Source organism: Abrus precatorius, unplaced genomic scaffold, assembly GCF_003935025.1.
Source record: "Abrus precatorius isolate BTA unplaced genomic scaffold, Abrus_2018 Scaffold11, whole genome shotgun sequence".
NCBI classification, from domain to species: Eukaryota; Viridiplantae; Streptophyta; class Magnoliopsida; order Fabales; family Fabaceae; genus Abrus; species Abrus precatorius.
In genome coordinates, this window is record NW_020874303.1 from 3,770,258 (window position 1) to 3,833,616 (window position 63,359).

General features: G+C 31.7%; 3 protein-coding genes across 3 annotated transcripts; all 3 read left to right on the forward strand.

Moving 5' to 3' along the window:
* Positions 1 to 828: 828 nt before the first annotated feature.
* Positions 829 to 4,720, forward strand: LOC113854954 (probable terpene synthase 2). Its single transcript, XM_027486314.1, has 7 exons — positions 829 to 957; positions 2,153 to 2,441; positions 2,578 to 2,950; positions 3,377 to 3,595; positions 3,773 to 3,914; positions 4,007 to 4,252; positions 4,427 to 4,720. The coding sequence occupies exons 1-7, from the start codon at positions 829 to 831 to the stop codon at positions 4,718 to 4,720; spliced, it is 1,692 nt and encodes a 563-aa protein (XP_027342115.1).
* Positions 4,721 to 15,805: 11,085 nt separating this feature from the next.
* Positions 15,806 to 21,607, forward strand: LOC113855470 (probable terpene synthase 2). The gene is made up of 8 exons (XM_027487117.1): positions 15,806 to 15,972; positions 16,393 to 16,675; positions 17,013 to 17,120; positions 19,660 to 19,842; positions 20,154 to 20,400; positions 20,541 to 20,676; positions 20,772 to 21,017; positions 21,182 to 21,607. Exons 1-8 carry the CDS (start codon positions 15,847 to 15,849, stop codon positions 21,485 to 21,487), a joined length of 1,635 nt encoding a protein of 544 aa, XP_027342918.1. The 5' UTR covers positions 15,806 to 15,846; the 3' UTR covers positions 21,488 to 21,607.
* Positions 21,608 to 32,414: 10,807 nt separating this feature from the next.
* On the forward strand, positions 32,415 to 36,648 carry LOC113855665 (organic cation/carnitine transporter 4-like). Its single transcript, XM_027487297.1, has 2 exons — positions 32,415 to 32,896; positions 35,310 to 36,648. The coding sequence occupies exons 1-2, from the start codon at positions 32,491 to 32,493 to the stop codon at positions 36,485 to 36,487; spliced, it is 1,584 nt and encodes a 527-aa protein (XP_027343098.1). The 5' UTR covers positions 32,415 to 32,490; the 3' UTR covers positions 36,488 to 36,648.
* The last annotated feature ends 26,711 nt before the right edge of the window (positions 36,649 to 63,359 follow it).

The window sequence follows — 63,359 nt, forward strand, 5'->3', positions numbered from 1 at the left end:
TGCTACTTTCATGCCCAACACCATCTTCCTACCCAACCCACCTTCCATGCCTGGTTTAAAATTACGTAAAATTATCTTTTATAGAATTAATTTCAAATTATTAAATTTAATTAAAAATATTTTTAAAGTATTTAGTTATAATTTTTTTATTTAAATTTGTGTCACGAATAAAGAAATTAATTTTCAATAGTGCTAAATAAACACATTATCTTTTAATGTCCAATAGTTAAATTTTGTTTCAATTATTATTATTTTTCTATCACATTACATTACTATCATATTTATAACTTATTTTTGTTCTTTTTACTATTCTCTAAGTATAGACATCGAATTTAGTGAGGTGGATCATCGAACGTTGATAAGTAAATTATCTCCCTCCCACTTAATTAATTTCCAATTTCTCTTTTAGCCAATTTCATCCATAAAATCAAGAGCTGAAATTATACTAGCTGGTGGCTAGAGAGAAAATTGCAGGGGAGGATCTAAATTAGTGTAAACATTTTAAGAGATGTTTACGAAACATTTTTCTTTAAAAATCTCATACACACGCACCACATGACCCAATTAATAATCCAATCGTTGACTTTTCCCATGCATCACGCATGACCATGAAAACACCTTCAATTCCCCGTTTAAACCCCATGCCACCAAATGCAACGTCCTTCACGAGCTTTGCCACGTGCGGGTTCCCCCCCCCCCCAACACACACAATTACACACGAGTGTCGAAGAATCATATGTGTAGTCCCAACACTCATATAAGACATGTCATAGCCCATAGCCGCATATCTCAATTCGCAAGAAGAAACATCTTAGAACACAAATTACGATGTCTCTTGCAGCTTCCGCACCTGTTGCTTCCACAAAACAAACAGTAGCTGACATCCCTCGACCTTGTGTAAAATTTCCTCCCAGCATTTGGGGTGATGCTTTCCTTCAATATGATTCACAATCATTGGTACTCCATTTATACTCATATATGCAACTTTTACGTACATGCGTTAATATAGTATTGTTACTCTGCTCGTATTTTTTGTGAAATTATTTTAATCTTGGATTAATATAGGTCCTGTATATGGAAGAGATTCACCATAGAAATAGGTAAAAACAATCCATAAGAAGCTCAGCCATTATATATATATATATATATATAAAGAGAGTACAAGTATTTAAATCCAACAGAAAAAGTTCATCCTTTGGCTGGTTCAACAAAATTGAAAACTTCAACAAGTTCATTCTCACTAATGTTTACCAACCCCTCTTGCTGCAATATCAAAGATCCCCTGTCAGCATTCAAAGGTACACCCTTTGAATTAGAGCAAAAATAGCAAAGCCAACAAAACAAGCCTGTAAAAGACAAAGATAAATGAAGGCACTGATTTTAATTGCTGTAATTACCGTTCTATTGCAGTGCAAGAAATAGAAATTTAGTATCCAGATAGATACATATTTTTTTATGTGTCTCAAGCAGCCTAATATATTTTATGAACATCCACTAGCTCCATCTCTCAATCGACAGAGTTTAAATACATTCTTGAATTAATTACATATAGTTTTCATACAGTGAGATTTTCTGTTTATCAAAATTACAAGATAGATCAATGTGGCTTTTCCTCACCAGAAGAACCATCACGATTCAGTGAAAAACAGTATGTGATTTGTACTTGCTTCCGACTAAAACCTTTTAGAGCTAAAATTCAGAGGTGGAGTGTTTACATATAGAACATCATCTATTGTTTGTTTATGGATTTATCTATTTTCTTCTTAGGATGGGAACTTTTCGTTTGATCTTTTTAATTTGCTTCCACTTTTCATGTTTGTGTTTTCTAATTTGACATAGCCTAAGGCAATTAACAAGACAAGAAATGCTCTAAAGGCATAGAAGTAGTCTTTTTGCATACTCATCATACTAAAAAATTCTTCTCACATACCCTGCAGATGTTGTAATCCTTTTAAGTATGTAAGAAAAAATTTGATTGAAAAACTCTCACCCATTTCTAGTAAAATTTTGTTTCAAACTAAAAACATATAATTCGTACTGTTACATCTTATCAGTCTTGGAGTATTCCCTTATATGGAATAAAATTATTTATAATTTATATATTAAAAAAATTAAATGCTATAAACATTTCATTTCTCACAAATAATTTCAGGAAGTCGATGACAATATGAAGCAACAAATGCAAATGCAAATGCAAAATGAAGAAGTGAAGAAGATGTTTCTATCTTCAAGCAATAATAATATCTTACAAAAGCTAAACTTCATTGACTCATTGCAACGTTTAGGTGTCTCTTATCATTTTCAACATGAAATTGATAAATCACTAAAGCAAATTCACAATACATTTACAAATGATAACTCCATCGAAGAAGAAAGTTGCCTTCACTGTCTTGCATTACTATTTCGTTTGCTTAGGCAAGGAGGATATCACATTTCATCAGGTATATGTAGAACTTTGCCTATGATTTTAACATTACCAAGAAAAACTACTAGCAGTTAATCATATTATATACGTTGATTCTTAAAAATCCCATTAAAGCATCATAGCTCATATGACTGGGGGGTGAATATTAACAGAAATATTTAACAAATTCAAGAACAACCAAGGAAACTTCAACGAAAAAGTTGCCAAAGATGTACAAGGAATGTGGAACTTGTTCGAAGCTGCACAACTAAGGGGTCATGGGGAAGATATACTCGATGAAGCACTTGATTTCACATACATTCACCTTAAATCCTTGATCAATCAGTTGAGCCCATCCCTCGCTGCGCAAGTAAGTCATTGCTTAAGTAAACCTCTTCACAAGGAAATTCCTAGGTTGAAGGCAAGGCGTTACATGCCCTTTTATGAAGATGATCCTTCACACAGCAAAGCTCTTCTCAACTTTGCAAAACTAGATTTCAATCTGCAGCAGAAATTGCATCAAAAAGAAGTATGCAATATCACCATGTAAGTACTACAAGTCTATGACCACAAACTGTTTTTCAGAATAAAAAGTTTAAGCATACATTCATATAAATACCTCCATTAAATATTTATTTAATAAATTTTTTATCAAATGAAAGTTTATGTTATAAATTTAATTATAAAATATTTTATATTAGATAAAAATAGTTTATTTTAATAGATCATGTTAAGGAATTTATTAAAATAAATTAAAATGATTATGAGTCATAAACTGTATATTTTCATAACTTTTTCAAACCGTCCTTAAATAGAACACATGAAGTCCAAGAGTCTTACAGTTTCATTTTAGTAAGAAGGTTTTTCTCGTACGAGATGTAGGATTATTCACCAGAATCAATGCTTCCTTTACTGTATTCATTTCTGGTCAATTTGTAATCCATTATCAATATGATATTATTTGTGTTGCAGGTGGTGGAAAAGATCAGACTTTGGAACAAAAGTCCCTTACGCTAGAAATAGGGTGGTTGAGGCTTACTTCTGGCCATTGGCCATGTCCTATGAACCTGAATATAGCGTTGCCAGAACAATAGTGGGAAAATTGGTTGGATGCATCTCTCTTCTAGATGATACATATGATGCCTATGGCACAGTTGAAGAACTTGAAGTCTTCACACAGGCAATCCAGAGGTTGATTTGAATCCAAAAGGATTGACCAATTTTATATTATATTATCATAATGGGAAAGTTAACAAGCTCAAATTCATAACATGATGACTGTTGTTGCCATTGTCCTTCTTCAATCTCATGATTGTTTTATTCTAAAATTTTGGTCCATAATTCTTGTTTTATATATTTGAATTTCAGATGGGATATTAGTTTCATTCAATCTCTTCCAGAGTGTATGAAAGTGGTATTTAGTGCAATTGTAGAACTATGGGATGAAATAGAGTTGGTTACTGCAGAGGGTGGAAAATCAAGCATTGTGTTGAACTGTATTAAAGAAGCAGTAGGCTTCCAATTCCTCTATTTTTAAACTGATTTGCATCATTCACTTGATTAGTTAGTTAATTAAATAATTAGTAATTTGGTTATTTGCAGTTTTCTGACTTGGCAAAAGCCTACTTCGTTGAAGCAAAATGGTGCCATGAGGGCTATATTCCCACATATGATGAGTACAAGGTTAATGGAGCTGTAAGTTCTACATGCCCACTTCAGATAGTAGCGTTTCTTCTTCTGGGAAAATTTTCAACCCAAGAGGTGATTGATTGGATTTTGTCCTATCCAAAAATCATTAAAGCTGTTTCAGTTATTGGCAGATTTGAGGATGACTTATCGTCACATAAGGTACTAATTTGTCTTTTCTCTTTGTTTGACTTTAATTTTGACCAATATACTAATACATTAATTCCTCGTGTTATAACCCTATTGTATGAGCTACTTTATCTTAATTCCATAAACATTGAAAATTACAGGAATGGCATATCTAACAATTTTTTTTTTCATTTGCTTTATTTATAGTTTGAACAACAAAGAGTGCATGTTGCTTCAGCAGTTGAATGTTGCATGAAGCAATATGAGATTTCACAAGAAGAGGCTTCTAAACTCATTCGCAAAGACATTGAAGATTTATGGAAGGTTATAAATGAAGAGTGCCTTGAGTCAAATCACATCCCAAGGCCCGTGCTTGAGTGTATTCTTAATTTGGGGCGTGTAACTGAGTTTACGTATGATAACTTCATGGATAAATACACAAATGCGGAACTACTGAAAGTTCATGTCGTGGATCCAATAAGCATCGAGCAACACGACTAGGACTCTAGGAGAAGCAGTTTCAGTTATAAGTAACTATGTTACACTGTTATTTTACATCTCTTGTGCTTGGTAGGAACACATGCAGGCAATTTCATGAGTAACTAATAATATTGTACTGCTTACTTCTGAAAAATCTATATTACCAGAGTATAGGATATGAGCTGTCATTTTTTTAAATTTGTCCGCATAGAATTGCAGCTGCCACTTGCATTTGAGAACCTAAATAAAAAAAAAGATTGAAACATGTAGGTGTGCAAGTTGGTATATATCCTAAATCAAGTGAAGTGCCTAATGTGTAAGATGTGACACATCGTTAGTCTGTATGTATAATAATCATCTATAGTTTTTCGTTTTTTCATGAAGTGGTAAGTGCCTTTAAAAAGAATAATGCTATATTTAGACTGAATAGAAAATATATAATAAAAAATATACGTAAAATCAAATAGAAAAGATGTGTTGTTTAAATGTATAAAAATAAAAAATTAAATAGCAAAATATCATTTTATTACCGACGGATGTTAGTCCGAGTAAAAAATGGTTCGGTATCGTTTAAGTAAAGTCTCGAATTCGAGATTTTATGTATGTAAAAAATCTTCATATCGTTTAAGTAAGATTTCAAGTTCGAGTTTTTATGTATGCAAAAAATTTTTAATGGTAGACTCACCTACACATCTCGAGTCAAATTCGGATTAAATCGGATGGTAAACCAAAAAAAAAAAAAATCACTCGTTAATAGCGACTTTTGACAATGTTTTGATACTTTTTAAATGTTTTTTTATTATTTTAAAAATTGTTACATGTGGCTTTTGCTTTTTTTTAATTTTTAATGTTTTTTTTAAACTTTATCACTTTTTCATTTTTTTATTTCTAAATTTTTTGTACTTATACAAAAAATTAACAGTTTTTAAATTTCATATTTCTGTAATTTTTAAAAAATATCATATTTCAGTATATATAATTTCTAAATACCATATATAAAAAACTAATTATAGTTTATATGAAAAATATTTTTATATTAACGATAAAAAAATTATTTTAACAAAAATTTTAATTTTATAGTTATATTTTTTATTAATTTATTTATTTTTTAATTCTTATATTATTTAATACAAATAAAATAAATATCACGTCCTTTTTCACACGAAATATATACTGTTTCATGTGAAAACAAAACTTATTATTATGTACTCATGCAATAAAACATTCAAACTCATAAAAATCCATACTTTTTCATTTTTAAATAATTTCCTTACTTTACAAACAAAACATAAGCAAAAAATCTCAATCATTACAAAAAATAAAAAATTACTCAATGACATTAAATATTTCCAAAATTATTAAATTCACCTATTTTAATAATTGAATTTTAAATAATTTTATTTAAATAAATAAATTTTAAAATTACACTGATATGGTAAAGAAACCAATCGTTAACTTTTGAATAAAGAAATAATTTCTTAATTAGAATCTTTATCTCCGGTTTTTCGTTGTCAAATCACTCGCTGAAGCCTATCACTTTAGACTTGAGAGATGAGAGTGGACATTTCAATTTCTTAAACGAAAAATCTGTGACATAAAAATACTACAAGTTGGTGGCATCGGCGGCGGCCACCAAGCATGTGAAGGAGCAGGAGAGGTGCTTCTGTTCAATCCATGTTGCCTTATTTTCTTGTTACTTGTAATTAATTAAGATTGCATACTCTATGCAAATACATTTAGGACACCTTGGTTTAAGTAAATTTTATAGTGAAATTTAATTTAACACATGTTTCAAAACATATTTAGTGAAACTGAAAATTTTCAATTTTAAGAAATAGAATTAATATAAACATAGTTTTAATGTGCATTTAGTTAATTTAATTAAGTTTATTAAATAGGAGTTTAATTGTGAATGAAGGTCGCTTGGTTTATGTGTCTAGAGTCTTACAATTTTTATGGCCTAATGTATATACAGGAATAGATTCAATAATATTAAATATTAAACTTAGTAAAATAGTACATTTAATATCTTTATTAATCTTTAAAATATAAAAGTTAAAATAGTACTCAAAATATTAAATTTTATTATAAAGATACATTTTTTTTTATATGTATGTATAATTTATAATATTAAAATTAAAACAGTTTATTTGCTTTTAAATAAGTGTTGAAAGATTGTATAATTTTGTTGTTTTATAAAGAGAAAAATATTTTATCTTAAACTTGATTATGCAAATTTAGTATATATTTTTATTATAAAGCAGATTGTGAATACCAAAATTTTGATTTAAAAATTTTTAATTTAAAAAAGAATTTGAATTTTAATATTACAAAAGAGGAATAGAAACAAAGAGTTTTAAAAAAAAATAAAAATTTGTTTTAATAAAATAGAAAAAATTCAGAATTAATTCTAAAAAAAAATAAAAAAATAATTAAACTTTTAAACTAATATTATTTTATACATAAAAAGGAAAATTTTTAGATTTTTGGCATTTTATGAAAATCTTAACAATAAAATAGGAGAGAAACCATGAAAAAGGTTTTGAGAATTTTGAGGGGAAGAAGAAAAATAAAAAACTTCGACTCACGGAAGCATTGAGGAAAGCTGATTAATAGCAAAGGTATGGAGTATCTTTTCCTTATTTCACATTAATTTTGTTAGCTGTGTTAATTTGCAGTATTTCACTCATTCATAGATGCACATCACTATCTAACTTGAATAGTGCCTAAGATCTGGTCACCTAATGGACATCATTGAACCAATGCTTTTGTAATATATCATTTTGCAACGTTATGCCCATTTTTGCTAAAACTAATAGTTGGTGACCATTTGCTACTTTGCTTTCAGAATAAAATAAATCCAAGTGTGCTCTGTTAGCAATCATATATTCCCTTTAACTAGTGTTTTAGCAATTATAAATGATTTTATAACATATAATTTCTATTCGCCCCAAATGGTTACCTAAATGCTACAGTATTTGTTTTTCCTTATTACTTTCTTAGGTCTCATCCAACTAACAATTTGTAGTTTTTCATTTAAGACCATAAACTTTATTCTTTACAAAATACAAATAATAATATAGGATAGAATTAGAAGTCTTGCTGTAATTTATGTAAAATTTTACTAGTTTTATTTTATTATTCATACATCTTGTTGTTAATTAGTGTGCTTATTTTTATTATTATTGTTCTTTTTTATGTTAATTTATTTTTTGCATCTTAATCTTTATTTATGATATCTAGCATTATTATTCTTTATTATATTGTATAATTTTAAATATTTAATGATAAACTAATTGCATTTTTAATTAAATGTTAAATAAAAAAATAATAATACAACTGCATCAATTTATGATACTAACGTATAGTTTCTCTATCATAATGTATTATAAATTGATAAAGTCTACGTGTACCTACGTTAACAAGACTTTATGCAATATTAATTTATCATATGTTGTCTTTAATTAATTAACTAACATTTTTAATAATCAATCAAAATGTATTCCCTATAGTCATTATTTATTAATCAATTAATTTAAATAAAAATTATTTTATTAACACAATAATTTATAATGTTAATGTGTAACGACTCTACCTTTACACGTTATAAGTTGTTGGGACCTATGTCTACCAATGTTACCTTAGATTCTATATAACATAAATTTAACAAAAGAAGTTTTAATTTTTTTTATTAAATTCTTTTTCCAATCAATTTAAATATATTTATTCTTTTCATTAAATAAAATTAATTTCATATTTTAAATTTTCTTAAGTCATATTTCTAATTTTGATAAATTAAATAACCAATCATATCTTCATTTTTATTATACAATTTTTTGCAACATCGATGTGTGATTTACGTCGCCTTCGATGTTCAACAAATTATAAGAGATTTATGTATAGCTTACGCTATCTTAAATTTTCTTTCAACATCAATCATAATCAAAAATAAAATTCAAATAATTTGTTTACGAATAAAATATTTTTAACGATTTGCAATATAGTTGTATGATCTTCCTTTACCTTCTATATTATTTCTAATAGAGTACATGTATAACCGCATTATCTTGTATCCTAAACATTATAATTTTATGGAAATAATTTTGATTTCAAATTAAATTTTCTTTTACTAAACTTAATTCTAATTAACTAACTTCGTAATTTTTAGATAGAACTAAGTGATTTTGAGTTCTTTATTGCACTCGAGGATACGTAGGAGCGGAACCAGACTCGTCAAGTCAAAATAATTTTTAAAATAATTTTTTAAGGTATCTATTAACATTTTAATCAATAATTTGTCATCTTTTAAAATAATAATAATAATTATTATTATTATTATTTAGGGGTTAAATAAATATTTTTCAAAATTAAAATAAATTTGCACAATTAATTTAAAGTAAAATTTTTTAAACGGATGTTGTAGGGTGCTAATATTTTTCTCACACGTAAATGACAAATGAACTCATTTTTAGTTTCAAAAATCATTATTTTTAAGTTTTTTCAAGGTTTTCTTAAAATAAAATTTAGTGGTGACTCCTCTGATTTTTTTTTCAAAAAACATTTTTTATTCCTAAAAAATATTTTTCCTTAAACACGTTCTTTGCCGTACCTTTATGACCGTCCGGTTGAGACATAGATAAAAAATAAATATTAATTATTTTTATAAAAAATATATTCTACATTATTAAATAAGATTTATACTTTTTATCTAGCTAAGATTCTAAATTACTTTAAATTAGTCCTGTTTTAAAATTTATTGAAATTTTTTCTCAAAAGGTCTTTTTTTCACTTTACGTTTTTCTTATTAGTGTTTTTCGCTCTCTTAAAACTATGTATTTTCAATAGCTATTTTGAACTATAATTCTCTGATTTGTAGAGATTTAAAAGTTTAGAGTTATTTTTTATGATAATATTCAGTGATAAAAATAAAAAATGCTTATAAATTTTAAAAATTAGTTTATAAAAAATATTACTATAAGTAATATTTAACTTATTAGAAACTGATTTCTAATATTTTTTTGTAATCATTTAAACAATTTATACTCTCACAAAATAATCTTAGTACTTCATTTTATTCATTTAATATAATTTACTTAACTGTGCAACTAATTAATTGTATTTCACAATCCATAAACTTTTAAATAATTTTATCAAATAGAATCTTAATCCCTTCTACTAAATTTAACCCTCACTAGTTAATGACGTTTTTTACTAAGTCAATACTGTAGGAATAAATTGAGTTGAATTTAATTATATAAATTTATAATATCAATTGTGAAGCGGTGGTAAAGTCACTTACTTGTTGTAGATATTGTGAATTATATCGTAAACGATCTACGTGATGTGCAAATTCTTTCGTGAGTGAAAAGTCAAGATCTTCGTTTGCCTAATCACGTTCTTTTAATCCTAGGTTCTCAATGGGGCAAACCTAGAGAGCAGTGGAATGTGTTTCTGTGACGGCAAAGGGAACTTAGCCATTGTATTTATTAACCCTAAGCACTTCCCATCATAAACCTAGAGGTTAGGCCCACACTATATACTACATAAATCAGTGTTAAGTAAACATCATCAAATTGATCACAATATTAGCCCATTTTTTAACAAAATAAAAATCACAATTGATTGTAGCCCATAAATAAATTTTAATGAAAAATTCTAACATTCTCTCACTTGGACAAAATTAATTGTGTAGTTCATGAGTTTTGAAAACTTAAAAAAAATAAAATTTCTTAAGCTAATAACATGTTGTGGCCACAAACATATGATCCCAAGATGCAACACTTAACTAAGACTCCATCCAATAAAATCATACAAATATCAAATCATGGCGGCAATTACATCTCTTATTGACATAACACCTTCTATGGTTACAAATACTGCCAACTTTATCGACTAGTCATCAATGTGGAGTGCAGCGAAAAAATGACATGCCAATATGATCAAACAACCATACTATCATTTTCTACATCAATCCTTAATTTTTCTCGAGTGGTTAAAAGTCAAAGAAATTACATAATTCATTACGAACTTTTATGCCTCAACTCCAACTAGCATCAACCACCGGTATAGTGATCTCAATGACACTAAGCTCAATATTTGGTCATAATACCTCAGCTCCAAATGGCATCAACCACTGGTATAGTGGTCTTAATGATACCGAGCTTAAAATTTGATCATGTCTAAACTTCAATACTGTGTCAATCATAAATACAATGACTCTAACAACACTGAGTTTTATATTTGGCAATTGATATAACAAATATGCTTATATATACAAAGATGTATTATCAATTACTCAAAATAAAATAAAATACATGTCAATCAAACATGAAAGATGTTCAAAATAAAAGGTCCAACATGATAAGAAAATGACATAAGAGATAAACTCCCACTAACTAAGTATATTAAAAGAATTCATAATTTTATGTTCTCAACATATACCTTTTCAAATATAATATGCCTTAATTTCTTAATTGAAGAATCATCTAGCTTATATTGTATATTAATATACTCAATAAATATGTCATTTTTTCTTCGCAAGATTTAACTATCAAATTATTTCCATTTTAAATACTTAGAATCATTAGTAATTTTATTTTATTTTATTGTAAAACACAACATCGTTATAATAATAAGTCTTCAATGGTAAGGCAATAAAAACCACAATATAAAATCTTGTCATCAAGTTTCTTAACCAAACAATATAAGTGTCAACAACATAACAAACAATAAATTTTGTTTATACAATAAAAGCGATAACAGTCAATTTCTTACTCTTTAATCCCCTAATCGTCATAAAGATGTATCGCAAAGTCGATTATTACTACAATACTCTAAATGCTTTGAATATATATATATATCCCACAATCTCTAAATTGTCAACTATCCCTTGCAAGTACTTCATTACTTTCTTACCAATTACTCAACGATGAATCCAAAGAATGTATTCACATGTAGCCAAAATGTAAACTATTACAATAATGTTATGTCTAATTATTTACTCCCATTCACTTAAAAGATGTCTAGATTTAATTCTCTTGATAACAATCAAACTTCACCTATCAAACTTTTCCCACTAAGCTAAAAGTTTCTTTTATTCATGTGTATTTTACTAATTGATTATGGACTTATCCCTCACGCAAAACTAAATCAAGAACAACAATTCCAAAAGAGAATTTCAAGTATTACTTTCATTTGCTATGATACAAATAGTTGACAAAATAATTGTTCCTAAGAAAATTCACTATCAGGATAAAAACAAGAATGCATAAGAATAAATTATAAGACAAGGTATAGCTCAAGATGATAATAAACTATCAATGTGAGGCCAGTAAAATAGTACATTCCCCTTTGGGCAGAATGCACAAACCAAGGTCATTTACCCTGGTCAATTACTCAGATGGGTTAATCCATGAGTATACACTAAACTCAGAAAATTGTCTCATTTGGGCAGACAAATCTCTTAACTCAATGCATTTTCCAATAATTCCATCCATTTTCCACTCTCAACCCAAATATACAATCACCCCCTTTGGGCAGGCAATCATATGCAAGGATCAAAAGTATTTCTCAAATTATAAAATTCTCCATAAATCAATACAAATGGTCTTACTTTGGTGGTAACAACTTGTAGCAATTTATGAAAACTCTTATACAAGAATCAATTATCTCTTGTCTAAAATCATGACTTAGTCAACAAGAAAATACGCATCCAACAATATTCTTATTAGTCATTCATTAATTATCAATTGCATTCTCAATATATTTTATACTCAAGTGGTTATAATCATATATTAAAAAAAATGTTAATAAATCATAACTAAATATTAACAATAATTTTGTTGCATAAAATCAAATAAGAGAATTGAGCACAAGAGCTCTTAGGAACACAATATCTAAGTTGTAGTAGCAGAAACTAAAACTTATAACAATAATAATGATGAATTAATTTTACATCAAATTACGTAATAATGATAATGCATAACTTCAAAATATGTAAGTCCTTATAATGAGGTCAACATAATTACACATTTCCCTTTGGGAAAAATGCGTAAACCACGATTATCAAGGTTAGAACCTCAGATGAGTTACTCAATAAGCATATAATGGTTTTAAGAACCTATCCCTTTGGGCAGACAAATTCTCTAGACCAATGTTGCATTCAATAATTTCATCCATAAATTTCAAAATGAGTTACTCAATGAGTAAATACTAGGTTCAAATTTTATCTACTTTAGGCATTATATCACCTCTAATAGCTACTTCAACAAATCAACTCCTTTGACCACAAAATTTGAATTTCAAAATTTGAAAGATTGCAATAGTAACTCAAAATTTAAAAAAATTGCAATAGAACATGTAATTCAAAATTTGAATTAGTAGCAGTGAAAAACAAAAACGTATAGTAATTTGAATCTGTACAATTGCTATGCAGCAGAAACAATAAAATTCAAGAATCAAATATTATTCAAAATTAACGCACAACATAATAGTAGCATTGGAAACACATCATTATAATACAATAGAAATAAGAAACGCCATAACAAAAGTAGAAGCTCACATACTTTAATAAGTATGTGGCGACGACATCAATATTGCAATTTAAAAATTTGAACACACGACATCAAAATAATGTGTATATATATACAATCATGCAATGACATTACATATCTCCTCAATTATATGTAACTACAAAATATTAACATATAACAATAATAATTAATGCAAGATTAAATATTATTCCATACAAAACAAAATAATATATAATTCACCACAAAATATATAACATAAATTAATAATGTTAGGGTTGGTCGAACATAATCATAGTATCATGTTTGATTCTTTTCAACTTAAATTTTAATTTATTTTGATTATTAACCCATATGGCAGCAAAATATCCATATATGGCAATAAACTCAACATAGCATTGCATCACATAATTCAAAGCAAGCGCTCAGCAATAGCAGTTGCAATTGCTAACGATATTGCATAAATATTAGATCACATAAATCAATTAAAAACAAAATGCGTAGTAATTTGTCGTAGGCAACGGCAGAATAATTCAATTATTAAAAATTAAAATTGAAGCGCTAGTAACAATGGAGAGCTGATTTGCGAAACATAATTAAAAATAAATAAAATTAGCTATGGGAAACACACACATAACGTGATTCATTCAAAATTAAAATGGCCATATGACATTCACATTGAATCAGGTAATTTTAAAATTAAATTATATCAAACAAATACTCATTGAATTACGTAACTCCACAATTAATGTACGTTAAACATATAAACAAAAAAAAAAAATTATTAACGCATATTCAAATAATATTAGAAGCAAATATCAATAGATTTAGAAATGTAACAAGATATCAGCCAAAAAATCAAATATTATAATATATATATTATATTAACGCAATCGACATGTGATTCAAAATTGACCCTTAATGAATACAAACAGCGATTACAAAATTTGATAAGTTATAAAATTGACAAATCAACGATGAATGACAACAACATAACATAATATAATACTTCAAAATTTGCATCACAAGAACGTATCACATATTATGACAGTATGCAGTAGAATACTGAATTCAAAATTTGAAAATTGAAATACATAAATTTTATATGACAATTGACCCAATGGAAGAATATCATAAAATTCAAATTTTGGAAAGCAACATAATACATGTAATTTAAGATGACAACAAGAATAATACATGTAATCCAAAATTACAATAATAATAATAATACAAAAAAAAGGATCAAAATATTTTGAATTCAAAATTTGAAAAATTAACATTACGACAGCGGAAGAATTTGTAACAAACACGATAACAATAACGCAACTATCGGATTAAAAATATGGTATTAGTTGCAATAACAATAACATAAATATCAAATTGAAAACATCATACTATAGTAATGCATCAAATTGAAATTGAAAATAACAAAGGTAATAGCAGTAGCACATAGCAACGCATTAAATTGGAATTAGAGATTTCAAGCAAGTGTAATTGAAAACAATGCTCGCAGCAAAATTGAAATAAGCATATAAAATATTCATATTTAATTGAAAAGCATTGAAATATTAAGTATTACGACGTAGCAATTAATTTATTCAATTCAAGGTATTAAAATATTAAATATTACAATGCAATAACAATGGCATTGAAAAATTCTTTGACGTGAATTTAAATTCATTCATTGAACTCAATTTAGAAATAGCAATAATTCAATTTTAGAAATAAAATTACAATAATATATATTAACGACATAAATGACATAGGCAATAATTCAATATTGAAATAAAAGTTGATATAATTTTAAGAATTGAACATCACCTATTTAAGCAGCAAAAAAATAATACATATTGCGTAATTTAATCTAAATTCAGATTAATTAAAAATTAATAATTGAATTCTAAATCATATAATGATAGGCTCTGATACCAAATGTATGAATAAATTGAGTTGAATCTAATTATATAAATTTAAAATATCAATTGTGAAGCGGTAGTAAAGTCACTTACTTATTGTAGACATTGTGAATTATATCGTAAACGATCTACCTTTGCCTAATCACGCTCTTCTAATCCTAGGTTCTCAATGGAGCAAACCTAGAGAGCAGTGGAATGTGTTTTCGTGACGGCAATAGGGACTTAGCCATTATATTTATTAACCCTAGGCACTTCCCATCATAAACCTAGAGGTTAAGCCCACACTATATCCCACATAGATCAATTTTAAGTGTTAAAAACCTATAAGTAATTGATCACATTATTAATAGGCTTAAACATCGTCAAATGAATCACAATATTAGTCCGTTTTTAACAAAATAAAAATCACAATTGATTGTAACCCATAAATAAATTTTAATGAAAAATTTACTAATAAAGAAATTAATTGTTAATACAATATAAACACTGTTATGATGAAATTATGAATAATTTAACATGTGATGTATAAATAGTACAATTATGCATTGTCTTGGTTTATTTTTGTTTTGAAATTTGGGGATTTGAATATAATTTCAGAAAGGATAAATGATGAGTGGTGATAAGCGTCGAAGACTCTGTCACGGGGTGAGTTGGGAGTTTGATACATAAACTAAACCATTTTTCCATTAAAACAGAAATTAAGATGTCGCTTCCAGCTTCAACGCTTGCTTCTACCCAACATGCAGTGTCTGATCTCAGGCGACCTTGCGTCAATTATGCTCCTTCCATGTGGGGAGATTTTTTCCTTCAATATGCTTCAGAATCTATGGTATTTGCATTTTCTTCATATATACGCTCATTGTTTCACAGATATACATATCTCTATTTTTTTTTTTAACGGTACTTTAATGATGTAAAATTTGCAACATTTTTTTATCTTGCAATCAGTCCTCTAATAAAAATTTATTATTTTTATATGCTTAAAATAAGTTTTTAACTGTACTTCTTTCTTTCTTCAAGTGTTGTATTTCTCTCTTAACAAATATGATAGAGATAAAATTGGGGACTGGAGTGTTTATAAAATAGGAGAACAGAATTGTTATGTTAATCTGAGCTTCTTACTACTGTTGCTGTCAGGATCATAAATAATCTCATACAATTTTATTAATCACAACAGTTACAAATGTAAATTCAACATTTTACCAAATGATCTCTACCAACGGTTAATTGAATGCAACTATGTTTGCAGGAAGTCAATGACAATATGAAGCAGCATGTTCAAATACTAAGAGACGAGGTGAAAAAGATGCTTCAATCACCAATCAATCAAAATATCACACACAAGTTAAACTTCATTGACTCACTCCAACGTTTGGGTGTCTACTATCATTTTCAACGAGAAATTAGCCAAATATTGGAACAAATTCATAACAATTTCACAAAAAATAACGCCATCAGTGAAGATTTCGATCCCCACTCTCTTGCTTTACTCTTTCGTTTGCTTTGGCAACAAGGATATCAAATTTCATCAGGTATGTATAAAGCTACGCCCATGATATTTAAATAAGAAAAATATACTATATACTGGTAGTTACAATATATATATAAATTTTATACTTATTTTTAAATTGTTCATTAAATTACCATTTCTTACCGGCAACAACAATTTTTAATGATGTTAATTAAATTGTCAAAAATTAAAGCTTAACAAAACATTTGTATAAGAATTAAAATTTACTTTATTTAAAATATAAAATTAAATATTTATTTTAACCTAGTAGTTATATATATACGTCAGTAATTATATGTATCTCAAAACTCAAATTCCCTTAAAGAGGTATTATTTCTTATGTTTGATAAATCGAACAGATGTATTTAACAAATTCAAAAATGACCGAGGAAATTTCTATGAAACACTCGCCAACGATGTTCAAGGGTTGCAATGTTGCATGGATACGAGTACTGTACCGGTACCGGGTACGGATACGGGTACGGGATACAGCATTTTAAAAAAAATTAAGATACGGGGTACGTCAATTAAAAAAATATAAAAAATTATATATAAAATAAAAACACACAAATTTTAACATATCATATATTATATAACATAAAAAAGGCATATATTTGTCCACAAAGATAATAAAACATCTTACAATACAAATTACAATACTTAAATTGTTCAACATGACATGATAATACTAAAACATAATTAAGAAAATCAAACTTTAATAGTGTCAATCTCATTATTTCCTTCCCCATCATCAGTAAAAATAACTGTCTCTAGATCTGGTTCATCAAGAGAAAGACTAGTAACTTCAAGAATCCCAACACCTTCAATTGAATCCCATTCATCTCCACCAATATCCTACATTCTAGATTCACCCTCAGAATAATTCTTACTTTTCCTTGAAAGCAGACGAAGATTTGTGTGTACAAATACTAAATCTTCAGCTCTTTTAGGATTAAGCCTATTTCTTTTCAAAGAGTGGATAAAGGAATATGTGCTCCAATTTCTTTCACAATAAGAAGAAGAACATGGTTGTGAAAGAAGCTTCAAGGCTATGGACTGAAGTTTAGGAATTGCAGCTCCATACATAACCCACCATTCTTTTGGTTTTAAGTTCCACCTATCTTGCAAAGAATCAAATTGGCCAAGCTCTTCAGAAGAACTTGAGAATTTAACAAACTCAGTAGTTGCCTCTAACCTTTCCTTCGAAGGCACTTATTTCTCTCTATGCAAACCTCATTATCCTTATGTGGTGGAAGTCGATTTGGAGCTTCCTCAAGCCATTGTCTACAATAATACCTATTATGCAAATTATAAAGTATATAAATAAGTCAATTGGAACTTGAAAAAAAAAGTAAATAAAGTAAAAGGACTAAACTAAATTAATTAAATTTTACCGAGGATTGAGTGAATGAGCCAAACAATGAAGAGGTGTGTAGCTTTTAGTCCATCTATCAATTAAGATGTTATAAACCACATCATAAAAGGATGAATGTTGATTCAACTCCTTACCCTCTTGTTGATATATTGCTAACTTCACTTGCTCAATCATAGAATCCCATTTCTCATAAACTAAGTGAAGACTTGGCTTATCAGTATCACAACAACGAAGCATATCATAAATGGGCTTTGTAAAACTTAGAACATAATCAACTTTATCCCACCAACTATCATTTAAAATTGTTTCTTTCACAACTGTAGCCTTCTCAACATCATCCTCCTTATAGTGAGACCATTCTTCACTAATAACCATAGATTGGAGACCATGCTTAATAGTTCTCAATCTTTTAAACATAATAATGGTTGAGGCAAATCTAGTCTCAGCAATTGCAAGTAGCTTCAAATGCACAAATGCATTAAACATGGCTAGTCTCATAGAATGATTCATTATAAAATTTCTAATAAAATAAGCATCATTAGCAAGATTACAAATCCAACTACACTCACCATAAACAACCTCATTAGTTGGTGTATTTTTTGGTGCACAAATGTTTTTGAGGGCAAGATTTAAAGTGTGTACAACACATGGTGTCCAAAAAATATGAGGATGGATAGATTCAACAATTAATCTAGCTGCCTTGCAAACAGGAGCATTATCAGTAATGACTTGAACAACATTTTGTGGTCCAACCTCATCAATTGTAGACAAAATTAAATTAGCAATGTAATGCTTGTCCTTATATTCACCAGAACCATCAATAGCTTTCAAGAACATAGGTCCCGAGTCTGAAGTAACCTTAAAATGTGAGCCTTTTCTCTTTGCAACATACTAGTCCTTATAGCATTATAAGAAGGAGGAAGAAATCCCGAAATAGAAGTGTTTGCAGCATATGTGAATGCACTAATAAAATGAGGATTTCTGGCAATATTGAATGGTAAACCTGCAGAATAAAACATTCTGGCTATTTCACATGATAAATGGTCTCTTGCCTCATTATTAAATGCCCTTCCTAATGGACTTTCAATTGCTCTTCTTCTCTTGCTCCTATCAGCTATAGGGGGGTTTGAACTTGTAGTTCCAATAGGCAAAGGAACATCCACAAACTTTGATTTTTTACTAGCCTCTCTTTCAAGTTGTTTCATCTCTTGTAAATATTCATCTGTGACAGATAAACAAGTAGCTATCCCATGTCCCCTTTCTTTCAATAAATGAGATTTCACTCTAAAATAAGAACCCTTGTAAGTTCTTTGACAAAAGTTGCAACTCCAACTTGCATTTCCTCTACCATCTTTTTTACTTTGTAGCAAAGTTACATAACCTCAAAGAGGATTTTCACCCTCAATTGATCCCGTGGAAAATTTACTGGATGTCCTAGAACCAGAACCACTACCAGACCCACTACTAGAATATTGTGATTGCATCTGTTACAAAATAAATTAATAAACTTGAATCACTAATTTATTTAATTCAGATCAAGTTTAGTATTCCTAACACATGAGATTAATTAAAAATTTAAAATTTACCTTGGAGCAATTGAGGGTTGACACTGAACAGAGTGGTGTGTGCAGGTTGGAAGGGGTTTGGACGCTGGACACTGCTACGCTGGACGCCGCTCTCGCTGTCGCTGCCGCTGCTGGACACCACCCTGAACGCTGTTGGACACGTTGGTGTTTTGCAGATGGAGGATGCTGCCCTGGACGCCGTTGCTACCGCCACTAAATTGAAGGACGCTGCCCTAAATGCTGCCGGGCGTTAGCTTTTTGCAAATGGAAGACGGGAGCAGTTTTGCAGATGGAGGATGCCGCTGGACACCGTTGCTGTGCCGCTGATGGAGGATGAGAGAAGTCACGATTTGGAGGCTGAAAGTGGAGGGTGAACTGTGCGAAATAAGATTGGGAGAACGGGTTGATTTTGGGCCTAAATAAAACCTAACAAACTTTTCTGGTTTTTTGCAAAAAAATTCTCATTTCCCGTACCCCATTAACGTACTCGAGTACCCGTCGACGTACCCATTATTTTTTGTTTGCAAAAGTGTTTGGGTACGTACCGGGTACGTACCCAGCCGTATCCTATGCGTACCCGTACCCAGTACGTACCCGGTACCGGTACGTTGCAAAAATTGGAGTACCCATACTTCAGAGGTTGGTAGAGGCATACCTTTGGCCGTTGGCCATGTCTTTCGAGCCTCCATGTAGCAATGGAAGAATGTTTGGCGGAAAATTGACTGCTGTTATCTCTCTCGTGGACGATACTTATGATGCTTTTGGCACAGTTCAGGAGCTTGAACTCTTGACAGAAGCAATCCAGAGGTTGATATGCTTCACAAAATATAGCTTATGTAGTTATATATATTATATAGTCAATGGGAGGACTAAAGTAACATGATTAACATTTAGCTCGTGATAAATTTATTTAACACCTTTTTTATTGATTTTCTTTTTCGTTTCAGATGGGATATTAGTCCCATTGGATCTCTTCCACAGTGCATGAAAGTAGTATTTGATACAATTGTAGAATTGTGCGAAGAAATGGAGTTGATAACAGCCGAGAGTGCAAGCTTTGTGGTGCCAAATTTTAAAAAAGCTGTATGATTATATTCCAATTTCTATTTTCTTACTTGAATGCTTTTTTTTATAGATTCAGTTTAGCTGATAAATGTATATTGGTTATTTTGCGGCAGTTTAGTAACTTAATAAAAGGCTACATGGTTGAAGCAAAATGGTGCCATCAGGGTTACATTCCAACATATGATGAGTATATAGTTAATGGGGTTTTAACTTCTACTTTCCCTTTAATGATAACATCATTTATTGGCCTGGGAGAGTTTGCAACAGAACATGTATTCGATTGGATTTTTAGTGATCCAAAAATCATTAAAGCTGTATCAGTTATTGGCAGAGTCTTAGATGACATGGCCTCACATAAGGTACCAATATTTCATTTCTGATTGAAATTTGAGTTTTAATTGGAGATATCCATAACTATTTATTCATTAAATCAGAATATTTATATGAACCTAGATTTGGCTTAATTAACAAAAATTGTCAGTTTTTACACCCCTAATTGAACTTTTGGATTTGCTTTGATTAGTTTGAGCAGCAACGAGTGCATGTTGCCTCAGCTGTGGAATGTTGCATGAAGCAATATGGCATTTCACAAGAAGAGGCCTGTAATCTCATTCACATGGACGTGGAAGATTGCTGGAAGGATATAAATGAAGAGTACCTCAAGCTAAATGATATACCAAAGTTTGTGCTCGATTGTGTAGTTAATTTGGCACGTATGTCTGAGTTTACATATGAAAATCACCAGGATAAATTCACAAATGGGGAATTACTGACAGATTGCGTCTCTTCACTTCTTGTGGATCCCATTTGCATCAAGCAACGCCAGTAGGAGCAACAATTTAACACATTAATAAGTTACACATATTATATCTTGTTAGTAACATTTAGTAGATGTACTATCAAAGTGTTAAGTACTAGCAACTATAAACAAATGTGAGTTGTGAGTAAACTAGGTGGGAAATGAATCTCTACATTAAATGCTCAATGTGTGAGTTGTGACAAGCGATGTTCTTTGTAGTACCAAGACCCTATAAAGTTTGATATGTCTAATGTAAAAATCAGAAGCTGCTTCATTTTAGTTAAGCCTATAAAATTTAACTCAATTATTTTGATAAAATATGTTTGGTTGGAATATATGCCAAATAACTACTAAATGCTCCCGCCAAAAAAAAAATTAAGACACTAGACAAGCAGGCAAGAAACGTGAATAGTTTTATGGAAACCTAATGTGCATAATTCAATTAGTGCTTTTGTTAAAGAGATTAGCCTCACCTTGTTGAACTTCCCATTAAGAATTCCTTCTTTAAATTCTACTTCTCTAAAGGTCTATTCCAGTTCTTAAAATTTAATAGATTTAGAAAGCTATCCGGTGAATATAAAATTTCAGAACAGAAAAATGACAATTGTTTGTTAGCTAAGATGAAAAAAAAGAAAGAAAGGAGTTAAGCAAACGTAATTATAAAGAGTTAAAGATAAAATATACACTTGAAAATATAAAATGTATATAATGCAATCATATTATATCTCTAGAAAGAGTTAGTGATCGCACTGTGTCTTTTTCTTATGCCCTGCTAGGGTTTTTTTGGGCTCCAAGACTCTTTCTTTCGTTTTAGCAAAGTGTGGAGAGGCGTCGCTAGGGTTCTCGCCCTAGGGCCTTTGTGCTTTTATCATTCTCTAAGCCTGAGTCCTCTGTGAAGAAGGGCTTTTTGTGATCTTTCAGTGCTGATTTTTTGCCACTGCTCCAGTGGCTTTTGAAGGATGGAGTGAAGCGAGGTGGAAAAACGATCAAGTGATGGGGTAGATCTAGACGGCCAAAACTCGAAGAAGGTGAAGACTGCTTTGAATGTGTTTTTAGATCCGTTAGAGGGTTATATGCAAGAAGGTCCTGGCCTTGAGGCTCTGACGACTGATCAGATGTTTTTTGTTCATAATCCTAACCTTTCTGAATATTCTTCTTATAAGGACAAGGTGCTAAGGTCTCGTGATATTGATCTTGTTTTAAATGATGATGATATTATAAAATCGATATTGGATGATTTTAATATTGTTCTTAAGTTAGATGAACATGATGAATCTTCTTCTATGCTTTAAAATCTTTGTCCCGATATCAAGATCCCTTTAGAAGATTATGAGGGGTGGTGTAATCCATGGAAATTTACTCTGATAGTTAAGCTCATAGGTAAATTTGTTAGCTATAATTTTCTTAGTTAGAGACTAAATAATATTTAGGGAGAAAACGGGTAGTTAAAAATTCTAGATTTGAATAGTGAGTTCTTCTTAGTTAAATTTGGAAACTTAGATGATTACAAGTTTGCTTTGTTTGATGGCCCATGGTTGATTCTTGACCACTATCTTTTGGTGTAGAGGTGAATGCCTCTCTTTAGGACCAAAGACTATTTCCTTAGAAAAATTGCAGTGTGGGTCAGAATTCATGACATGCTTAAAATAGACCCCTATACCTCTTTACTGTCCAGAGGTAAATTTGCTAGAATTTGTACTGAGATAGACTTTAGGAAGAAATTGGTTCCTGCTTTTAGGGCCCTAGGTCAGGAATTTAAGGTAGAATATGAGGGTTTGTATCTGATTTGCTTTTCCTGTGGTAAGTATGGGCATAGACAAGAACAATGTGTAGATATGACTAGGAATAATCATCCTGATTTAGGAAATGAGGGGACAAATACTAATAACTTACACAAATGTGAGGATAACATTGAGGGTAAGTCAAGACTGAGTAAGGATATGGATTTAGATAACCATGTAAATGGAGATGAGGATCATGAGAGCCAGTTTGGTTCCTGGATGTTAGCTAAGAAACAATTTAGGAAAAAACCCAATTCCTCTTCCTCTACTGGACCTAGTGTTAAAAATGGAAAATCTAAAGACTTAATCTTTGGATCTAGATACAATGTTTTAGATACAAATGTAGAGGATCAATCTCTGGTTCCAGGAGTCAGTCAGGAAAAGATACCTGAAGGTTACCCAAGTAAAGCCCTCGCCTCTAAGGATTTAGCTGCAAATAAGCGGATAGGTAAGTATGTTAATCACATTAAATTAGAAAATCAAGCTAAGAAAGGACCTAGAGGTAAGATTATCTCAAGTGGGGCTAAATTTGGCCCAGAAGAATAAGGTGGTGGCTGTTATGGTAAGACCACCACTACTAGCAATTCCCATGAATTTTGAAATAATGGTTATAGTCAGGATAATATGGCAGATTTAAGACTTATGTCTACTTTTGCAAAAGGCCTTCAGGATAATAAGGATCTAGGGCATAGTATTCAGGATATTATTGGCCTAAATTCTGATTCTTTATGGAGGGGCAGAGACCATCTAGCTCATATCCCTCCTGATAAACCTCCAGATCCTCCCTTGTTAATGGAATTAGATAATTCTAGTAATGATGACAATAAAAAGGCTAATCTTATAGGTATTAAAAGTAGTGTGTTAAGAGCTGCCCAACATCCTGAGGATGTATCAAAATCTTCTTATTAATTCTTAATGAATTGCTTATTTTGGAACTGTAGGGGTGCATGGGGAAAAAACCTTTCTTAGACTTATTAATGATCTCATTAATATTCATAGTCTTGAGTTTGTGGCCTTGTTTGAAACGCGGGTCAACTCTATTAAAGTTGATTCTATCATTAAGAAATTTAACCTAGATAATTTTGTTAAAATGGATGTTGTAGGGTTCTCTAGGGGCATATAGTGCTGCTGAAATTCTAGGAAAATTAAAGTTGACATCTTAGATAAGAACAATTATTTTATTCACTTGAAAATTCAGAATGGTCAGAGTGATTGGGTTCTCTCTGCTGTTTATGTCAGTCCTCAAGAGGGTTTGAGGGCTAAGTGTTGGGAATTGCTTTCTGAATTTAGATCTACTATAAACTATCCCTGGTGCCTTGCATGGGATTTTAATTCCATTCTCTTTAAAAATGAGAAGTCTGGAGGCAGATCTGCTAACCTGAATCTCATGAGACAATTTGCTGATTGCTTTAACTTTTGCAGCCTCCAATATTTGGAATTTAAAAGAAGTCCTTTTACCTGGCAAAGAGGTAATATTAATGAAAGAATAGATAGAGTTGTGGTTAATGACTCTTGGAGGATGCTTTTTCAAAACAGTTCACTCATTCACCTTCCTATACCCAAATATGATCATGTAGCTTTATGGTTGAGAATTAAAAATAAGGATAGCTGGTTTCCTAAGTCTAAATCTTTTAAGTTTCTAACTCCCTGGCTGTTCCATACGGATTTTAATATCCAAGTTAGAAATTTCTGGATTAATTCTCGGTCTTGGGTTGACAATGTTGTTAACTTTACTAGGAATATATCATATTGGAATCATACTGTGTTTGACAACATTTTTAATAGAAAAATGAGATTGTTAAATAGGATTTAAGGAATACATTGTAAGGTATCCTTTCAGGATAACCCTTTCCTCAATAATTTGATGCTTTCTTTGTGAAAAGAATATCAAGAAATTCTGGACTATGAGGAAGTTTTTTGGGCTCATCAGTATAAATCTAGTTGGCTTAGGCTAGGAGACAGGAATAATAAATTTTTTGATAGAGTTGTTATCAATCGTAGGTTTGCTAATTAGATTGGTACCCTTAGAAATAAGGATAATTCTTTGGAATTTGATCCTCTCAAGCTTCAGGACCTAGTTGTTAGATATTTTAGGAATTTATTTATTGATCATAATCCTGATAGGTATTCTCTCTATACTATTTCTAGATTTCCTTCTCTTAGGGCAGAAGATAACTTAGTTTTAAACGCTTATTTGTCTTTAAATGAAATTAAAGCTGCTTTGTTTAGTATAGGCAATATGAAAGCCCCTGGCCCTGATGGGTTACATGTTCTACTTTTTAAAAATCAGTTGGAGGTCTTGGCCTTTTTTATTTGTAAATTTGTATCTGATATATTTGATAACCCTAATAATATTGCCTCAATGATACAACAATTACCCTTATACCTAAAATTAATAATCCTGATTCTCTTAAATAGTTTAGACCTATCTCTTTATGCAATGTTAGTTATAATTTTATAACTAAACTCTTAGCCAATAGAATTAGAGGCGCTTTGCCTCATATCATTTCTGCCAGCCAAACCAATTTTATTCCTGGGAGACAAGGCATTGACAACACTATTATCTTGCAAGAGTTGTTGCATTCTATTAATACCCTGAAGGCTAGTAGTAGGTTCATGGTTATTAAGATTGACTTAGAAAATGCATATGATAAGCTTAAGTGGCAATTTATTGCAGATACACTTAAGAACATAAGTTTCAATAATAAGTTGTGTGATATTATTAGATATTGTGTGTCCTCTGTATCTATGTCTTTAAACTAGAATGGTTATAGGACTGAATCTTTTAAACCTGGCAGGGGTATAAGGCAAGGGGATCCCATTTTCCCTTACTTATTTGTCATGTGTCTTGAGAGATTTGCTCATTTTATTCAGGATAAAATTAATAGTGGTTGTTGGATCCCTTTTTCTGTTAGTAATGAGGGTCTTAGGCTATCTCATTTATTTTTTGCTGATGATATTATTTTGATTGTTAAAGTTGATAATTTGAATGCTGGGGTTATTTATGAGGTTTTGAATGAATTATGTTATGCTTCTGGGTTGTCTATCAATAAAGATAAATCTTGTGTATTTTTCTAAAAATTGTGATACTGGTCTGCCTATGGAATTGAGTACAAAGCTTAGTTTTAAATCTTACTCTCAGTAATTTAAAATTATTAAGACATGATTTTGCTTTCATAATTGATAAAATTAGGAAAAAACTTTCTGTTTAGAAAATAAATTCGTTATCTATGGCTGATAGAGTTACCTTTGCTCAGTCATGTATTATGAGCATCCCTAATTATTTTATGCAAACTGTCTTTTTCCCTAAATCTGTTTGTAAAGAAATTGATACTCTTTGTAAGAATTTTATTTGGCGACCCTTGGGAGGTAGGAAGTATCATTTAATAGGTTGGGATAAAATTTGTAGACTCAAAAGTGAGGGTGGTTTGGATTTTCGAAGGATTGCTTTGGTTAATCAAGCCTTTATCATGAAGCTCTGGTGGAGGCTTATTTCTTGTCCTTCTGAATTATGGTCCCAGGTCATGTGTAAGAAGTAGAAGTTTTCCTTAGGCAAAAGCCTATGATTAATACTAATAATAAAACCTCCCCTCTTTGGAAAGCTATGAGGGTTCTTTCGGTTAGGGATTGGGTTGGTCCTTAGGGAATGGGATGATTGTTAATTTCTGGAAGGATTTTTGGCTTCCAAATTACCAAAATCTGTCTCAATATGTTATTCAACCTTTTGTTGGAGAAGTTTTGAATGAACCTGTAGCTTCTTTTGTTCTTCAGGTAGATGGGATTAGGATAGAATTCACCAGGTCCTTCCTCCTTCTATCTGCAATTCTATTGCTAGCCTTGTTCCCCCTTTGATGAATCAGGATGAGGACCAATTTTTTTGGAAACTGTCTAATAATGGTATTTTTTTCAGTCAAATCAGCCTATTCTGTTATTTTTGGTCAATACTTAAGTGGGCAGGATGATAATCATATTTTTAAACTTGTTTGGGATTGGGAGTGTCTTCCAAAAATTTTTTCGTCGAAAAGTTGCTCATGGTAAGCTTTTGACTAATGAGGAAAGATATAGTGGCAAAATGTCTTCTTTCCCTTTGTGTACTAGGTGTTATGAAGCTCCTAAAATAGTTGTTCATGTTCTCAGATATTGTAATTGTGCCTCCCAAATCTGGAATCGATTTATTTCTCTCGACTAATGGTCTTCTTTTTTCAGTCTTGGTCTTCATAACTGGAAAAAGTGTAATCTCTCTAGTATCCAGTTTACCTTGTTTCCATCATAGAGTAAATTGTTTAATATAATCAGTTGGAATCTTTGGTGTAATAGGAACTGTGTGGTTATTTAAAATTCTCATTTATTCTATGATGCTTTGTTGAACAAAATAATTAATGATTTTGACTGTATGGTTCTTTGAGACAGGGGCAACCAGAATCATACTGTTGATGGTTTGGAACCTAGAAGCCTTGTTAAGTGGATTCCTCCTCCAAGGGACCAATTCAAGCTGAACACTGATGGAGCTTCTCTTATTTCTGTTGGTAGTTCTAGCTGCGGGGGTTTGCTGCGTGACCATAAGGGGACCTTTTTGGCTGGGTTTTATAAGGTACTCCTTCCTTATTCCCCCACTGCTGTAGAACTTTAAAAAATTTATTGGGGTCATGAGAGTGTTGTCTCTAGGAATATCAATGTAATTTAGGTTGAATGTGATTCTAAGGATGCTATTTCCTTAGCAACTAATGTTCAAAGTAGTGCTCATCCGTTTTTTTTATCATTGATAAAATTAGGAACATTCTTAGGAGATTTAAGTTTGTTAGACTAAACCATATTTTGAGAGAGGCCAACCATTGTGCTAATTGGTTAACTAAACATGGGACTGAGGATGACATATCTTATTTTACTAGGGCTCTCTCTTCCCTTGATCCCTCCTAATGCTGGATTCTTTAGGAGTTTCTTGGCCTAGAATGTTTGCTTAGGCTTTTGTATTTTTTTTAGACTTTTTGCTCTCTTTAATATAAAAAAAAATAAAATACAATCATATTATGTCTTTGGTGGGAAACTTCTCATGTCACATTAATGATGACAGTAAAGATATTAAACTAAGCTTGATTTAATGAATCAGCCTGCCTAACTAAAAATGCGGATCAAATTGAATGTTTTGGATCTGTTTGTTCGCTTAACCTGCTCCATTTTAACATGTCAAAATAAGGACCAATGGTAAGGTCGTACGGACTAACCTGTCAAACTCATTTTTAATTTTTAAAATTTAAAACTAATTATTTATTAATTAAATGTTAATTTTTATTAATATAATTTTATTATTGTTTTTGTATTTTTTATTTTTAATAAATTAATCCATTAATGTATTGATTCAACGATCCTTTCTTATTTTATTTTATCTTTGGTGGATGCATCATTATTCTACAACCCACCTTTAGATGAAACAGGGCAGACTAGCTTGTTTTTGAATAAGTTAAGACAAATTGACTCGTTTTAACCATTATTTTGATACTTTCGTTGACAATCTCCTGTTTTAACAACAAAATTTTAAGATGATATTTTAAAAAATTAATGTAAAAACGTGACAAAATATAGAATAAAGATAAAAAAAATCAACCTCTTTTAGTTTTAACAAAAAAGGATAACCAAAAATAGGAATATGAATTATTATAACAGGTTCATATTTAAAGACAATATCTCTATATTTTTTAATTCCTCACAGTAGTCATTGAAGGATTCCTATTTAGGGTTGATGCCGAAGTAGCACAAATATCGAACACTTTTATCAAATGGAGATCTAAAAATGTAACTGTATGAAGAGGAAGATATCAGATAGAAATATCTTTTAAGTAAATTTGAACTTTAAAGAGTATATAGTACCAGGTAAGGTTACAATACAAATTTAACTATACACAAAAACAATAATAATATTCTTACACTCACGATGGAATGTAAGATATATGTACGACAAAGTGGGATAAAAAGTGATAAAAATAAATAAAAAATGTGATAGATGATATAAAAATATATAAATAAATTTGAGAATATTATTATTAATACAAAAGCTCGAGACAAAACAAGAAAGGACAATTGAAGGGGAAAAAGAGTCAAAGCAACAACATGCAACCAAATAGAGATGCTAAGAACAAGAGGATTGTACCTTCAATGTGGCCGTGAAAGGAGACCTTTGATTAGCTGAAAGTAAAATGAATGAATAAATAAACAAATAAATAAAATAAAAGTTACAACACAAGCCAGCAGTTCACGTGAATAATTCAACTCTGTAAGATTGTAATAATGCAAAGCGCAAACACATTATCAGCTGTCTCCAGATAGTCAGAAATTGAGTCAATTACAAACACGCGGAAGCTTCCATACTTAGTTACCCCAACAGTTCATAAGTCAACATCAGCAATGTTCCCAACCTTTTTGTATTTTGATTATTAAAGGTAAAGAGGATACCCCATTTTTATGTCTCGTTAAAATATATTTATTATTAAAAAATAATTAACATATTTTTATAACATTTTTTATATTTTAATAAATTATAAACAGTTGAATGCACGGATATAAATGAAAAAAAATTGCATCACATCTAAGTAAAAAAAATACATTAATTATATTGGTATCCAAATTATATAAGTAAATGTTTTTTTTAAGTGTCTTACAGTTTTTATATAATTATTTCTTTTTATTTAAACTCAGTTTATGCTTTTTTATTATTCTCATACATCATACATCAGTGAATTACATGAGTGGTTTTTTATTTGTATATGGTAATTACCAATAATTAATATTAAAATGTCAAATTTTTAAAAAGTTACAAAATATAAAATTCAAAAATGAAAGTTTTTAACACAAATAAAGATATTAAGGAATGAAATAATAAACAATTTTAAAGTGTAAAAAATCGTTGAGAGTGATTTTTTAATAAATATTAAAAAAATTTAAAAATAAAATCATTAATAATATTTTTTAAAAATAAAAAAAGAATTTGTCAATAACAACTTTTTAACTTTGGCAAAATTTAATACTAATTTTATCATATTATAATCAAATTTAATAATAAAGTGGTTTATTAAATTTGAACATAAAAAATAACTATAATAAAATTTCACAAAATGAAAAGATAAAGAGATGAGTTATTAAAAATAATAGAGATAAAAAAAAATTTCAACTAAAATTTGAAAAATTACTTAAAAAAAAGCTATTATAACATTTTAAAAAGTACTAAGAATTACTTATTTTAACTACCTTATTAAATAAAATTGTTTTTGTTAAACAAAATTTTCAATTAACAAATAAGTTTTATCTAAGTAAAATAGTTTACTAAACATAATCGTAGAGTTTAATAAATTTTATTAGTTTATTTAGTAGTTAAGATAAAATTCAATAAAATAAAAATTACAGTAAAATATAAAAAAAAAAATGTGAGTAAAATAATCTTTTATATGATTGAGTATGTGGTACTTATGAGACAAGCTAATAGATAATAATATAAAATATATTTAAATAATAATAATAAATTATGCCAATAATAAATAACAGTAATACATTATATTTTTAATATTTTATATTGTTAAATGTGTGAAATATGAATAATAGAATAATATTTATTAATTTAAATAAATCACATATGAATTTTTAAAATATAATTTAATTTAATTGTAAAGAAATTTAAAAGGTAAATACCAACAAGTATTATTAAGTGATGGTTAAGAAATTAAAGTATAATATATATTTAAATGAGAAAATATTTATTATAAGTAAAATATTTAATTGATTAAAAACATTTAATATAATGTAGTAAATATTTATTGAAAGAATCTAATTAAAACATTTTATAACTAGATTAATCATTTCAAAAGCATATTTTAATTTTAAATTTTGAAACCAAAATGTAAAAAATTACTAAAAATGTTTATCTTATTAGGGAGAAAATATAATTAATGTAATTTAATGATCCCAATCTTATCGGGTATGGCATATTTATTTGAATACAACACATGGGAGCGCCTGAACCTTCCAAATTAACGAAAGCAAACAAGAGTTTCACAGAATGTCACTTCTAAATTCCAACTTAGACGGCAAGGTTAGGCTACCGTCCCTGCAAGTTGAATTTTTTTCATTTTGTTTCGACTCTTCTGCTATTTAATAATTATATAGTTATATCATTGATATAATAATATTTTATAATTTTTTTAATATACTTTTTATTACATTAATTATTTATTATTTATTTAATTTTCTTTATTTCTTTATCAAACACGCACATATATAAATTATATAATCAGAACTCACCACTGCTGTCAGTTGCATTGTTACCCCCATAACTGTGCCACCCACCATGTGACCCACCTCTTTACCCCACCAATACTTCCTTTGCTGTTTTGACATTAAAACTCGTACTTTTCGATCAAATGTACTTGACACTTTTACAGTTGAGATTAGTTTGTATAAATATTTTATTTATGATCAATATTTTTAAATTGATTAGTTAATAAGAATGCATGTTAAAAAGTTAAAATAAAAAGTATTATTTTTTCATTATCTTTGAATTATAAAAAAGTTAATATATTTTATAATAATTTAAAATATTTAATATAATATATTTAATTTTCTTAATATTTATATTTAAGTGCACGTTAAAAAATTAATATGAAATTTGAATCCTCGATCGTGAATATGAATTTTGTTCTTTCATCAATTTTTATTTGTTTCAATTATTATTTTTTAGTTTAATTTTAAATTTTAAATATCAGTATGTTATATGAAATTAAAGATCAATCTTAATTTTAGGATTAACTTAATCTTAATTTTATTTTAATTTTTAAATTCTAACACGCCACACAAATAAAAAAAAGTTTAAATGAATTCTTAATTGAAAATTTAAAATTTGATATTACTCTTTAGAGCATTACCAATTATGAATAAATTTTTTATTTATTTATAATAAAAGTGGGCAAAAAACAAAAGCTCCTTGAAGCAGTTAATAATACAGTGCTAGCTTTAAATTAATAATATTCTAAAAGCAGTATGTATATAAAAGTCCAACATGTTTATTCGAGTAACATGAAATTTAATCCTTAGAGTAATTATCCCAATTTAAATTAATGAGCCTAAGTCTAGTGACCACGTGCTATCACAATTTCTGTTTTATATATATGCACATATACAATTAATTACTAGCCATGTGTCTGCCTTCAAGTTGAACCCAAATAGCACAAAATAAACACACACAACAAAACCAAGCCAAAGAGTGCTGAGATGGCCGCCACATTATCCTCTGATTCCGATGACCTCCGTTCACCGATGCTTCCGCCATCATCGAAGTCGCCAGCATCGGAAAAGCTGTGCATCGACGAGATGCTGCAGAAGTACTGCGGGGAGTTCGGACGGTGGCAGCTGAAGCACTTCATCCTCACGAGCCTCGCTTGGGCTCTCGAGGCCTTTCACACCATGGTCATGATCTTTGCAGAACGTGAACCTGATTGGAGGTGCGTCTCTGGCGCCGCCTGTGACGGCGGAGGAAACATCTGCGACCTCTCGCCAAAGTCATGGGAATGGATCGGCGGCAGCGGCAGCTCCACGGTGTCGGAGTGGAGTTTAATTTGCGGTGAAAAGTTTAAAGTTGGATTGGTTCAGGCCGTGTTCTTCGCCGGTTGCATGATTGGTTAGTTGCTTCACTTTCTCTTATCTCTTTCTCTGTTATTTTGTTTTCTAGGTTCTTCTTCTAAAACATTCGTTTTGATCTGCATAATCTTGAATTATTTGATGAAAATTTGATTAAAAAAATTATAACAAGATTATTTTATTTGACTTTAGCGATTGGCATTGAAAAACGTGTCAAAGAAGGTTGTAGATGATAGTTTTTTATTCAATTTTATTGAGAAGTATAACAAATTTTATGCAATTTTAACTCGAAGTTTCGTCCTGGATATATTTTATTTTTTTAATGAAGAGTGAGCAGGGAATGAATTACAAAATTTCAGAAGGAAATATGAATAGTATTATGGATGGTTTTTGTTTACTTTTGGAGTTTTAGTGGTCCTTGTTTAAGAAGGAACCAATATTTTTATTTTTTGAATTTTTGAAATTTGATTATAATTATGGAAAAGGGCGAATGATGAATAGCGAGATAAGCGTGACAATAGAGATTCAGAAAATATTGAAAAGTCTGTTACCGGGTGAGTTGGACTGGGAAGTTGAGATTAAAGTCTAAAAAGTGTGAATCAGAAACGGAACAAAGCCAACCTTTTTGTTTGTCGTTTTCCCTGTTAGATTTATTTGGCTTTCATTTTTTAATTTAAGTTGTCGTTTTACCTGAGTGTACTGTTTTTGAATACTTGAATTTCAAAGAACGAGTGGATGACAACTTTTAACTTATTCATTTAGGATTGTTTATTTCACATATATCATTTTTTTTCTTTCCTTTGGGAAAAACGTTAATCTCTTTTTATAATTTTACAATAAATTTTTTAATTATTAATATAAGATAAAATAAAAAATATATAAGTGACAAGGATAATAAAAGAAAAAAAAGTGTCACAAACATGAAAGAAAAATAATATTTTATTCAATTTTTTTAACATGTAGAATATTGCACAACATAAATACATACATATATAACAAATGTTTATTAAAAATTATAAAATTTATTAATACTAATACATTTAATTACATTGAATTTTTTAATTTTTTGTTATAATTTCTTATATGCACTAATATTGAATCGTTATTTATTTTATATATCACTATCGTGACATTACTTATTTTTTTTAATAAATTTTAAGTAATAAAATTAGATAAAGAATTTCTTTTAACGCACCAACTTCTTTCTATGTAACAACAAAATGTTATCAAAGAGGTGTGTAGGCTCCATTGAATATTCAATACTCATCTCCGTGAGTGCTCATAGGGTATTCTTCAAAAATAAAAATAGCATGAAGCCCAATTAGTGTAGGCTGCAAATTCATAGGTGATGTCATGGTAGGAATTCAAATGGTCTTTCTCTTCCTCAACATATAATCAAAATATCATACAAATTAAGTCAATATTTAACTAAGCAATATTTTTTTAATGTGTATTGGTGTGTTCTTGAAGTTTTTAGTTATATTTTTTATAAGATACTTTATAATTTTATGAAGCATTTATTATACTTTTTTATTTGTTCATAATAAATAGAGCTAGTAGGAATCTAAATTAAAACTAAGAATGTAAAAATTGATAGTTGTTCAACAGAAAAAAGATATATTTTTCATCTTGAAATATGTTTTAAAAATTAAAATTTTTAACTAACTTTAATTACTTTTGTTGGTGTGTGTAATTTAGTTAGTATCGGATGGAGTATTACATGTATATTTGGTGAATATATATATATATAATGAACTATTAATATTTTTAATTAAATTCACATAGTTAGTTATATAGATAGATAGATATAGATTAGAATGAAGATAGAAAGAGAAATTGTGCTAGTAAAAAATGAAAAGGATAGGTATGTGCACATCATATAGTTATTAGTTTATCAGATAGTTACAATATGACCAATATGGCAGCCGGCGTGCAGGGATGTTGATTGAAAGTGCGCTCAATCAATAAAATTTTGACAGTGATTTGTTTTTATATTTGACAAACGTTGGTCCAAAATCGTCCATAGGGGTGTATGCCAAGAATATGCCATATTGAAGATACACATCTCCCTTCATTATTTCTGTTTATTAATTAATGATCAGCGTATTATTATTTATGTTTATACCGTAGGCCATAGCTCTCCAAGCCATGAGTGGAACCTTCAACATGAATTCATACTGGAACAAAGCTACTCTCACATGATGATCACTTTAACTACATAATTAAGAGAAATTAACTTGCATCAGTGTAAACATGTAAAGACTCAGGTGAGAGCAATAATATCATTCACGTAGAACATTAACTGTTTTATTTTTTCCTGTGATCCAACACTGATTTTCTTCCGTTTGCTAAACAATGGCAGACATTTAAATTAAACAGTTCACAGAGTAAGACTAATGACTAATGGCACATATATAACAACAAAACATTGACATTTGATATTGATATTTCAGGTGCTGGAATATTTGGTCATCTCTCAGACTCCTCTTTAGGAAGAAAAGGCACCCTCACAGTGGTTTGTGCCCTTAATGCCATTTTTGGGTGCTTAACAGCATTCTCCCCTAACTACTTCATCTACGTCCTCCTTCGACTCCTCACAGGTTTCAGCACTGGTGGCGTTGGTCTATGCGCCTTCGTCCTAGCCACCGAGCCAATAGGCCCCACAAAGCGCGGCGCGGCGGGGATGTCCACCTTCTACTTCTTCTCAGGTGGCATTGCTATTCTCTCGGGAATCGCTTACATATTCCAAACATGGCGCTATCTTTACATAGCTTCCTCCATCCCCTCCATCTTCTACATTATCCTTGTCCTTCCCTTTTTATCTGAGTCCCCAAGATGGTACCTTGTTCGTGGTAGAGTAAGTGAAGCCACGAAACTCATGTCCACCATTGCTTCCTCCAACGGGAAGCACCTTCCTGATGGTGTTTTCCTCGCTCTTGATGAAGAAGCATCGGAACCCAGCAACGACGGGTCGGGCTATGACATAACCTTGAAGAACCAAAGCTTGGAAAATAAAGATGCACACATTGGGTCTATATTAGACGTGATTCGTTCCCCTGTTACCCGTGTAAGGTTGGTTCTAGCGGTTGTTCTTAACTTCTTGGGATCCGTAGTTTACTATGGTCTTAGTTTGAACGTCATGAACCTCGAAACCAACCTTTACTTTAACGTTATATTGAATTCCGTGGCGGAAATGCCCGCGTTTACGATAACGGCGGTGCTTTTGGATAGATTTGGAAGGAAACCGTTGACGGTGGCGACGATGTGGTTTAGTGGGGTGTTTTGTTTGATGGGGAGCTTAGTGGGTAACGTTGGGGTGTGGAAGGTTGTGAGAATGGGGTGTGGTGTTTTGGGGATTTTTGGAATGGCGGGTACTTATAATTTATTGTTTATTTATACGGCGGAGCTCTTTCCTACTGTGGTGAGGAACGCCGCGCTTGGGAGTACAACTCAGGCGGCGCAGATGGGTGCTATTTTGGCGCCTTTTGTCGTCGTTTTGGGTGCTTGGATGCCGTTTGCGGTGTTTGCGGCGTGCGGAATAGTTGGAGGAGCACTTGCGTTTTATCTTCCGGAGACGTTGAACCAACCACTTTACGATACCTTTGGTGGAATGGAAGCTGGACTCGCTTGATCTGTTAGTGGCTGCTTGTGGTTAACTGTTACTGACCTTATTTATGTTTGATTTTGATGGACGCTTATGCGTGTTTGTGGTTACCGGTTTTTCTTTTTGTTTGGTTTGTTTTTGGTCAAATTTTTTAGATTAGAGAAATGGTACATATTTTCTAAGAATTTAAACAACTACGACCATGACAAAAAAGAAAAAAATAACTACGACCAAATAATTTTTTGTCCGTACAGTAAATGAAAGTATAATTAATTAAATTTCATTAAATGCACAAGCATCATCAATATTAATTGGTGTTTTTCTTTTCGCTATATAAAAAAGTTAAAAGCCCAAAAACAAAAACTAGGACACAAATCTAGGAGACCAAGAGCTAAGAGAGTCAAGGCATACTGAGCATTGGTCGGGTTCGGTCTCAATAATTTAGAATCGTTGAAATCCGAACATATTAAGGACCGATTCCGTCCAAACTGATTATTGAATAAATCGGTTTTATTTAGTTAGATTTTTAATTAGTCAGACGGTTTGATTCGATTGTGATTAGATATAAATTGGACTAAATTTATGTATAAAATATTAAAAACATAAAATAAAAATTGTTCCTGTTTGAGAAATGATTGTCTTCAAACTTCTGATCAGGCGTCTTTCTGATGATTTACTGATATGGAGGGTACTTGCAAAAAGCACTCTGATGGTAAAGTCAGGATTCGGTTCTAAGCAATAAATGTTATTTAATGATGAGAAGTCAACTTTTTATCTGTATTTCCTACCTTCCTTTTATAGGCATTCTATTGGGCTGATGGGCCTGAGTCAGCCTTTATACTGTGGCCCATTAGCCTGGTTTAAATAATATTTTGATTATTATCTTTAATTGGATTATTTACCTTTTAATCCTGACGAGGGGTACCCGGTCTAGTATGCCGAGTAGGTATTCGGTTTCTTTTCCTATGGGTGGAACCGAGTTGACTCCTTTCCCAGTACACTATCCCCACAAGCCCGGCGAGTTGCGAAGGAAGGGCTTTTAAATGCAAATGGTAATGTTACAATAGGTATTCGGTCGAAGTGTTTCTCACTATGCCGAGAGGGTCATTCGGTTAGGGTAAATTACAATACATCGTGGGGGGTGTCCGGTCTCGAGTGATGGTGACATTTAAACAATGTATTAAGTTTTATACTAAGAGGTAATCAGTTTAGTAACAACACGATACAGACCGAGATTATAATATAAATAATAAATTTGCGAAGGAATATTCTAGAATGTTGGTTTTGAGGGTTTGTTAGAGGGTATATGAAACGAAAGGATGCTCTATCTCATCTGTTGATCTGGAAGGGATCTGACGGTTTGAAACGAAAAGGCGTCTTTTCATTTGCCCGACATCAGTCCCTTATAAATATGTGGTGGTCCCTGCATCCCTTTCTTACTCTTTTGCTCTGTGCCGAACCCTGCATACCTTTGCTCCAAACCGACGAGTGTTCAGAGATCTTAGGCTTTTCTTCCTTACCGACTACTTGTAAGGTGCGTTTCATTTTTTTTTTTACTTCTTTTCTATCATGGCTGATCGTATCGAGTGGGAGGATTCCTTGTCGAATGCCTCGGGGCCGAGTACCATTGAGGTCGATATTATGAATGGAACTGAGGGGAGTGGCGAAGTTTCGTTTATTTCAAATCGGAAGGCTGAAGAGGCACAGGTCAGGGAATGTAGTGACGAAGCCGAGACGTCAGCGTCAAGTGATACTGATGCTCATGAACCCCTACCGAGTACTAGTCCTCCTCGAGAAAGGCAAGTGTTTCCTCCCTGTACGGTACCTGGTTACGAGTGGGTGCACGGTGAGGTGGCCGCATACTTTTCTCGTTTTAAAAGAAATAAAAGTCTTCAACTCTTTGTAGATAATTGTGATATTTCTTTATGGGAGGCTTGTGACCCGTATCCTATACACCTTGACCCCTGTAAAGGGGACGAGGGCGAGAACCCAGACTTTGTTTTCCTGGGAGGTGTCGGGATGGCCGACACCTTCTTCATGTATGAGTACATGTTTAGGGAATTAGGTATCAGGCTACCCTTTGACAATTTCCAAATGGGGGTTTTGAGGGTATTGAATGTAGCGCCAACACAACTACACCCGAACGGGTGGGCGGCAATTCAAGCCTTTAGGATACTTTGTAAGTTCCATTATATAGAGCCTAGTGTAGGTCTTTTTCTTCATTTTTTTTGTACACGTCCATCTAACCTGGCGAGGTGGGTATCTCTAATAAGGCAACCCAAGTTGCCCTTATTTAAGCCATATGCTTCGTCTTTTAAGGGTTTCAAGACCGATTTCTTCAAGGTAACCATGGACCTTGTAGGTAAAAACTATTTTTTTGATAGCGAGAACAATCCTCTATTCCCTTTTCACTGGACTCGGGTGTCGCGCCGATACGACACATTCCCTGAGGATATGTTATCGGCTAGGGAGCTGTCGGATTTGCAATTCCTGAAGTCCCTTCCCCAGGACCTTCCTGCCCGACATGTAGTCCTCGTGCTCAAGTCTTTGCGTCCTCGGTGGGATATGGAGGGTATGTGTCATTTCGTTTCTGACTTGTATTTGGAATTGAGCTATATTGATTTGACTTGCTATTGTTAATGCAGGCTTAATGGCTCAGCGAGGTGTTAATGTACCGACCTTCCGGCGCACTCTGAAGCAAAGAATGCCAGAGGGAACGCCTGTTGAGGAGCATCGCCATCCTCATATTGACCAACTTCCCGAGGTGCCAGAACCTCGCCCTCCTCCCCAAGATGTTGTTCCGGTCGAAGGCCCTTCCAAGAAACGCAAGGACAAGGGTAAAGGCAAGGAACCCGAACGAGAAAGAAAGAGAAGGCATGCCCATTCGGGTGAGCCTGGCGGCGTTCAAGGGGCTCGGAAGCAAACCCGAGTGGTGGCTACTGCGGAGGGAAGCAGTTCTTCTTCCCCTGTAGTTCCCTTGGACATGCTGGCCGAGGGCTTCTTGGTGAACGGGACACATGCCGGTCGGCTCGCTGCTCCCAACCTGTTATCTGATGCAGGGAAAGAACTGGTCGACAGTCTGGACTTCGAATCACTATGGCGCTACTACGCAGAACTTCATGTACGGTCCACAGCAATGCTCCGAAAGCTAGTTGTGGATCCTATTATCGAAGTTAAGAAGTTAAAGGCTGCCTATTCGGCTTCTGAAGAAGCTTTGGCAGAGAGTAGAGAGATTCAAGCCAGTCTGGACGAGACCGTTCAATCCCTGCAGGGTCAGGTTAACCAATACAAAGAACACTTTCAAATAATGGAAGACCGAGTGCACGCTACAGAGGAGGTGGCGAGGATCAAGGGGGAGGAGATGCAGGCGTTAAGGGAAAAGTCCTGTCAAATGGAGGAGGCTTTACGGGTCAAATCTGCCGAGATGGAAGAAGCCTTGGCGCTGGAAAAGCAAAAGGCTGAAACCGAGATGAGAAACTTTGCCGAGAAGTGTTCTCAGCAAGTATCCTATGAACATGAAGCCGGTTTTAACCATGCTATTTGCCAGTGTCATGGGTTCTGCCAAGTACCGGCAGACTTTCATTTTGATATTACAAAGGACTTTTTTGGCGGGAGGTTCATTCCTTACACCGAGGTTGAGGACGAGGTAGAACCTGATGCTGAAGTGTCGAGACGCCTCCCTAAGGATGCTGCTAACCCTGAGGCAGCCGCTCCCGAGGCAGCGGAAAGGATAGAAAGTTAAATTATTTTGCCTTCTGTATTCATGAGTCATTAGTGCCCAAATTTTGTAACTAGTTATTTTGAAATAGAATTTTGTCTTTCTTTCTCATGCTTTGTATCTTGGTCATATATAACTTGCACTAATATATGATATGCTTAATATACTCATCCTAAGCCGAATAGGGGACACGGGAGATAATTTCATCTTAAAAATTCAGCCTTAACCAAGTGATAACTAAGAGGGACTCGTAATTCGTTAATTTTGACCGAGTGGGGGTATTCGGGATTGAGATAGTTCGACCTTTAGCCAAGTGACACTTGGGAGGAAAATATGATTAATTCATCCTTGACCGAGTGGGGGTACTCGGGAGGGAAATAATTCAACCTTAGCCAAGTGAAACTTGGGAGGGACATATAATTGATTCATCCTTGACCGAGTAGGGGTACTCGGGAGGGAAATAATTCAACCTTAGCCAAGTGAAACTTGGGAGGAAAATATAATTGATTCATCCTTAACCGAGTGGGGGTACTCGGGAGGGAAATAATTCAACCTTAGCCAAGCGAAACTTAGGAGAGAAATATAATTGATTCATCCTTGACCAAGTGGGGGTACTCGGGAGGGAAATAATTCAACCTTAGCCAAGTAAAACTTGGGAGGGAATGGCACTTGAAAGATGTTTAGTGCATAAAAAATCGTATAGGTGAAAAAGAAGAATTTTATTGATTAGGTGCCTCGTTAAAAACCTTCTCAGGAAAACTCTTTTTCACTTTCTTTTAAGAGGATAAAACCTGGGATAGGAAAAGAGTATACATGTGTATGTATTACAAGGTTTTAACTATACTAATGCTTCAAATAAGTGACATTCCAGGTTCTCAGTATTAATTTTCCTTCCAACGTTTCCAACCTGTATGCTCCGTTATTTAATTTTTCCGTTACCCGAAAGGGGCCTTCCCAGTTAGCTGCCAACTTTCCTTCTCGCCGATCTTTGCGTGCGTCCCTGGTTACTCGCCATACCAGGTCGTTTTTATAGAATTGTCGTGGACTGATTCTGGAGTTGAATTTTCTAGCCATCATTCTTTTACTAGCCTCGGTCATAATGGCAGCGTGGTCACGTATTTCATCTATTAAGTCCAGGTTGACGGCCAGAGCCTCTTCATTAGCCGATTCTTTGAAATTCTCCCTCCTGAATGAGGGCTCTCCAATTTCTACTGGCACCATGGCATCAGTACCATAGGTAAGCCGAAAGAGGGTTTCTTTTGTTGTGGTCTGCGGCGTGCACCAATAAGCCCATAATATCTCAGGCAGCTTCTCTGCCCACTCTCCCTTTGCCGAACCCAACCTCCTTTTTAATTCATGTAAGATCACTTTGTTTGCGGCCTCGGCTTGGCCATTCGTCTGAGGATGTTCAACAGATGTAACTCGGTGTTTGATATGCAGGCCTTCCAGGAACTCATTGAACCGACGATTTGCAAACTGAAGCCCATTATCTGTAATTAGTGCATGAGGGAGACCGAACCGTGTAATGATGTTTTTCCAAGTGAATTTTTGTACGTTGTTGGCCGTGATAGTGGCTAGGGGTTCGGCTTCAATCCATTTGGTGAAATAGTCCACGGCGACGAGGAGAAATTTACATTGCCCTTTTGCTAAAGGAAAAGGACCGAGGAGGTCCATTCCCCAAATAGCAAAGGGCCAGGGAGAGCTAATGTGGCGAAGAGTATCGGCGTGTTGGCGCAGGTGAGGGCCGTGTTGTTGACAGGGAATGCATTTTTTTACAAACAAATGACAATCTTGAGTTATTGTTGGCCAGTAGTATCCGGCTCTGAGCACTTTCGCTGCCATAGTTCGTCCGCCCGAATGGGTTCCACAAATACCTTCATGGATTTCTCTCATGACGTATTTAGCTTGATCGTCGTCTAGGCATTTAAGCATGGGGGTGGAAATTCCTCTTCGATACAATTCTTTGCCGAGAAGAAGGTATTTGGCTGCATGTGCTTTTATTTTCTTAGCTGCAGCTGTATCCTGTGAGAGGCTGCCATCAGTGAGGTATCAGATGAGAGAGGTCATCCAATTATGAGATGAATTTTCTATGTCCATGCATTCTTGTTTGGTGACACTAGGTTGGGGGATTTGTTGGTGAACCACGCTCTGCAGCTGCCCTGGTTTCCATTGGCTAGCCAGCTTAGCTAGCCTGTCGGCTCGTGCGTTCATGTTTCGTGGTGTGTACCGAATACATACCTCCTCAAACTCGGCTTTTATTTTCTTAACCTCCTGGTAATATTTAAGCATGACCGAGTCCCTGATCTGATAGGTATCGTTAACTTGTTCAGTTACAATTTTTGAATCACTCCAAGCAGTAATGCGTTTAACCCCCATCTCCTTTGCTAGCCTGAGACCGGCGAGTAAAGCTTCATATTCGGCTTGATTGTTGGATGCCTTAAATCCAAACCGGATAGACTGTTCAATGGCGAATGCATTCGGTCCTTCAAGAATGACCCCCGCTCCACTACCTAATTGATTTGATGATCCATCAACGTGCAAATTTCACATGTCTGAAATGGTATTGTGTTGTGTAGTGAACTCATTGATGAAGTCGGCTAACATCTGGGCTTTAAGGGGGCGTCAGTTCTCGAAATGGATATCAAATTGAGATAATTCAATTGTCCATGCCACAAACCGACCAGCCAATTCTGGTTTCCTCAAAATTTTGGCCATCGGACAATCTATACGTACCACCATCCGATGGCTCTGAAAGTAGTGTCTGAACCGACGAGCTGTGTGGACTAAGGTAAGTACCACTTTCTCCATTAACTGATACTGAGATTCAGGACCTTGGAGTGTCCTGCTAACAAAATATACGAGGTTCGGTTCAGGTGTTTCTTGAAGTAAAATCGAACTGACGGCGTGATCGGACACAGCCAAATAAACAATCATTTCTTGATTTGGTGTTGGTTTAATCAACACAAGTGGTGCTGCCAGCACATGCTTGTATTGTATAAAGGCGCCCTCACATTCATTGGCCCAAGCAAATTTTTGCGATTTCTTCAACAATTCAATGAAAGGCCGAGACCTTTCTGCCATTACTGGCAAGAATCTAGTAAGGGCTGCAATCTGCCCGGTCAGTCGTTGCACGTCCTTGACATTGCGAGGGTTGGCCATGTCGATGATGGCTCTATATTTGTCAGGATTTGCCTCAATCCCCCTTTCCGACAACATGAAGCCCAAGAATTTACCACCAGCTACACCAAATGTACATTTTTCAGGATTGAACCTCATACTATGTTTTCTGGCTTCTCCGAATACCTCCTCTAAGTGGTCAAGATGTTGCTTCAATGCGAGGGATTTAATTACCATGTCGTCTACATACACCTCCATGCATTTACCCACTTGTTTTTAAAAAATTTTGTTCATGAGTCGCTGGTATGTTGCTCCTGCATTCTTCAAACCAAATGGCATCACTCGATAACAAAAATTTGCAGAATTTGTGATGAATGCTATTTTTTCCTCATCCGGGGGGTACATTCGTATTTGATTATACCTAGAATAAGCATCCAAAAAGCTCAGTATTTTGTGACCGGCTGTACCATTGACCAAGGTATCAATGTTTGGTAGGGGATATGTGTCCTTTGGGCATGCTTTATTGAGGTCCGTGCACATTCGCCATTTGCCACTGGCTTTTTTAACCATGACAATGTTGGCTAACCATGTTGAATACCTGACCTCTCGGATAAAGCCAGCTTGTATTAGTTTGCTGGTTTCTTCTTTTACTGCCTTTACTCTATCACCACCAATTTTTCTCCTCTTTTGAGCTACCGGTTTGGCTCCCTTATAGACCGATAAGTGGTGACAAAGAAATGTTGGATCAATGCCAGGCATATCCGAGGCTGTCCAAGCAAACAAATCAGCGTTATCTACTAGCATCTTTTGGAGGACGGCTTTTTCTTGTTCGTTCAAACCGATCCCTAAATACGCAACTTGTTCTGGCTTTGCTCCTAGTTGGAAGGATTGTTTGTTTTCATTGGGCTCGACTCGATATTCCTCATCCACTCTAGGATCAAGTTCAACATCCAACTCTTCTTCCAACCGAGGGGATACAATATTGACATCTCGGTTATTCCCATGAAAGGGCTTAAGGCGTAAACTTGCGAAGTAACATTCCCTGGCTGTTTTTTGATCAGCATGGACGGTAACAACTCGGCCTCTTTCAGACGGAAATTTCATGGCCAAGTGCGGAGTGGACACTATGGCCTTCAATTTGTTCAGGGATGGTCTGCCGAGTAGTATATTATAAGATGTGTTCGCGTGTACTATAAGATAAGTGACTCTTATGCGTTTGCCCTCATACTCTGATCCAAACGAGGTATACAAGTCAATACACCCCTTGGTCTCTACTCGTTCCCCGGAAAAACCGACCAATGGCTCATGATATTCTTTGAGCTCTTGTTCTGAGATGCCTAATTGCTTGAATGTATTCCAGTATAGGATATCGACCGAGCTCCCTTGGTCAATTAGTGTTTTTTGAACAGTGCAATTAAGAATGTCTACACTAATTACCATGGGATCATCCTGTACCGGATCGACTCCCTGAAAGTCGTCGTCAGTGAACGTAATAGGCGGGATCCGGATTTTGCTGCCCAATGCAACATTATTAACCGAACGGACATACCGAAGATGCCTCTTTCTAGCCGAATGGGTAGGTCCTCCACCAGCGAACCCTCCGGCTATGGTGTTAATGACCCTTTTCAGATACTTCTCTTGTTCAAATCTTCTAGCTGGGGGCTCTCTGGACCTGCTCCTGTGTCGTCCAAATTTTTTGTCGTCGGATCTCTTTGGTGAATCAGGGTGGCGGTCTCTTCCTTTGTTAGATTGCCTTATGGGATCTGTCTGTACAAAATCTTTCAGGTGTCCACCTTTAATCAATTCTTCAATTTTGTCTCTTAGTGTCGTACACTCTTCGGTAGTGTGACCCCTGTTCTGATGGTATCAGCAAGACTTACTTTTATCTGCCCGAGGAGGAGTGTTAGCGCGTCTAGGCATTCTCAATATTTCTGTGGCCAACGCTTGATCAAGTATTCTGGACTGATTAGTGTTGAGCGTCATGTAGGAAGGATACTTCGGTCCTCGAGGTGGTCGCTCAAGTTCTTTTCCTCTGTCGTTCCCCCGCCTTGCTTTAAAAGTCTCCCTTCTTTCTACATTTTTGAGTTAGATCCTTGATCCATCCGTACCTGGCTCCGGTATTCGGATAATTCTTCCATTTGCATATACTTCGCAGCCCGACTCCTTAACTCATCTAGGTCGATCGGGGGTTTTTTGCAGAGGCTATTAACGAAGGGTCCCGGCTTCAACGTTGTTGTTAGGTGGTGCATAGCTACTGCTGGTTCCAAGTTATGAATTGAAAGAGTCACTTTGCCAAAGCGTTCGATGAACGCTCTAAGTGATTCTCCTTTCTCTTGGCGAATATTGACTAGGGCCAAGGATGTTAGAGGATGGGGCCGGCTTGTGGCGAACTGCAAGTTGAAACGTCTTGTGAGAGTTGCAAACGAGTCGATGGAGAGAGGGGGGAGTCGGGTGAACCAACTAAGCGCAGGTCCTCGAAGTGAAGTAGGAAAAATTCTGCACCATAAGGCATCGCTTTCTGTGTACAGACCTACCTGCGTTGTAAAGATGTCCACGTGTTCTCCAGGGTCGGATGTGCCATCGTATTTGTCTATTGCCAACCCTCTCCAATTATCGAGTAGCTTAGCTTCCAGAATGCGGTGAATGAACGAGTTCCAGTTCACAAGGTCGTCTCGGTCATTTCCGGTTACCGATTGATATACCTGTCTTGATTTTTCTTGCAGCGCCGAGGATTCCCCTTGATCTTGGATGACGGGAGTGGTTAAGGAGGGACATATGTCCTTATTTCTTCCCTTAGGCCAGCATTTTCCCTTCTTAGGGCTGAGAGTTCCAATGCATCTCTTTCGCACTCCTTCTTCATCTCCACCATTTTTGCCTTAAGCTGCCTCAGTACAGCTAGAATGCTTTCTTCGGTTCCTCCCTGCATCACCACTTCAGGTACTGGTTCCTCTGGCGTGACGCCCTCCATTTGTTGCCTAAAAGTCCCTTCTTGCTGGCTTCTCGTCATTACCATGCTTAATCCTGAATAATGAAGTTAATCGTGCCCCACGGTGGGCGCCAAAATGTTCCTGCTTGAGAAACAACTGTCTTCAAACCTCTGATCAGGCGTCCTTCTGATGATTTGCTGATATGGAGGGTACCTGCAAAAGGCACTCCGATGGTAAAGTCAGGATTCGGTTCTGAGCAATAAATGTTATTTAATGATGGAAAGTCAACCCTTTACCTGTATTTTCTACCTTCCTTTTGTAGGCATTCTATTGGGCTGATGGGCCTGAGTCAGCCTTTATACTATGGCCCATTAGCCTGGTTTAAATAATATTTTGATTATTATCCTTAATTGGATTATTTACCTTTTAATCCTGACGAGGGGTACTCGGTCTAGTATGCCCAGTACAAAAACTATTTCTTATGGGTGGAACCGAGTTGACTCCTTTCCCAGTACAAAAACTATTTATTAAACTTTTTAAAATTATAATTATAATGAAGTAGAATGAAATTTCAATTTTAAAACAACTTTTAAAACTTTTCAATTGACTTATTTACAATCTTTAAATATATAAATTAAATTTTAGTGAAAAAAATATACATATAATATAATATGTATATACATTTAATAAATTCTTAAAAGAAATAGTATTGAAATATTAAATCCATGTAAAAAGAATAACACCTAAGTTACTAATAAAAGATTTACAGTATACTTTATTTTTAATTTTTATCTACATTGGTTCTTAAATTGTAATAATAAGTTAATTAAATTCTACATAATTTGTTTAGAGTTTTTAATACATGATAAACAAAGTTACATTAAAAATAAGCTAAAAATAACACCAAAAAAATTATAAAACAAATGATAATAGAGCAATTTGTCAATCATGAAATCTCATGATAGTGTTGAGTTGTATTTATCTAACATCATTTCCAAATTAACTCCAGCAATAGTAAATGCTAAAATTAAATCCTGAAAAAAAAGTAATTTAAGAAAAATATAAGATATAAAAAAGAAAAAACATAAGTAACTAATACAAACTAAAAGTTACTGGCTTTCAATCTAAAATAAATTTTAAAACTTTTTTTCATTAGTTTCATGTGTTTAGTGAACTTGCAAAATAATTTTACTAAATCATTTCAATTTTTTTACTACAATATCTATGGTTTATACAAATTGAAACATATTTTTATGCTCTTACAGGTTACCTTGAATTTTACCAATACATAATTTTGTCACAAAGTAACAACATAATATTTTTCACATCAAGAAACAATACTGTAAAGAAAAAGTAAGTGCTAAAATTAAACTAAAAAATTAAAAAGAAATTTAGTATAGTAACATATAAAATATTCTAAATATCAATATAACATTCATAACTTGTTAGGTGTGAACAAAAAGTTATGTCTACAAGTTATGCTTACTTCAAACATGCAAAACATCATTAGTCCTGATAGAAAACTTACTTCAATAAGCTTATAATAATAATTACATATATGTCACTTAATCCAATAAGCTAAAAAATAATATTAAAAAAATAAATAATTATAAAAAATAACTACATGAGAACTGAACATACCAATTATAAAATCTAAAATAGATGAGATAAATGAATCTGAAAAGATAACAACAAAATGTATATAACTAACGCACAAAATAAATAGATAACTGACTTGCATGTAAATTATATTAGAAAATATTGACTCTAAACTATATAAAAACAAACAAAATGACTAACCTACAAAAAGATCATAGTTGGTTCAAAATAGATTTACTATAAGTCAATAACAACAAATGACTCTCAAAAGGCAAAAAAAAGTATGTCACTATAACAATAGTATAACAAAAACTTAATTAGTACACAACATAAACAAAAACTCATAAATAATATTAGTAATTTAATAACAAAATTTAAATTTTAACAAGCCAATTACTCACTATCTATGACTGAGATGATGGACCAGCTCCATCATATGAACTAACTCTTATTGGTACAACTTGAAATTCTTGAAAAATTGAAATAAAAAAAATATTTTACTAACTTATAACTGAAACACATGCTATAAAATAATAATTACATATCAAAAGTAGTGATAAATATTTATGTTTTATAATATTCTTTGATAAGTGCAACTCATTACTTAAATTAAGATCCTTGAATTGACTAAGAGAGGGTCTTAAGCAATTCTACCCACATATGAGTGCTTCTGTCATTTCTAAGGATAAAGAGCTTCGAAATGTGTCTAAAACCCTACCCTCAGTACTAAATACAATTTTAGAGGCCACGATTGAAATAAGAGTGGCTAAAATGTCTTTAGCCATGCTTGATAAAATGAAAATCGAGATGAATTTTGTTTCCACCATACTAGCACATCAAACTCGTCATCTTCATTCACACAAGTTTCACCCAAATACCTCTTAAGCTCATTTTTCTTATCAATAGAGTTTTTCTCCCTTAAATGTTGCTTAAAAGCATCAGTTCTGGACATATGTGTTGACATTACAGCAAAATCAAAATTTTCTCCCTGTGAACTCCCTTCTCCAAGGCCATGAGATGATTATGCAACATTGTTCTTTTACTCATAGGCTATGGTATACCAATTATACATTTTGGATAAGTTATTCTTTAAACAAATGAAGAGCTTATTTAAAAAAATTAGATCATCTCTGTACATATCTTCAAATGACTAATCAATGTTTATATCGAGGATCAAGAATGATACCAAAATACAGAAGTTGATTGATATTTAGTAAATTTTTCCAATATTTATCATATTTTCTCTTCATTTTCTTCCCCATATGACTCAAAACAGAATTAATACTCAATGTAGTCTGTCTATGTTTACAGTAAACTAAGGCTAATTTGTGAAATGCAGTATGAATGCTAACATGTGAGAAGGATGAAAGAATTTTGGTAGCTTCATAAAAAATCTTAAGAAATTTAACAAATGCCCTTGCATTCTCCCAATTTTTAGAAATAGGTGGACCAAGCAGGCCTGAGAAATACTCTTCATAACTTGATTCCTCAAATTCAAGCTTTTCAAATGTTGGTTGAACCTTCTCTACAGCATCAAGCATCATGTAAGTTGAGTTCCATCTAGTGGGAACATCAAGACACACTAGTTTTTTAGATGAAATCCTAGAAAATTCAATACACTCCTTAAATTTGGCAAGTCTTTGAGGTTAGACCTCACACACCTTACTACATGCTGAATGCTTGCAATGAAGTTATACAAGTCTTTTAAACCATTATTCACAACCAAATTTAAGATGTGGGCACAACATCTCATGTGAAAGAATTGTCCATCCAAAATTAATCCATTCAAGCTATTTAATTTCCTTTTCAAATATAAAACAACAATATATCATTTGAAGATGCATTATCTACTGTGATTGTAGATATCTTCTTAAGGCTCCCTTCTCTTAATGACTCTTCAATTTGCCTACCTATGGTCTCTCCTTTGTGGTTAGACACTATTGAAAAAACTTATAACTCTTTTTTGATATTTTCATTCATTATCTATAAAATGTGCTGTTAGAGTCAAATAATTTAAGTTTTGAATAAATGTCTAACAATCAGTGGTGAGGAAAACTCTAGTACAACCAGATCTAAATAAAGCTTTCAACCTAACTTTTTCATTTGTGTACAACATAAAACAATTTCTAGCCATTGTGTGCCTTGAAAGGACTACAAATTGTGGTTGTAATTGTTTACACAAAAACTTAAAACCTTCCCCATCAACTATCTTGAACAGTTGTTTATCTAATATGACAAAAGTCATTAATGCCTTCTTACAAGCTTCAAAAATTAAATTTCTGGCTTGTAATAGCCAAATCATTGCCTTCACTTTTAAAACTTATGACTGTTTGAGTAAGATCATAGTTGATAACATAAATATATTTAGGACAAACTTTAAGGTGACCTAACATAGTGAAAGTTCCATGTTCTTTAGTGTCACAATGATATAATTTATTACACTATTTACATAAGGCCATTGGATCTTTAGCTTCATTTTCAGTCAATTTAATAAAATGTTCCCACACAATTGATGTTCTCCTACTCTCACTAGCATTTGGTTTTCTTTTTTTTTTTTTTTTTGAAGTTTTTGGTAAAGGAAGAGTAGGAGTAGCTATTATAGCTTCAATTATAGGTGCTAGCTGGGAATTGAGCTAACTTTTACCACCACATCCTTCTATTGAGATTTACAACCCCGTTAATTTGACATGTAGGTGCAGCAATTGGTGTTTGAATGGCAGGCAAGTTGTAACTTGACTGCTCCATTGCTCCATTGCTGCTTCAATGAACAACTCATTGTTAATTAATCTTTACCTATTGTATCTAAATTTTATAAAATTACTATGCTTAAAGTAGTACTTAGTGTTAAGTAAATATATTTTAAAACAAATTTAGATAATACTTTACACTTTAATTATATGAATAAAGTTAAATTAATATATTTTTAATTAGGTTATCATTATTTAGTAAAGATATTATGATGTTAGTTATTAAAATTTTAATTAAAAAATTGTGAACTATAAAAAACTTAATTAAAAATCCAAAAATAAGTAAGAATCAATAGATTAATTTAACTTATGAATGATTAACACGTTAACTAACATAAATCTAAATTATAAAGGTTATTCTTGTTTAGTAGATGCAACAATAATTATTACATATAAAAGTAGTTAATATAGAGAAAAAAAAACTTATTAAAAGATAATATTACAAATGAAATAATGATATTACTATTTTCACATAATATCAAAACAAATGATAAAATAACTTGCATTAAAATATAACTTATTATATTCTTCAAATATGTACATAGCCAAAACTATGAAGCAAAACAAGTTTAGTAGAATCAAATCAGAATTATGAAAATCAAATGCAAAATTAGAAATAATGTAGATATTATAAAACTTTTATTTGTTACCCTGCTTGAATCTTTATAGCGTTGTTCAATTCTTCTTCGTTATAATAGCTTCTTCTTCTTCTTTTTGATTCACCTTCAAATTCAAAAAAGAATCAAGATAATGTTAAACCAACATCTAAACAATAAAAAAAAAGTAAAAAAATTAATAATAAATCAAAATATTTCAGTAAAATAACTAACCATTATAATTTATCTTGATAATATTATAGTCCTTCCATTTTTTTGATGATGATTCACCTTTAGATGTTCATTCGTAAACTAAATAAAAAAAGTTTATCTCACAGTGGCACATAATCTTTATGTTTTAAAACTATAGTCTTGTTAGAATAAAGGCACCACACCTTACTCTTTCTTCAATTAAGGTAAATTTATAGCCAAATATTAAAACACAAAGAACAAGGATATCCAACGTGACAATGATGAAATATTAATTTAAATCATGCACTAGTATCTAAAGTGATGTCAACAATCCAATTTAAAGTTTAAACATACTGTCATAATAAGGAATCATTCTAAATGAAGAAATATAACCATTTATTCATGTCTAAATTTGGCATAGAATGTATTATTTCTTTGAGTATTTTTGAAGCTGCAAGAGTCAGCAATATTAAACTCTCCAAGAAACATTAAACACCATAAATTGTAGAAATAATATACACAATAATATGAATTAGAGGTTAAAATCTGACTACATCAATAAACAACACTCACAGTCACAATCAATTGATATAAACCAAGAGAGAGATCTACCAGTTTAAAGGAATCCAGCATAATTTCTTCATGTTCATGAATCCCAAAAAAGCACAAAGTTGTAGCACCAAAGCCAAACACTTGCCACAAAAGCTTCCCAGTTTTGTTCTATCTCAAGAAATCCTACATTAGACAATGAAAAAAGTAAATGCACTGTGAGAAACACACAAAAACCCCAAAAAATAGAGAATCGTAACCAAATGACAAGATACACTAACTAAACCTTGGGATGCATATACAACCAAAACTTTATTCTAGGGAACAACGAACACAACGCAAATTTAGAGATAGATAAATAAACACAGTAGCACATACCAAATATTATACAAAGTTCACCTAACTCATAGTGAAGATTAAAGATCCAAAATGAGAAAATACCAAAAGTAGCAAATTGAGCACAAAATCGAAAGAGATAAGGATTATTCAGAGTTTGAAGGAAAATAAAATTTTTGTCATATAGAGAAACAGAAAGGAATGATTCAAAAGTATTATTGAAAGCTAACCTTAAAGAGGAAGAGAAAGAAAATTAAAACCCTAACAGAGCACCTCAGCAATACAAAAGTAGCATAGAGAAAAGAGAGAAATAATGACACTTTTAGGATTTTCAATTTGACATCTGGACCAAATAATTTAGGGCCGAATTATAGTATGATCTGCAATGGCGTATTACTTTTATTAAGGTCCATGCAAACTTATTAATGTAAAAGTACAAAGCCCAATTAATTTTGGTCAGTTTCGGATATCAACAGATTTTGTAACACTCAGTATTTTTAAATATTAATTAAAGAATTATTTGATATTAAGTGTGATTGGAATAAATTTAAATGGAGTTTAAAATTATTTATAAAAAAAAAGTGAACAGTAAGTCAGTCCTGAACAATGATTTCAGCATGAACAGTAAGACAATGTAAATAGTAATTATGACGTGAACAGTAACTTTGGCGTAAACAATGCCTAATTTTTTTTTTCAAAATTTTACCTATAAATAGGGGGCACACTTCTTAAAGATTCTAAAGAGATCCAAGGTCATATACTACCATTTTCTCTCATACTAAACCTCTAAACTTAGACGTCTCTTCAGATCTAGGATCAAACGTTCATTTTAAGCAGTTCAAAGTAAGTTTCTCTAAGTTTGAATATAGATTTAATGTTCATTTCTCTTTATCTCAAATTTCTTATAGGTATCCTATGGGTTTTAGGATAAACTTTGATTTTAGAGTAAAATATTCAGTTAAATCTTTGAGAAATCCTTATCTTAAGGTAAGGAGCTCTATTTTATCATTTTGTTATGTTTATTACATGTAGATTTTGTTATATGTGTGATTATATGTGGAATAATCCTTGTTTTGTGAAAATAATCGGTGAAAAGTAAGAATAATTGGTTGCTTGTGTGATTTTATGATGAATATATGAAGTTGTATGGTGAAAATATGTTATTATATTTAAATAGTGCATGATAAGGTATATTGAGAATGATTGATATGATGTGATATGAAATATACAAAGGGATGGATATTTCATGTTTGAATATATTGTGGTTCATGTAAAAATAATGTGTATTTTGAATATGTCATGGTTTGATGAATTGATGAAAAGTATGAGTGACATTCGGGTTGTACATGGAATATTATGTACGAATACACCACATGGCCGCACATTTGTTTCTTGACTTGACTCCTGAACATTATCTTTGCCAATGGGCTATTTATTGCATGCATTGTATCTGTATTGCATTGCGTCATTCGACGACTATTTACATGGAAGTGTAAGACCTCACGATAGAGGCATCGGATAACTATGGCCACAGGGCACGATGAGCACGAATAATGAAAAGAAATTGTGAATTTATGGAATGTAATATGTGTTTATGTGTTGAGATGAGAACTTACTTTATGTGATATTGTGATATACAATACCATGATGTTTTCTTTAATTGTAATAAGATATGTGTTATGATGGATATGTGTTATGCATGAATGGTAGGGTAGAGACTCACCCTTATACAATATTTTCAAGAAACCAGGATGAGTAGTACCAAGCTCACAGTGCATGGATGGATGAGAACTGCTATAAGACTTAGTTATTTTGAGCTATGTAATAGATATTTTCAGTTCTATAACATTCTTTTGAAACAGTTGTAAAACTACTATTTTCTTTGTTGCAAATGAAATTTTAGAGTCATTGTTCAGTAAAGTACTTATGAATAAATGAAATTTTACTCTATGAACCTTATATCATTTCATTGTTTCTTTCTCATTAGAAAGTTTTTGAAAGAAATTTACTTTATCATTTAAATTTTATGAAAATTCATCATATATTGAGAAAAGAAATAAGGCGTTACAGATTTTATATTCTTAACCCGAAACTGACCTTTTATACCCATCCATAACCATTAATTTTACCCGATAAAATCTAATACTGAACCAACTCATTTTTCAGCCAAGTTTATTACAACAGTGATGTTGGTTTCGGACGGGTGTGAAATTATTGAGCACTCCTAACATATACAACTAAGGGTGGGTATTGGTCGAATTTGGTCAATTTCGAATAAAAAAATTCAAAATCAAAACAAACTAAATTCCATATAGCAAGACTTATTTCTGAAATATTTATCGAATTCGCAGCTCTCAGTTGATACGATGAGCAGGTGGAATGAATTGTTTTAAACAGATTTTAATTTAAGATAGCCAAAGTTATTTATTTACTTGAAATTTGATTTCAAATAAGTTTTGATTAAAGACAGTCAAAGTTATTTATTTACTTGAAATATGATTTACTCCTCTACTATATAGTGTTATTTAAATCTTGCAGTTAAGGTTTTCAATGTGGATTGATGTTGGACTTGGAAATGATCAGGAATAAGGAAGTTCAACTACATAAACCACAAGAAAAGAAAAAGTTTGGTGCAGATTAATAGTGTTTTGTTTGCTTAATAAATAAATAAAATATAAAATATGCATAATATTAGATTGAAGAAAATGATTTGCACACTAGGAGTGTAACAATGCATAAAGGTGTAGCCAAAGCATGTTGTTTGGCATAGAGAAAAGAAAGAAGAAAATATTTTTTGTCTTTTCAGTATTAAATCTCAATAACATAAAGCTCGTAACCTGTAGAGTGTTCCCGTACCAACTAATTTATAATTAAATTATTATTGATATATATTTTTTAGATTAAATTGGATATATAAAATAAATTTAATTTTAGAACCATAATCGTTTATACTTGCTATAAACTAAATTTTTTTAAATGTTCATTCCATATCTATTTTGACTCACTCGTTTCACAATTTTTTCTTTTCAATTATAATGGGTTTATTCGGATTGGTTGGAAATGCTTACTAAAAGAAAACAAAAGGGAGAGAGGGGAGGGGAGGGAAAGGGAAAGTTATCACGCCAAATACAAAGAAAATATTTTTTTTAATCAAGTCTAGCAAGTCTCTCAGCACACATAATTGTTTCTCTAAAAATATGGCTAAATCTAATAAAATAATTTTGTTTCAACAAATATCTAGCTTCAGTAATCAAGAAGAATAATAAGTGAGATAGAAATTGAATATTAAGAATCAAACATAAAGTATCCTTAGAATCACACTCAACTCAAATCAAGTTGAAATCCTTTTGAATTACTAGCTTGATCCCCAAGTATATGGTTCACAGTTCATTACAGGAGATTGGTAATCCAAACAACCATATAAATAAAAAAATGAACTTGCCTTAAGCATCTTTAATAAGTCCTCCACATCTAGTAGTTTTGGAATGATAAAATACAACACCATCTACATTCAATTTCAATTGCCCAAAAGGAGGAGAAGGACCACTTAATACAAATTTGGTCATCAACTATTATGCTCAAAGACTTGGAGTTGCTTCTCCAAATAGAAAAAAAAAATAGTTAGAATTCTAAAGAGTGTTATGAAGTAAGGCTTTAGGGTGTATAGAGGAATTTTGAAAAATAAAATAGCATCTATTATTCCAAAGATGCCAAAGAACAACACCAAAAAGCAAGATCCAGTTAACAAAACCTACTCTAGTTGTGTTTGGACAAATTTCCTATAAGCCAGTCAAAAAGACCAATAATAAAAAATTGAGTCTAGCTATTAGGAAAGATAAAATGACATAACACACTCTTAGTAAAATTGCAATCACAGAGGACATGTATCACATACTCAGGGGCATCACTACATCTAAAGTAAGTAGAACAATCAGATATACCTTTCCTCATTAGTCAAAAGTTTGCCATGAGAGAGCTTCCAAAGCAAAATCCTAATTTTGGGAGGACCTTGCCAATTCCACACTAATTCAAAAGTATCAACAGGCTGAGAGGATTTTAGGACAGAGACAACAACTAACTTATAGGCTGATCTGATAGAGAAAATGCTATTATTGGTTAAACTCCTATAAAATTGATCATGCCCCCAATTGTACTAAGGGAGTTAATTTGGTCAATGATATTATAAATACTATCAGGAAGAATATTAATTAATTTCTCTCAAATCCAAGCATCCTAGTCAGTAAATAATCTCATAGAAAAATCAAATTCAGAGGTAGAAATAGGGATAATAGAAAACTAAAGCAACTTATTTAGCTCAACCCAAATCTTGGGAGAAAACTTGACAAATAGAAACAAGACTTCTTCACAATGGAGAAGAATTTTAGTTCCTACAAATAGAGACATTGCTACATGACCTGAATCTATATTTATTCATAATAACTTGAGCCCAAAGGTTATTGGAGGAAGTTAGCATTCTCCACCAAAGCTTCATAATATAAGCTTTGTTTAGTAACTGAATGTTTCTAAAGCCCAAACCCTATCAATTTTTGGTCTACATATTTTCTGCCATTTAATAAAGTAGCATTTTCTACTCCCAAAAGATTCTCAAATAAATTGCTTATAAATCTTATTAATCTAATCATAAATATCAATAGGAAGAATCATTGATTGCATAATATAAGAGGAGATGCTCATCAAAGAGGCTTGAGTAAGGATAACCATACTAGTCATGGATATGAAATTCATTTTTCAAAGAAATTTTTTTCTTAATTTTATCAATGAGGTTAGAGAAATCAATTTTAGAGGTTTTCTTACAAGTTTTTTAGTATTATCTGTGAGAAATTAATTGATAAATGGTTTGAGTAATATTATATTTATTCTCATTAAATAAATGATGAGCTTGAATTTCTTATATAGAAAAATATTATTGAAAAAAAAATAATTTTACTATTTGTTGTTGAAGAACTTTGAATCATCATGATATAAAAATTTTATCTTAGAAAATACTTATGGCTAGACTAAAGAATGCATTCTCTATGAGAAAGAAAGAAAACATAACCAATCTCTTGTAGTCGTATTGTATGTAATATCATTCAGTAAACTATTGATGATAAAATTATCAAGGGTGTTTGCAGTTTGAATCAGAAATTTTTTAGAAAAAATATATATCTAATTTGATTGTAAAATTTTTTGAGAGATAATTTTAAACTGAGAACATTTACAATATGGCGTAGCTCTCTAAACAATTTTTTTTTTTTTTTCATTAGAAGGTTTGAACCCAAAATTTATAAACTCAGTTTGAATTGAATAATATTAATTTTCAAAAATTAAATTTCAAATCCAATCCAATTCAATAATTTTTCAGATTTCAGTTTTTTTTTTTTATTCGCTTTATATTTAGATTGGGTCGATTGTAAGGACCCTTAAAAATTTTATGTGCTTCCTCCATTTTTTTGAGAAACGAAGGCACAATCCCTACGCAATTACGAATAAGAAAATAAATTTGAATGTTAGGAATCCAAATGCATCACCACTTGAGCTATATCACTATAAGAGAGTCCCAAGTTATTTGCTTAGCTTGATTGGAAAGCATCTGGGCCACATAATGGATTTTTTTTTTTTATGTTATAACAGATGATCCAGTTTTAAATTAAATAAAGGAGGCCCAAAGTAAACTTTTTTTATTACAAGAGTCTATGTGGTCTTATTTTTGTGTCATATTTTATTTGTCAGGAAGGAAGGTTGCTTTTTGCACCTCTTTTCTTTTTTTCTTTTTATATCATTATCATTTTTTATAAATTTTTTAAAAAAACTACCTAACAAAAATTTAAATTACCAAACATAAAATATAAATATTTTTTTTTAAAATCAAATAATCCATAAATTATTAAACGTTTATTTCAGATTTTAGAAAAACTATTTCTAAAAATAAAATTTTGAAATTAAGATTCCACAGTTCTGTAATTAATCATTTTTTTCTATTTGTAATTAATAATTTTTATTTCATGCTTTCAAAATTAATTTTATGAAAAAAATTATACAAATTTTTTAAATTTAATTTTTAGAAGCCAATTTTATACATATTTTTAGAATTTAAATTTTGCACTAAAAATAATTATAAAAACATATTATCATTAAGGATATTTTATAAAAAAATAATTTAAAAAATTTAATGATGTTTGAAAAATATAAAAAATAACTCCCAAGAAAAATAAAGGAGTTAAATGTGCCTAACTTTAGATCAATCTCCGATTCTTGTGGTCAATTGTCCTTCTTTCCACAAAGTTCTTTATTGATTAAAGGTGGACTTCTCCCTTTTTTTAGTGAGAAATTATTGTTATTATTATTATTATTATTTTTCTTTTCATTTTTATAAACTCATCCATGTCTTTCTCTTTCTTTCTTTTGTTATAGACAACTAGTTGCTTATTTTATCTCCTCATCTTTCTCTTCATCCATTCTCTCATCTTTATTTATTCACCACTCATATTTTATTGGTGCTTCTACGTCAACTAGCATTGTCACCCTCTACTAACTTGATTTAGCTAAGACCACTTCTAGTGATTTTCATGGCCCTCTCTATTACGCATATGAAGCATGATTGTAGTACTGACAAAGTTAGTTGCATCAAACTAAAGAGAAAAAGAAAAGAAGAATAGATAGCAAAGGAAAAAAAAAGGAAATTTTTTTTTAAGATCTTTTTTTTTTAATGTTATTTGTTATGTATTTTGAGGTAGCAGATTGTGTTATAATAGTTATTTTATTGAAGTATCTTTAAATTGCTTTTTTGAAAGATTATGATTCTCCAATGACGAAAGTGAGTTTCAGGATTTGATATAAATATCGTTAGTTGTCTTCATAACTTAATCTAACCCTCTTTGACTAAAAAATAAACAAACTATATTAACCTATTCAACATTTTTACAAGTTATGCGTTTGATCTCTAGTAAAAATTAGATGATATAAATTTAAGAAGGAAAATTGGAATTACAATATTATATTCATCTTTCCTACATATGTCTATAAAGATATAATAATATTTTTATATTTTAATTTTACTCACTCTCATTTTATTTTCTTTCTCTATCATATTAATTATTACTCATCACATTCTCATTTTCTCTTGGTTTTATTTTTCCTCAAATCCATTTCACGTCTTAGTTGAAAATATCAGGGCATTGATGCATGAATTGCTTCACTACGTTTGTTAATGGTTGAATTATAAACCTCATTTATGGAATGCATGGAATTGTAATTATAGCGTTTTTTGTTCTTTTTTTAATTTGACTTTCAAATTATTTGTCCAACTGAGGAAAAAACTAATTTGAAATCCTAGTAGAATAATTTCTAATTAGGTGAGTTTCTTTCATAGTCTTTTTTTAGGGATTTTCTTTTCTTTAGAAAGTTTTTTTTTTTATCTGTCTTCCTCCTTCGTTTTGTCTTCGTGACCCTCCACTTTCCTACTACCATTTCTTCCACCCTTTTGGCTTCATCACTGGCTGTGACTTCTTCTTACTGTCTTCCTCTCCTCCTTCTCTATCTTGGGTAGTTGACTTTCTTATTACTTCTTGTGACTCTATTTCCTTACCTCAAAGATTGCACCTTCCTTGTTAATGTTTGAAGGCGTAACTCACAAGTTGATGGATGTATGTATATGAAGCAAGATGTTTGGGAAGGAGCGTTTGGGGTTCGTGATTTTCCTTTTTTAGTAATTTGATTTACATAATAAGAAAATACCTGATTAGCTATCGAATTTAAAAATTGAAATAAATTCGTAATAAATAATGACTAATTTAGTGACAAAAAAATATCTATGGTAAATAGCAATTAAATTTAACAACAACAAAAATTTATAACAAACAGCTACTAATTTTAACAATCAAAATAAATCAATAACAAATAATAACTAAATTTACCAACAACAAAAAAGGTAGTAATTAACTACATAATTTAGCAACTGAAATAAATCAGTGATAAATAACAAATAAATTTAGCAATCAAATAAAATCTGTGACAAATAGCTATTAATTCTGGCAACTAAAATAAAAAATATAACAAATATTAACTAATTTAACGATAAAAAAATATTTGTTTAAATAGCAATCAAAATTAAAAACTAAATCCATAGCAAATAATTATTAAATTTAGCAATCAAAATAAATTGTGATAAATAACAATTAAATTTAACAATTAAAATAAATAAATAATAAATATTTAAAAAGCAAGTATTATTTAGGATTAATTGAGCATGTTATATTTTATAATATTTTTACTTTCTAGTATTACAATATTATTTAATTATGACTTCATTCTCTTGTAGTTGTTGTTTTAGATTATAATTGAATGATTGTTGAGAAAAAAATAATAATTTTTTACTTTTTTTTTTCAACAAAAAATTTTGGTGAGCTGGATCTTGGAGATTATGTACGGGACATGCTTCAAGATTCGAGGAGCACCTAAAAATGTATTTATTTATAGATTGACCACTAACAATATTTTTACATTAACATTGGAATTTGAATTCGCATCTTTTGGTATATGAATCCGATCCTTAGCAACCACAAATTTTTTTTATTCTTTTTATTTAATCAGTGATTCTACACAAAAAAGCTCACTAAAAATGATATTTTATTTTATTTTTTATATATATAATACGACAATGAAAAATAAAGTAAAAAATTGACTAAAGTTGAGTGTTTTTTAAATATCAAGTATTAAAATAATTTTTTTATAAAGTTAAAGCTTAAATTAATTGATACTTTTAAGAATTAAAATAAGCATTTATTCTTTTTAGTAAAATATATATAATATTTTTATACAAATTAAAAGGTTTTTTAATTTTTATGATTTTATTTTAATATTTTTAATTATTATATCATATAGTATCAAAATTTAATAAAATGCTATCAGTTCAATTGCTTTTGATAGATTACTAAATTATGAATTAATACTTTGTTGATTGAATAACTTAAAAAAAAAACATTGATAAAAAGTACAGCTTCCCACTAAATAAGTATCTATTTATTTTAATTTTGCACAAACTTAATTAGATTATTCAATCCAACATAAACAGTAGTTTTATGTAAGCTAAATTAAAAAAAATTATTCAAAATTTTAAAATTGAGGGTCCAAACTCACCTGTGTATGAAATTTGATCTTATACTAATTGATTTACATAATCATTATCTATTATAAAAATTTATTACTATTATTATTATTATTAAGGGTGTCCACGGGTCGGTTTGGTTTGGGTTTAGGAGAAAAAAAAATCCAAACCGATCAAAAATTGATTGGTTTGGTTTGGTTTGGATTTGTAAAAAAAATTTGAAAATCCGAACCAGTGTTTGGTTCGGTTTGGATCATCGGGTTGTCCGATTAAATAAAGTAAAATAAAATATGTATAAAAAAAATAGAAAAATATCAATATTTTTCATTTGAATAATTTTTTACACATAAATTTAACACAATTACACAACATTCTAATACAAATATATAAATTCAAATTAAGTCTCAATCAAAACAAAAAAATTAAATTCAAGAAGTGGATATATTGGGTTGAACTTGAACATCTGTAAATACTTCAGCCTCAGCCATCTCTGAAGCCAAAATAATTCAAACAGAAACATAAAAAGGGGAAAAAAATTAGTTCAAAAAGAAATAAATATAGAACTTTGAAGATATAGATTAAAAAATTAACAAGTTCAATACCTTCTCCAAGCATCGTAAGTTGATCCATTTCAGCCTGTAAATCAACCTTCTTGCTAGCTTTTATTCAATTTTGGGTACAAATTAAAGCTTCAACAGTTGTGGGACTTAAAAAACTACGAAATGGGTCAAGAACTCGACCTCCTGTGCTAAATGTTGACTCAGAGAATACAGTGGACACTGGAATAGCCAATATATCTCTAGCCATATGAGAAAGAACATAATATTTTGTTGAGGACTTTGATTTCCACCATTGCAAAATATTAAATCCGGGAGCTTTGTCTTCAACATCATCCTCCAAGTACCTTTCTATCTCATTCCTTTTCACTTGACCTTGCTTTTTTTTCACATTCATTCTAAATTCATCCTCCCATGCATCATCATTATCATTACCATCATTGCTAATATCAAGATTAGACTGAGAGGCAACACTACTAGATTCATCAATAGGATACTGTGTCATATAAAGTTTAACCAATTTATTGATGAGGTCCTTCAACTTTTTCATCAATTCATTGCATTTTTCTACACCATACATCCGCTTAAAACAAAACTCAAAGTACTCAAGCTTATAGCGAGGATCAAGGAAAACAGCCACAAATAGGAGATAATTTATAGTGTCATTCTCTCAATATTTGCTAAACTTGACTTGCATATTTTTTGTCATCCTTTGTAATACAATATCATTACTTTGCCTCCACTTATTCAATGTTTTTTTAATATCTTTCAACTTATGGAAGAAAGTATTAGATGTAACATGCAATGATCCAGAAAAGGAAAGAGTTGCATCAAAGAAAATTTTCAGAAACTTCACAAACATGCGTGCACGAGTCCAATCATCGCTATTAGGACACCCCCTTCACTCTCAAGATTTATTAAATAGGCAGGATCATCATACTCAAGACGACTAAATGCTTTCTCATATTTTTCAGCAACTTCTAACATTAAATAAGTGGAGTTCCACCTAGTGGGACAATTAACAATGCTTGACTAGGTATATTTGCCTCTTGAGCACACCTTTTAAAAGTGGCCAATCTAAGCGGAGATCCCTTAACAAACTTACATGTAGCTCTAATTCTAGCAATTGAGATATCAATTTCCTTCAAACCATCACCAACAATTAAGTTCAAAATATGGGCACAACATCTCATATGCATGTACTCTCCATTTAATAAAGTTCTACCATTCCAATCACTCATGCCCCTAATTAAATATGAAATAGCCAAGTTGTTAGCACTTGCATTATCAACAGTTATACAACAAATCTTTGAAATCCCCCAATCTTTCAAGCATTTCTCTAGGTATTTACCTATGGTGTCACCTTTGTGGTCAGTAATCAACCCAAAGCTTAATATCCTTTTATTCAATTCCTACCCAGCATCAATATAATGAGCAGTCACACAAATATAATTC

Coding starts and splice junctions, on each gene's coding strand:
- LOC113855470 (XM_027487117.1), top strand. CDS start 15,847: ATGTCGCTTCCAGCTTCAACGCTTGCTTCTACCCAACATGCAGTGTCT. Junction 15,973..16,392: donor AATATGCTTCAGAATCTATG/GTATTTGCATTT, acceptor CTATGTTTGCAG/GAAGTCAATGACAATATGAA. Junction 17,121..19,659: donor GAGTACTGTACCGGTACCGG/GTACGGATACGG, acceptor TGGTGTGTGCAG/GTTGGAAGGGGTTTGGACGC.
- LOC113855665 (XM_027487297.1), top strand. CDS start 32,491: ATGGCCGCCACATTATCCTCTGATTCCGATGACCTCCGTTCACCGATG. Junction 32,897..35,309: donor CTTCGCCGGTTGCATGATTG/GTTAGTTGCTTC, acceptor TTGATATTTCAG/GTGCTGGAATATTTGGTCAT.
- LOC113854954 (XM_027486314.1), top strand. CDS start 829: ATGTCTCTTGCAGCTTCCGCACCTGTTGCTTCCACAAAACAAACAGTA. Junction 2,951..3,376: donor GAAGTATGCAATATCACCAT/GTAAGTACTACA, acceptor TTTGTGTTGCAG/GTGGTGGAAAAGATCAGACT. Junction 4,253..4,426: donor ATGACTTATCGTCACATAAG/GTACTAATTTGT, acceptor CTTTATTTATAG/TTTGAACAACAAAGAGTGCA.